At 46.6% G+C, this 67,328-nt stretch overlaps 1 protein-coding gene across 1 annotated transcript; it reads left to right on the forward strand.

Moving 5' to 3' along the window:
* Positions 1–1,397: 1,397 nt before the first annotated feature.
* zeb1b (zinc finger E-box binding homeobox 1b) lies at positions 1,398–46,961 on the forward strand. Its single transcript, XM_070928412.1, has 8 exons — positions 1,398–1,455; positions 34,012–34,167; positions 39,315–39,476; positions 40,595–40,797; positions 41,429–41,534; positions 41,972–43,677; positions 45,121–45,301; positions 46,060–46,961. Exons 1-8 carry the CDS (start codon positions 1,398–1,400, stop codon positions 46,740–46,742), a joined length of 3,255 nt encoding a protein of 1,084 aa, XP_070784513.1. The 3' UTR covers positions 46,743–46,961.
* Positions 46,962–67,328: the final 20,367 nt, after the last annotated feature.

Consider the following 67,328-nt stretch of genomic DNA (forward strand, 5'->3'; position numbering starts at 1 on the left):
AATGCTACATGGTTGTGACATAATATCTAGTAGATGGTTCTATGATGAAATCCTGGAATTGTAATCCAAATATATCCCGCAGACAGACCGAAGTCAAAGCGGTAACTTCTGCTCGCTCCTTAAATCACTTTCCAGTGATTACAAATTGTCACGGCCTCATTAAACAGTCTGTCTTGACAATACAGGACACCCAACTTGAGGCAAAACTGGGTTACACAGTCTAGCTGCCACAATACACAGAATGATGACAACAACTCACATACCAGAGGTCCAGGCACCAGAAACCTTATAGTCATCTGCTTCAAGAATAGCCACAGCCTCGCAGCAACTGCTGCTCTGACCTATAATTGCATGTCATCGGACCTCAAGCATCATTTCATCCTGTGCTGAGTTTATGTACTTCTTTCCTCTGTCACTTCGAGTTTCCAGAAGAATGCACCTCAAACATGTGACCCTGGATTTTTTTTCTTTTCCATGTACACAGAGCCTAGTGTGATAAGTGGTGTGTGGAGGTTTGTCTGCGTCCTCTTCATCACAGTTCATCTCAGTGAGCTGGGCTCAGGAGAACAGCAGGGTCTTTCTTTAGGTGGAGGATTAATTCAGTGATGACAGTCTCATGACCTCTTCTTCTCGCTAACACACACACACACACACACACGCTCAGTCTGCTGCTGTGCAACACACACACACACACAGACACACAGGCAAATACATACAGACACATGCATGACAGGTAAACAACAGGGCAGTAGGTCAAAGTTGGGTGGTAAAATGTCATATTTGAAGGTTCATATCATAACATAATGTACAGGGATTACGTCACACAATAATTCATCTTCAACCAATTACTTATATACGTGTGGGTAAGAGAAAGCCAGTGAGACATTGCCAAAAAAAACAGCACAATATTACCTTCTCAAAACAACAACGACAAAACAAACAAATAAAATACAAATAAATAAAGTTTCCAACCGGCTTTGTGTCCAGGTAAACAAACCGCATGAGGTACAGTATTTATAAACAATGCAAACTAACACAGCCCCTAACCACTATCACCTAGGCCTATGCCTTTTAGTCACTACTGTGGGGGGGGGGGAAGACACAAGGAAATAGCTGCATCTTTTGTTTTCAACACATGACACATTAGTAAACGGCTGCGCAGGTACCGTGGACATGCGGTCATCCCTCTCACTTCCAGTAGGCTCCTTCCTATGAATGGTACTGGCAGCATGGGTCGGGGAGGTGCGGGAAGGTGATGTCGTAAAGCTGAGTGTCGTAAACCAGGTGCGGAGAAGGGGAGGTGAAGGGGAGGGAGGGAGGGAGGGAGGAGGAGGAGGGGGAGAGGGGGTGAGAGAGGAGGTGACTCTCCGGCAGCATTTAGACACAACGAAAGGATCATGGCGGATGGCCCCAGGTGTAAGCGCAGAAAGCAGGCGAACCCGAAGAGGAACAACGGTGAGTAAAAGTACTTCCGACGCGGAGCTTTTCGTTCGGGGAACCCTTCGAGAGTCTGCGCTGTCTCCCGGTAATTTCGCCGAAAAGTTTGGCAGCCCATAGGTCTGTTTTTTAGTAACTGAAAGTGCTGGGAAGTAGCAAGTGAGCGCTGTATTACAGCCCTATGTGGTGTACCGTTATACCTGGGTCGCGTCTCTCCCTCCGCCTAGCGGTCCGCTGCACCGGAGACCGTTACACGCACCTCACCCTATTATGAGTGGACCAGCTTTTGTCTCCACTTAATACCTCTTTATTCATTTCGACACACTTTGACGCGCTTTGTGGACTCTTTATCCATTGATTTAGTTACGTTCTGTCGAGTTTCTTTTTGAGCCCACCACCAAACTCGGACCTGTTTCTTGTGGGGAACAGGCTACCTGAATGTTATTGCGGACCTCGGCAGACTGCTTACCGATTTGGGTTGAACAAACGTACAGCTGTGCTCTTGTGGAAAACGTCGTGGACATCATTTGTGTTCCTGAATCTGGGGATGTGGGGTGGTGGTGGTGGTGGTGGTGGAGGGGGGGACATAACTGTTTGGTTTGTTCTTTTCTTTCTTTCGCTCACTCGCTCGGAGCAGGTAGCGATAGGACACTGTTGCTGCACTAGCCTACATGGGCTGACAAAACGCATTTTTTTTTGTTGCTGTTGCTGTTGCTGCTGTTGTTGTTGCCTGACTTAACTCCTGCCTGCTATGTGCTTTGAATTGGGTTAACATAATATCGGCGACACCATTAAAACGTCTTAAGGCAGAAATGAGAAGAAAATGCGCGTCGTTGCGTTGAAGCACGTTTTTGAGCAGTTCTCTTCTCCCTCATCCTCCCAACTTCTGTGTTTTAGTTCGGTGCTGCTCATACCGCTCGCCGAACATGTTTTAACATGGGAGGGTGGGTTGGGGGGGGGTTGTTCTTTGATAGTGAAGTAATGACAGAAAGCTTAGTTGAAACATGGATGGGGTAACAGAGGCTCCAGAGAACGAGGAATATCTCACGCGCTGTTTGTGCGAGCAGGGCGAGCGCAGCCCATATAAGGACAGCGGATCCTCTCCAGTCGCGCGCGCTGGGAACCCTGATTCCTGTGCGGCCGTGGCCGCGAGCGAACCTCCTTCCAAACGCTCCGTCCGTCTTCATCCGTCCCCGTTACTGCGTGGTTTAAATACAGCCCGTGTACTAATAACACACGCACACGCCTAACCGAATCTGCGTTTCGGTGTGCGAAGCTCAGCGGGGGTTTCACTCACTTTGTGGCGGTGTGAAAATATTGTTTGTGCGGCTGTAAAGTGGCCTACAGAGCTCCGTTCAAGGACGCTTTTGTCAACAGAACGCGAATGTCGGTGTTGCTTAATTGCCAGGTGAATCTGCGTGAAACTTTTGCGAGTTGTTAACGTCTTTTTCTACATCTTTCCACACGCATTTACGCCGTGGGCCGTTGCGAATCCGTACTGCGACAATTTACCACAGCCTTTGACTATTTCTAATTGTTTTATTGTGAAAGCAAGCCTTTTTTTTTGTTGTGTTTTTTTTTTTTGTTGTTGGTTCTGTGAGGAAAAAAGGTCTGACCAACATGTGTTGTCTATCAACTAGTCACGCTCAGGAGTCGTGCCACCCAGTGCAGATTAAAGGAACTGGGGGTAACGCAGGGAATTCAGCGGTGTTTTGCCAAAACAAAGCCGTGCCGGCCACTTTCTGTGGTGTTAAAAACAGGCCCGAATTCGTGGGAGGAAATGCGACCAACTGGGGTTTTTTTTTAAATTTTTTTTTATTATTATTGTGCGGCTTTGCTGTCGTGTGAATTTCCTGTGGATACCTGAAGAGTGGCATCATGTTTTTTTTTTTTTGTTGATAGGCGCTATTGATGTTGTCCTCTCGTTTTTTTTTTTTGGGGGGGGGGGGTTTTACATGGGGGTGTGCTCAGCTATGCATTTCGTCTCTGGAGCGTGTGTGCAGATATGTGCAAGGTGTGGACACACCTCAGATAACGGTCCTGCTGTTAAGGTGTGGATGTCTGCGTGGGAGAGGGGAGTCGTGTTTACTCTGGAGAGGCTTCTCATTTGTTGCTTTTCTCCCCCTTTGACTTTAACGGGTTTTTTTTAAATGCTTCTGAATAAGGACACGGCCTTATTGATATTTAAAGTCACATCCTTAACCAAACAGATGTGCTCCCTGTTACTTTGCCTCATTTGCATCTGCTTCAAAGAGCCTTCCCGAGGTCTGCTTTTCAGTCCTCACTTCCTACCACCTTCTGACGAGGCTGGTGATCTGTCATGTAAATCAACGTTTCTGCTTTTTGAAGGGAATTCCTCAGTAAAAGTCAGACTGAAGGCTGGTGCTGTTGCATGCTGTCATAGCCTTGGTTTTGGGCTTTGTTACATTTTAATAACAATTTCCCCCCGGGGATCAATAAAGTATTTCTGATTCTGATTCTGATTCTGATTGGCCCTTTAATATGGCCAACTTCAGCCTAGTGACTACTTTTTTTTTTCTTTGCTTGGGCTCTAATAATTAAGCAAGCCCTCAAGTTGTGCCCGGCTTGTTATGGTCCCTGGCTTTGCCAGGTCCCTGGTTAACAGGGGTAGATGAGATCAAGGTGAGCTCCATTCCCCGCTGTAAACAGAGAGGTGTTAAGAGCCTGCAGGACGACAGGTGTTTGCAATCGGCGGGATACTACAGCTTCCTTTGTCGCTTCTCCCCAGTCAGATCCCCTCAGGAATAGCAGCCGTTCCCTGCAACGGTAATTTAACACAGCAATTTGGGAATAGAGGAATGCGCCTGGTAACATTCTTTGCAAAAATAAACAGGGCTGTGCTGGGACAGCTTTGTACCCGTGCTCAGGAGCTGATGTATTCAGAACAGACACCTCGAAATAAGGGTGCATACAGGTAGCTAGGATTTCTATTTATTTGACTCTATCATAAGGGTCATTTGTCTCATCCCCTAAACTGTCTTTCTTTCTCTCTTCTCTCTCTCTCCATTCCTCCCTCTCTTTCTGAGGCATACTCTGGCACACACTTGCACCTTGATGAATCATCCATCAAATGAGGAAAATGAGGTTGTGGGCTTGGCACTTGGCAACAACTCATGTAATGTTGAAGAGCATGTTTATTGGCCTGGTAAAACTATACTTAAACTATACTTAGTTCCCTGGACTCACTCACCCTGTCTAGAAACTATTCATACAACCACAGAGAGAGGAGAGGAGAACAACAAAAAAACAATGGTTTAGCTATAGCTGCAGTTTGTTTGGTGAAACAAGCAATGTTTCGGGCTACAGTGAAGGCTTCGGAGGAGGTGGGGATTGGCTCTGTTGCTCCACATGCCACTTCAGTGTTTTAAAAGACATCTGTTTACATTTAAAGGTCCACCCCTGTTGTGTGAAGAGTTTAGCCGAGGAGGAAACTTTTCATTTATCTCACTGCTTTTCACCAACTTCCTCAGCAGCTTCATTTGAGAGTGCCAAGTAAGTAGGAAATCCCCCTGCCTCCGCTCTCTCTCTCTCTCTCTGTCTCTTCCCTCTCGCTCCTCCTTCCAGAGCTTGTCCTTTATTTCGGGGGGTTAAAACACAGTAGCCAGGGGTGCTGTTGATTGCCCCCTGACCTAGGCACCCATGCGTGCCTAGAGTATGACTTCACTTTCCCCCCCTGTGCCATTGTGAGGCTTCCAGCATGTCCAATTGTGTTTGTGTTTAAGTCTGTTCAATGAAAGGCGAAGAGAGGAGGAGGGGGGTGGGGTGGTGGTGGTGGTGGTGGTGGGGGGGGGGGTGTTGGAGCTGCAGCTTTTTCTCAGCTCCCTCCTTCTCTTCATCCATTCCTCTCTGACCCCTTAAACTGTGGGCTCCACGCTCCCTGTGGAGTCAAAAGGGGGGATGGAGAGAGTTGGTGAGAAGTGGCTGAGGTGACTAAAGAAATTTACAACAGGTGACAACTGTGGGACTGGTGCTGGCAGATGAAAAGCACGACACACATGTCAGCTATCTCCCAGCCCAGTATGGATTTTAGGCCAAAACTAGGTGTGTGTTATGCTTGGAACATAAATCAGCAGAAATAACCTTAAAATGATTTTAGGCCTCATACGAGTAAAGACCACAACATTTTACTTGTTTCTTTTTTTATTAATCATCCGGAAAAAAGTTTTGTTTCTAGCTAAGCGTCATCCCTCAACATGTCCATCGGGGTGGGAAAAGGCCTGTCCTCATCTGACCATTCAGCTGAATTAAAATGATGTGATGTACGACCACACTCCCACCCCTGTTAGGGCAGCTTAATGATTAGCTGCTCCCATGGAGGCTGAGAGCATTAGCCTATAAAAAGGTGCTCTCCCTTCGTAAAGAAGGAGTTTTAAACTCAGAGTCAGTTTCAGTAACCCCCTTAACTGCGCTTGGATGTGCTTTATTGGGGTTTGTGTGGCTGAATGCTTAAATGAACCATTGTGTGTTCAGGCTGTAGTGAGAAAGCCTGAGGAGAAAGAGCCTAGTTACCTTTGCAGTTTGCCTGCTCTACCTCATACACTTTCAGTGGCAGAAGAAAAGGCCCATTCAGCGGGCCCGGCATGGGGAGGGAGAGCCCTTTTCACACTCGGCTTGTGGGAAACTTCTCCACCATACTGTGCATGCCATTTGCATATGACCCATTCTTTTCCCAAAGGTCCCCGCGAGGGAGGAATCCGTGGAACGTTCACAGAATTCATCAAATCCCTCTCTCACGCAGCCCTCGGGCCCTCAAGGGCCTGCTTTGCAGCGCTCTGTTTGACATTTTTGTCTTGGAAATGTAGCTTATGTCTGCGTCACGCTTGCTCGCCTAAACGTTAACGCCAACGCATCCCCGTGGCATTTATGTGTATTTTAAAGTGGCAATGTGTGCTACCCAGTGTGCTGTTTTTAATGTCAGGGTGAAGGCTTAATTTGGCACAGCAGGCAGGAGTTTCCCCGAATCCCCAGCATGGGCCATGAGGGGTCCATCTGCATGACAGGACAATGTGATGGGGGCCGCGCGCCTTGGACGCTCCCTAACTGATGATGACGCAGCCATCCACAGATCGGCAACACTCTCCCTGAAAGGGCAAATATTGGGGATGGGGGTAATACAAGGATGAGGCGGTAGGAGCTTGTAGCAATGTGTCAGCTCAGTGAACTGAACCGAAGCACAACCAAAATACGGCCCCACAGAATAGCAGCCTGGGCTGCTTCTCGCCACCATGAAAGATCATGTAGGCACTGTAGTAACGAGTAACCGTTGCCTTGATGCGACACAACATGTGGAACGGCGTCCATACTGACATGCTTGATGTTGTTGAGTGAGTTGTGTCGGTCTGCAACAGCCCTGACAGCCTTGACCCTAAACATGGACGCTGACACAAAAAGTGGTGTGGGCAAGTATTTGTTGCAGTGCAGTGTAGGGAGGAGAGCTCAGTTGAGTGTATCATGTAAGCTAGCTGAGCAGAAAAGCCTCCTCTGCCCTCCTCTCCTCTGCTGTGTCCATAGCAGTGAGTCATGGGCAGACAGGTGTGTTTGCAAGAGGAGTTCAACCTTACAAATGCTACAAACTATGTTCTTCTTTTCTTTCACCTAAACTCTCCCTTGCTCCCTCTTGGTCTCTCCCTCCTTCTCAACCCCTCCCCACATGTAGGAGGGTGAGAGATAATATTCTCTAGCAGTGTGTATACTTGAGGGAGAGATTACCTCTAAATTGCCATCCTGGTGGACGGTAAATATTGTGTACGGTGTGTCCAGCGCTGCCTGTTGATGTGTGTTTTTAATCATGTATTTGGTGGCTGCTCTTCAGGTCCACAGTGAGTCCCTTTGGGTCTGCCTGCAGACCCCTCCTTGTCCCCCCCATCATCACCACCACCACCTCCTTCTTTCCCTTCCCACCCATCTATCCCCCTCCCCTCCTTGTGGTCCTCAGTGGAGCGGTTAATGAAAAAGACTGGACTGACACAATAGGCAGAAGGCGGGCCCGGTAAGGGGCTCTTACGCCAGCTTGTGTTTGTGGCAAAGATTCATCAGGGCAAACCTCTGCTGTAGCTTCACTTCAGACCTCCTAACTGTCCGTTTGTGTGTCTCTTCTTTTGTCTTGTCGTCTTTTTTGACACAGATGTTGGATGTCTAGTCCCTTTTAGATGTGCTTGACCTTATTATAGTCCCACAGTGTCTCTGTCTACAGGGATGAAATTAGATGACATCAGATGAGGAGTAATCCGCTGCCGTGTATTGTGCTTTGAACACAGCCTAGTGGCTGGCTTTTTGCCAGCCCGTTATGATGACCATATTGATTTTCCTCTTCGTAGCACACAGAACTGATAATGGCCCTCCTGAGGGGGTACGCATTCATATTCACATACTGATTTCAGTTGCACAGCCTGGCTGTGATGTGACTAACAAATCGAGTGCCCCTCTGCCCCCCTAAGCTCATGCATTGAACTAGCTAGGCTAGGCTAGCCCTGTGACAACTCCAGCAAAAAAAAAAAAAAAAAAAACCTTAGTCACCCTGTTTGTTAGTCAGAGAGAAGGCCGGCTGTTATGTTGAATGTCAACATGGATAAACATCCACACAGGATTAATGAGAGGAGAATGGCCAGCCTGAAAACAGAGGGGAGGGCAGAATAGAGGGAGGCATGGAGCATCCGCATCGCCCCATTTAACTCATGAGTGTTTTGTTGAGCTCCCCATGACCCCGCTAGTGTGACCTGACCGAAGGAGGCAGCCAAGCCTAGACACACTCATCGACTGTTTTAAGAAAGGAGCTACAGTATGCCTTTGTGAATGAAAAGAACAGTGCGTGAACAAAAGGCAAAGGACAGAGGAATAATGTCATATGCAGCCTGGACTAAACAGATACCATATCTTTAGAGCAGTAAACAAACCAAAACAAAGACAGATAAGAGCCACTGTAGAAATTGACCGTATTTCCTAACAATGTTAGTGTTAAGTTTTCAAACAGCTGTGTCTTTCTTGAAGGTTTCGTTAAGTTCCTCCTTAAAGAAATTCAACAGAGCTGGTCCCTGTTTGAGACATACCCGTCACTGAATGATGAATTCATCTTTATAAACTGTTACATCACTCCATCTGTTTCTCACCTCTACCACCTGAGTGTTGCTATTCTTTCTATTCTATTCTTGCTATTAGTAGAAAGCAATTAAGTATTGCTTGAATAGTTAATAGTGTTACATTTAACCTTTTAGATTTGATGTTCTGTACAGTAGGGTTAGGGTTGGGATTGCGTTCTTGCACTTGTTGACCAACCTGTAAATTTAGGCTGTCCGTCCCACAAGCACCTGCGATACACGATCGACGGCCTTCAAGAGCAAAGTACATAGTGCAGTTCTTTTTTCACACTGGGTCTCTATGACTCTGGGAATTGGAATTCAGCCAGTGACTTTTGACCTGTCTCGGCCCACCTGTCCTGGCTCAGCTCTCCGCTGCCAGCGTTCAGGTGTTTACAGTTAACATACTGGGGCCTCCCAGAGCACTTATGCACAAATACATGAGTGGGTGTAATGTGTGTGTAGCAGGTACAGAAGAGAACGGAGTAGGTACCCTCGGATCTCTATAGCCAGCCGATTGTACATCTGTCTTTTTGCTCTTGCTGACGGGGCCCTCCCCTCTCGCGTTACACTGGCGCCGGCGCTTTTGCCTGCAAGTCAATGAAGCATGGCCTTTAATTGATCACGTTTGGAGTTGTACGACACTATTAATTAGTGTTTGCTCATCAGCTGTTTGTTTGTTTTGTCCTACTGCTCCCATCATAACACCCATCATTAGTTGCATGCTCTGTTAGCTGGATGCCACTGCGCTTTCAACATCAACAAAGCCACACACTATTGCCCCACCATCAGGTACTTGCCTCCACTTTCCTTCTGTGGCCCTCTAAATTGTCTTTTTCTCAGAAGTGTTGCACTCTTTGGCTCCTTCTTGAGTCCTATGTATTCTTTCCTTTTTGCTGTCTCTCTCTCTCTCTCTCTCTCTCTCCCATTCCTCTCTCTGGCAGCTGCCTTGGCTGTGATTCTCCAACGCCAGCAGGTGCTGTAGGCATGCGGCAACTCAGCTATACAGCTCTCATAAATAACACCTGACAAAAGTATGAGAGCACTACAGCCAGAGTGAGGGAGAGAGGCAGAGATTGAAAGTTTCCTCTGGCAGGAGAACAGGGTGTGGCTCTCGGTCAAATGCTGGCCCTCTCAAGAAGGACATGTTCAGAATGGAGAGAGAAAATGTGAGAGCAGCAGAGAAAACAGGAGGAATGTGAAGGTTTTTTTCCCTCTGAATATGTTGCCTGTTCTTCTGAAGTTTGTGCTTCTCCTTAATGCACACTTTTCAATAATCCCCTTTCATGCAAATTTCTAGTTAAATGGATCTTTTTTAAACACAAGGCCAGCCCTAAGTGACTGGTTAAGGAGGAACTTGAATTTGAAGGAAGGGAGCGTTATCTTTTCTGTAATTAGGATGTAAGAGCTTGGAACAATGTTAATTGTGCTCTAAAAGCAAATGAAGAGGTCAGGAAAGAAATTATATGCACACTTTTATAATCATCACCAGTAATGAAGCAGCACTCGGAATAAATGAACTCATAAATCAGCCCTGATCAAGGACTATTAATGGACACAGTTCAAAATCAAATCCGGGATGTCTCTGTCATTTTATGCTCTTCAAACCCAGCTACATCCTGTCTCATCAGAAGCTATCGATCAGCTTCTTAGGGCGAAGGTTAGTTTGTCATTTTCTCTTGCCTCGCAGTGAACAAAACCAGGAAGTGTGTGAGAGATTACGGCCCAGGATGCAACCTGAAAGCCCTTTATCTCTATGAAAACAAGAGGCTTCCTGCGGCCCTGCTCCCATCCAGGCCACCTCCCCCTCCTTCACCTACCCGGCCCCCAGCACCTGTGGCAGCCTATTTAAGGCTCCTCATCAGGGGCTGCGGAGACCACAAACCGGGGCAGATAACATGAAAGCCTGGAAAAAGAATCAACGCCATTGCTAAGCCGTAAACCCGTCTGTTTCACGCCACACAGAGGGCAAAGAAAAACAGCATCCCTTTTCAGACACAGTAAAAAGATTTGGCTCCGTAAATTGAAGGGTGAGCCTGGGAATGAAAGGTCAGTTTTCCTTTCTGCAGAGCACCTTGCCATCCTGTTGAGACTTGGAAATACAGCTGAAGAACTCTACAACTGTGTCAACCCAATGACTCCCAGTGCTTCCAGTCACCCCTGACTTGCCCACAAAGGGCGAAGAGTTCCTGGACAGTCTGAGACGCAGGCAGAAAGAAAAAATAGTCGTGTTCTGTTTGCCTGTCATGTCGGTGTCATTCTTTTGAGGAGGTTCATGACTTAAATTAGCCATGTTTGTGTGCTTTAGTGAAACAGTTGCCCCATCTTCGGAAAGACCCCTCCTTTCCATTTCAACATAAGATTGCGCCTCTCATCTGGTATTTTTGATGAGTAAGCAATGGCACATCGAAACTCTTTTGGTCACCAAATGTTGTGTTGTTAACCCAAAACCTCAGCCATAGAAAACACTCTCTTGCTCCTTTGAGTTGCTGCCACAGCTGGCAAGGGTGGTTTGTCTTGACAGTAGCCTGCGTTGAATTTCAATGACCCCCGTCCTCCCCCTAGTCTTATTATGCCATCGCTGCTAACTGGCTCCTATTCACTGCAGTGTCCTGACTTCCCAGAGGGGCCTAGATAAACAAGGGCTATTCAGTCACTGAAAAGCCCACCCCCTGCCAGCCTTGGTCTCTCCTTGTTTCAGTGCCAGGCTGCAGCGCGTCTCGCTCGCCACCGACGCCAGCAGCAGTGGGCACCGTGCCATCGATTCTTCTGTACCACACAGCACACTTTTAGGGGGATTAAACGTCGACTTAACTGTGATGACTGATAAATGGCTGCTGCTAATGTAACATATGGATGACGAGGAAGGCTGGAATGGTGCAAGGAAGGGGTGCCTTTCTGTGCGAGTGTGACTGTCTCTGTGTTAATATGCACTGTGTGTGTGTGTGAAAGAGGGAGCCGTTATCTGTAGGTGTGGTGTGGTGTGATGTTGCAGGCCAAGCTGACTTCCTGTTGTTATAGTCCATCAGGGAGATCAGGGGTGGGGGATGCTCCCATGAGACTACCCCGTGAGAGTCACATGGTCTGGCTGTAATGCATTTAAAGGCCATGTTTTTTGTGTCTTTCTGTGTGTGTGTGTGGCTGAGTGTGTTAAGCGTGGTTCGTGAGTGCATTCCTGGCCTCCACCTGAATTCTGACCTGAGTGTGAACTGTCTCTGAGGCTCTTCCTCTCCTTTTTTTTGTTCCATTTTCTGCCCCTTCCCTCCATCCTTCCTCCTAATCAACAGATCTCAGGGAAACCACACATCTCCCTGGGGTGCCTCCCTCGTTCTCTCTCTATCTCTCCTGACCAGATGTTTGAAAGCTGTTTGTTTGTTTACCCAATGGAAGTCCCTTTGATTGATGCCTACCGTAAAACCGCATGCACACTGATGCCACATACCTCTGTATTGGAGTAAAATATTTGAAAGAGAAAATCATACGAATAGGCCAGTTTAATTGCATCAGCAGTTGTCCACAGCCCTTGTAGTTGAAATGATTACACACGTCATTGTCATCGCTGGCGACTGAGGACCATTTGTAAGCAAGAGGGACAGTGTCCCTCAGGCTGTAATGGCCCTCCTGTCCGGCCCACTTCCATCATTCCTCCGACTCACCAGCTAATTTAAAGCAGTGCCCTTCTAATCGAATGGCTGTCTGATAAATCTATTGAATCAGGACAGATGTCCGGGGGGGTGTGTCAGTGACACAGCGTCTAGACAGGCAGAGAGGTGAGCAGACGACTCCAACGTGATTCAGGTCCTAAGGAATCTCACCCCTGTGCTTTTTCTTTACTCTACCGGTTGCGCCTGCTGACACGGAGCGCCATTTGAGCCAAATCTGTTCCACCTGAGCGTCTGAGGGTCAACTCCTTAGGAGGACAGGGAGAATTTCAGGGCAACGTGGATTATTATGGACACACAATGATACAAAGTACACCCTCAGAAATAGCATTAGAGTTGATTGGAGCGTGCATTATGGTAACGAGGTAGCAGGCTTATATTTGGGTCAGGCTTTATCTAGCCCTCTTCTTAGGAAAGTGCAGAGGCCCAGGGCTGAATTCCGCCTAATAATTATATTGCCCCATGACAGATAACATTGATGTAAAGCTGTTTATTGTTGATGATGAGTCTGTTGAACCCAGGCATGCTCTTCCCCTTGTCCTTGGGGAGCTTATCCCTCAGGCAGGGCCGGCTGTGTTTTTATTAAAACCCAGGTTTAAATGGACCAGGTTCTCTGATCGACAAGCAGATTAACCAACTAATAAAACATACATCACGATATATAGAGAGGGCCCCCTCTGAGACTCTGGCTATTAATATACAAATATGGCGGATTACTGTCTGCTTGTCTCCCTGGCCGTGGAGAGGGGATTAGGGTCCTGGTCCAGACAGATTGGATTTAATGCGTGTGTAAGACTAAACGATTGCTGTACTACAGCCCTTATGCATGTACAGACTGATCTCTGGCTCAGTTACACACACCTTACATTTGTGGGTCAGTTCTGACCAGTTAAGACAGAAATATCTGTTTAATATTTAATCTATTTTGACGTACCATACCACCTAGTTAATCATATGCAGTGCAACATTTCAGTGCTACATCATACACTTGCACAACATGTAGGTATGCAAGAACTCTTTCCTGATATTTTGTTTGTTGTGATGACCCGACAAAATAGACAACTACGCCTTTTTCTGTATGTACCAGGTCAAAATGGATGTTTAAAAAAAACAACACAGTAGTAACAAAGTATATATAATATTCCTTTAAAAAACGTCATCTGCAAGTAAGCACGGTCATCTCAACTATATCTGTTCTTGTACACTCAGTCAAGTTTGACCCAGAACAGTACCTCGTACCAAGATTATGCACAGCCTTCATACATTTATTTATTTATCTTTTTTAAAAAAGCATCGAACTGGTCTCACAGTTTGCCTGTACCTGTACATACTTTTAGTGTTGTGGATACCATCAACTCAGTCTGAAATTGTTGATGGATGTTTCAGTGACATCAAATCCTGAAGCGGATCAATTTGAACCCAAACAAAACAGGAAAATGCAGGCAAACATGCACACAAACACTCACTCACAAACCACAGGCTCGCAAATGCAAAAATCACATGACGCTCTTAACTTACTATCAACAATTTCATAGTCGACAGCATGCGTGGCACTGAGAAATTAGCCTCAGTCTGGCATACATATTGTTCACCCTTGCAACTAACGTGACTCCATTTCTGCCTGACGCACTATTGAATTGACAAATTACTAGATAATGCAGAAAAATAAGGCTCCTTCAAAGGCACAGACTTTGTGTGACTTTCTTTCAAGAAGTTCCTCTTGACTATTTGCTGCAAAGGTTTTGTTTTAAGTCCCAACTTCCTCTCTTTGAGTCCCCCGGTCCATCTGCCACAGCATTAAACTGTAGCCCTAAGGTAATCCTCATAAAGACTACCATATATCTTTACATGAAGACGGATTCATGCACAGACATAGGTAAAGTGAGTAAATTGACTGTGGCTATATAATCTCTAAAAAGTGAAAACATGTGTAGTATCCTATCCCACAGATGTCCTAGAGATAGCACTGGGTGTGTGTCCTTTACCTGTTTTAACATGCGGCCCACACAGAAACACACACACATACACACACCCTAGGCTGTATCCCCAAGGGCGCCCAGCTAAAGGAGAGAGAGACCCTTAATCATGTCCCTGTCCCACGTCCTCGTTATCAGCCACGATTAATGAGCTCTCCATTAATGAATGAAAAAAAAAAAAAAAAAACAGGAGGTGCCAACTCCTCCTGTAGGAGAGAGAGGCAAGGGGGGGAGGGTGTGTGTGTGTGTGTATCTGTGTGTGTGAGGGGGGGCTGATAGTAAACGCTCCCCAGGTGCAATGACATCACCCTCCAAGGTAGATATGATAGCTGTCACAGCTCGCTTTTGTTAGGGACGACAGGGTGTGTGTGTTTGTTTAAGTGTGTTTGCATGCATGTGTGTCCGTGTACATGTGGCCTCTCACTCAGTGCTGTGTCGTGATTGATCATACCCAACCTCTTGGAGCTAATCCGTTTTGCCTTTGTATATCTGTCTTCCTCTTTTGTCTATGGTGGCTATATGGCGTCAGGAGGGCGGGAGGGAGGGAGACGAGGGATAAGGAGCGCTTGATGAGACAGTGGGAGAGGAGGAGGAGGAGGAGGAGGAGAGGGCGGCAGGTGCAATGGACACCCGGCGCAATCACCGGCGCTCGGCAAAAGCGGCGACAGGAAATCAAGGTTGTCTTGGCAACCTGGCACTATCGATTAAGCGCGGGCCGTCTCCGAGCTCACATCAGAGTCCCAATGGAAATGGTGCTGCGTTGGGTTTCAGGAGAGGAAGGGGAGGAGGTGATGGTGGACTAAGAGCAGGGGGGAAAGGAGTAGCAGGTGAGGAGAGGAGGGATGGACACCGACGAGTATAGGTGGATTGCATCTTGCTCAGAAGTGTCTCACCAACACTTTGGCTCTACTCCAGCGCTCTGTCCCCCTTCACTGGAGATCCACCTCAGCACCGTGTCGCTCTCAACCTCTTCTAGATTTATGAATGCAGAATATTTCTCATCACAAAGTCATTTCCATGGTTGAGGCCTTCTCAGGACCCTGCAAGCATTTAACACGCCTCTGTCCCTCCGTCCCCTCCTGCCTCCTTTTGTACTCTCGCCCTGCGCCTGTCTCTATATATGGGTCTATGCGAGCACAGTTCTCTCAGTTTTTCCAAGCCATTAGTTCACATTGTGCAGTTTGATTTAAGGACCCTGTGGCACACACTAAGAGTTTGCTTTTCCATCGCTACAGGGCGAGCGGGTAGCTGTGCAAACCTTTGCGTGCACACAGTGATTTCACCATAATTGTACACTGAGGTGGTGATGTTGCATAAGCCCTGCGCAGAAGTAATCGATACGCAGTATTGACTTGTTAGGAGGAGTATTTTTGGCTGATACTGCACTCAGTTGGTGTATGTAAGACAGGCCACGTCTCTTTCACACTCGCTCCCCCTCTCTTTCTTACTTTCTAATTTTCTTTCTCTCTCCTGACAGAAGGTGAAATCGCCCTGTCCCAAATTCCTAGCAGAAGTGTCCTCTCTCGCTCTGTCATACACACACATTCACCATTACGACATTTTAAAACACAACCTTTTTTCTTTTTTATTATTAATTGTCTTTTTTATTTTTCTATGTAGCCTATTTCACTGTCCTGTCCATCATCGTAATGAAATGTATTTTCCCACCTACAGTATGTACTAAATTTCCCAATCTTGTGAGACTGGTCTTGCTGGAGGATATTTACTCCTATCTTCTTACTGGAAGGACAACAGTACAAAACTCTCCCTGTCTCCATCCCTCCCTCTCATCGCTTCCTCCTACCCCCCATGGTCAGTTGAACACAGAGCAGTCCTCTGTCCTTTCTCCATGTGGGTTTTACAGCCTGGTTAACCCATAGCTATCTGCTGAGCCAGGCTCTATATTGTTTCTCAAAGCTCAGCAACTCTTTTTGCTCTGGCAATAAATAGCTAAATATTAACCTACAAGTAGCAGCCAGGTTGCTTAGCTTAGCATAACGACTGTAAGCAGGGGGAAACACTTAGCCCGGCCAAATCCAAATGTAACAAAATATGCCTCGAACCTCTAAAACTCACTGATTAACACGATATATCCTGTTTGTTTAATCCGTACAAAAACTGAACTGTAACTACAACAATTTGCTGTGTTACTGGGAGGTTACGTGCAGGACTATTTCTTGGCCGGGTGTAGTGATTTCCTGGTGTCTCCACTGGTTGCCTGGCAAACTCACAGTTACCACTCCCGGAAGTCACTGCGCCTGGCCAATGACGTGTTCATTGGTTAGCTTTAGAAATGCACTTTTTCATATTGGAAAATGAACTCAGTCCTTATCACATTTAACTAACACACTTCCAAGTTTGAACGTTTTTAAACCATTCCTTTCGTGACTTGATGACCTGTCATGACAACTTAAAGACATGCCAGCTTTGAACACTAGTACAGTGAAACATCATGGCTCCCAAAACAAATGCATCGACTTCAGAGGCTATTCATTTATCTATGTGGACACTTGAGTATGTGTTCCTGTATCAACCAGTAGTGTCGAACATCACTTATAAGTCGTAACAATTCTGCACAGGCAGGACTTGATTAGGTTATTACAGCAGTGTCTGAAATAGTACAGAATAGACACAATGAGACTTGAATCGAACACATAAACAGGTGAGAATAGAATAGAACTGAACTGAATACAACACAACATGTCTTACAAGAGTGTAGGGGCGCCTAAAATCCCAACTCCTCGGCTCTCTTTATTTGGGGCTATTCTGGGCTGGACTAATGTGGCGGTGGTGCTGCGTGCTGAGTGAGTCAGCGGTCATTAGGGCATTCAGACAGCACTCTCCCGGAGGCCACAGGAGCCAGTCAGTCTAATGATGAGGCCAGTGAAGTGCCGGGGACCTGAGCGCTCAGGACGTCCTATAGCTCCATCCAATTAGCCTCCCCCGGCCCTGCCCATAGTCACTGACCATGCAGGATAGCTGAGAGACCAACATCCCATTTAGGTTTCCTAATTGTCGAAGGTCATCTATTGCGTGCTTCCCTTTGCCATTTCCAAGCAACACGTTTCGGATTGATGTTGTACTGTTGTATTTCACAAGTTCCTCATCTTGCATGCTTGCATTTCCTTAAAACATGATTTCTTCATGTTTGTATACGCATATTCCTTTGTTAGCCGGAGCAGAGTGCCCAAAGTCTTGGTTGTATGCTTGTATATGTGTCGGCCACCGTGATCTGTAATGACTATCATGTAACTGACTCAAGCCATGAGACAGAGAGAGAGAGAGAGAGAGAGAGAGAGAGAGAGAGAGAGGCTCAGCCACAGTACTCAGATCCAGTCATCCTCCCCTGGGAGAGGCTGACTGAACAGGAATGTAAACATGGAAGCTAAATAAACTGCTGTGTGGGACACGCAGAGGGAGACAGAGAGAGAGAGAGAGAGAGAGAGAGAGCACTTGCAGAGGTCAGGATCACTCAAAGAAAAGTACAGACCATTACAGGGGAGATCTTTTAGCGGTTGTAATCAAAGAATTAAACCTGGGAGGGGATGTGACATCCACCGTGCATCGAGGCTTACAAGGACAGCTCAGCATTCCTCTCCCTCCCCTACTTTTAACACCTTATCTCAACCTCTCACTCTAAAATAAGATGCACTCACACCATGTCACATGGCACCAGCCATCACCCCACAGCTCCTCAAATACTCTGCGGACTTGAAAGTGCAGGAGGCTGCATTCACACACTGGTCTGCATTTTTCTGTGGAAAAACTGCTGTACAGTTGGGGTAGCTGACATTACCAACAAACACTTTGTCACCACTTTTTGTGACATGAGGAGTAACTAATATTGTGTTGTGTGAAGCTCTTGAAAAGCGGTCTTTAGCGATGGTGCAGTGCTGAAGATGATTAACTTCTGTATGGGATGGTTTGGCCTTCACAGCAGCTACAGTCCTCTTTCCACTGGTCCCAGTGCAGGGAGAAGAGCATCTTGAAAAAGGTCTCCCCGTCTGTATGGCTTCTTCAGGCGCCCTTGGACTCCACCCTCAGTTGTAGTCAAATCCCTTAGGGTTGTTTTGGTGTGGTGATCTGACTGTTGAGCACAGGTGCTGCCGGCAGCTGCCATGAGGTCTCTGGACTTTGGACCAGATCAGGCGGCAGCCGTTATGACTCCGTCTGAGGTAGCAGACTGGAAGGTTTAGCCATCACCATACCACAGCCTGTTCTGCTCTCTCAGCCACAATGGCTTCTGATGGATGACTGTTGACATAGTTGAGCAAGCCGCGCTGCCATGGCACAGTGTCCCACTACCACCTTCCTACCTTCTCCCCAAAACCAGCACTTTCTTAAAAGGCATTGCTACCCAGGTCCCTGTTCTTCCCTGTTTTACTTTTTCTCTTTCAATGCCTTTCATTTTCTCCCAAGGTGGATCAAAGAGAAGAGGTTTGTGGAGGCGTATGGAACCAGACTCAGTGTCAACATGAAGCTTTCTCTGCTTTAACTGCTTCCCTGGTACTTAGCTAGAGTTTACTGTGGAAAAAAAACCCTTTTTGCCACAATGTCTTCTTCTTACATCATGTTACACTTAGGCCAGCGATAAATCTATTCTGTCATTCACCAGCTCATAAATGCATCCTTGATGTGCTACCTGATGTCTTCTTCTCATCCCTCTCTTTGTCCTCCCGCTGCCATCGCTCCCTCCTTCCATCCTTCCTGCCTCCAACGCTGGGCGCTGGGCCAGAGGTGCTAAACAGCGTCTTAACCTGGTGTCTGAGCCTCGACTCATCCTTTATTCATTCCCATTAAAGGAGCATGAGAGTTGTTCTCTGCCTGTAGTCGCTGCTGTTCCTCCTCCATTAGAAAGACAAACGGCCGCAGAGCGAGTGTAATAACTAATAGGTGGGCGTGAATGAAATATGCATGCTGGGTCCCTCCTGATACCCGTGAGTCCAGTTTGTGACAAGCCAGACCATGTGGTCAGGCTGTAGGAGGGCACAAATATAATTCAGGGGTATAGGTGTTACTGCATAAAAAAGTCTTGAGCAGCCTTTTTTCTCATGTCTTCCATTTAAATAAAATAAATAGATTTTTTGAGCTCAGTGGGTCTTAAAAATGTTTCTTGGCAGACCAGTGAGAATTCAACCCACTCTGTATTCAGCTCAGATCAATGCTCCGATCAGTTGGAATTGTTTTCTTGTTCATTAAATTAGGTCTTGTGCTGCTTTCAAAGTGGCATAAAAGGAGGTCAAAACTTTGACATCCTCATTTGAGGAAGCTTGCAATCATCTTGAAATATTTATACTGTAAAACACAAAAACAATCCACGCACACTCACATGCACACACAGGAACGCCTCCAGCGGTGCCATTTAGCTGGCAGTACGCCAAAATCTTCCCAAGGATATAAGCCTCCAGGCTCACTTAAATAGTACTTCATGTAGAGTACACACACACACACACACAGGCCAAACAATATCAGCATCTCCCACCTTTACAACCTTGTTTCCCTGTGAGGAGCCTGTTTGAAAAAAAACCCAGGAGAGATAAAGAGAGGAGGACAGCAGACGATGGGAGGAGAGGAGTGAGATAAAGGTTAAGAATGACGATGAAAATGGAGAAAAGTGCTACGCCAGCGACTCCGGCAGGGAGACAGACAGGATTGAGCATTTCTGCCCCGCTGGTGGAATTTTGAGGGTGTCGGGAGGTGTGTGTGTGTGTGTGTGTGTGTGTGTGTGTGTGTGTGTGTGTGTTGCGCAGGTCAGGTAAATTGAATAGCAGCATATCCAGTGGACTGTCATCCTCACCCTCTCTCTCTTTCTCTCTTAACCCTTGCTGCACTATACTTGCTGCATCTCAATCAATAAACGTGAATGGCACAATTGGTTGTAAACCTGTGGAAACAAAGACTATTGATGCCTGAAACTGAGAGATTATTTTGTGTGTGTGTGTGTGTGTTCTTTACTGTTTAGCAGAGCTGGGCGGGGGATTGGGTGAGCACCTGAGCAGTAATCCAGCCAGTTAGTTTTGGAGGAGCCATTTAAAATGAGCGGAGGCATTAAAGAGAGGTTGATGAGGAGGTCAGGATTTTCCTTTAATCCTCACACTGCTGCTGGAAGAGGGGAGTGACGGGGGCAGAGAGGCAGCAAACTGCACTACTGTGACAGTATGTTTTGGGAGGGGTGAGGCTGGCACTGTGCCACTGTGTATTAAAAAAAATAGCACTGGACACTAATTATAGTCAGTTAGCATGACACTGGGTTTACACGGTACACATAGCACAAATATAAACTCATGCACATAGAAAACTACAGACCAGATGTATATTAACCCCTTACATGTGTGTAAAAAAAAAAGAAAAAGCTGGCATCTGCAGCAACATGTTGGCACTCACTCACACACAGCCACGCAAACATCAGGGAGCTTAAAAAGGAACCAGTCCAGCTTTTTTTTTCCAGATATCACCCACCATCCCATTGTTTCATGGAGACCTCTCTCACTAATGAAAAGCTATTGTGCGTCCCGCAGGCACACACACACACACATTTCCTGCCCTAATCACCAGCCTCATGGATCAGAGGCATTACAGTAAAGTAGCAGGTGCCTGTCCATCGCCGTAGCGCACGGGCTGATTTGATGGTAATCTATAATCTGTAAGGCTTTGATGCCACCGCCGCGCTTATCAGCCAGGTTTGTTTGGCCAGGCTCGGAGCATTGGTTTTAACAGGATGAAAATGTTGCACGATTAACCTTTGGTGGGTTTTTTTCAACACTACTCTTTGTATCGTTGCCGCTGTTTTGTTTTATGGGGTGTGTGTCTGTGCACAGGCATTTCAGCGTGCGAGTTTGACTCCGTTATGCTCGACTCGGGGCTTAAAATCATGTTTTCTTAAGATTTTGAGACCTTCCCTGTGCTGTTTGCTCTGTGTTTAGTACAGGGTACTCAGTTTGTGCTGGTAATGCAGAGTTAAACACCATAGCAGGCCGTCTCCTATACATTATACATGAGTGTGCATTCTTGATTTCATTTGTCTTTCAGGTATCCTTCCATCCCCCATCTTTATGTATGTCTCACTGTAATCTAGTCTGTGCTGGACGTTTGTGTATTCACTGTAGTGGTGTTATTAATCCACATTTGTTGGTGGATCCACCACGTTAATATGTGCACGCTGGAAATGCAGCAGACAGCGAGGCTGTTGGTGGTGACATGTGCAGCTCACATGGCGCCAGCTGCTTTTATTGGACAATAATGGGAGGCTGCCATGGATGACTTACAGGGACGCACCCGCAACCTTCCATATGGAGGGGTTTTATTTGAGCACAAGACGCTTGGTGCGCAACTGTGGAAGGTTTTGCTGTAACGCACGTGAACCACTGTATGATGTATTTTCTGGCCTCGGAGGCTTCACACAGCAACACCTATAACTGCGAGTGGGTGCGGCTGTTGGGTGCATGATTGATTGCGTTTGTGCCTCATAGTGGAAGATTTTTAAATCATACATCATAGGTGAAGCACTGTGGAACATTAGCGGTAATACATTTGTTGGTTCCTTTTTACGCTTTCACGTACATACCCTTGTGTTTGTGAGTGTCTTTACGCTTGGGCGCTTGTGAGTCACACCCTGTGAGCCTTCATGAAGTCCCAGTTGTTATGTAAGTTGGACGTGCAGATCTACTAAGATGCGAGTTCAGGTTATTGCTGCGTCCGGCATGTTGAACCCATTTCAATTGGAAAATAAGGCGGCCATTGAAGAAATCAGGACTCATCAGCTCATTACATGGTCTTGGGGTGAAGTGAGCCAGCTAATGAGTTAACAGCATTACGTTATCAGATTAACCTAGACACGCACCTCCATGACATCACCGCGCTGGGGAATTAAAGATACATTTACACTGCACCTATGGTACATACTCTACACACATTTATACATCAACTAAGAGTAACTCATTTATTCTTTCTTTTTTCAGCTAAATAAATGTAATGAGAATAAATTATTTGCTTGCCACACAGACCAAAAGCAACTGGTGATTTGGTCTCACCTGTGGGTCATTTGCTGTTTTTGTGCGAGTCACACACTGTCTGGCATAATTCACAGCCAGACTAGCTTCCTCTGAAAGTAGTCACCATCCTGTCTCCTCTGTCAGGTACTGGAAGTGCTGTGTCAGCTCTGTGATAGCCCCTTCAACTTCCTTCTACTCCTAAGATAAAACTTCCCCTTGCCTGAAGGGTCCATACTTGGAGCAGATCTGTGGAAACACACTGCAATCTGTCTGTGGTGGAAAACAGGGAGATATTAGAATGCGGTTAAGGTTAGTTATGTAGTGATGAATGGAAACTGGGGCTAATTATGAAAAAGACCAGTACGTCTACTATGTAAGTATTTCTTGTTCCTCTGGAGAGCCAGCTCCTCTCTCTCTCTCTGTTCTCCCCTCTCTACTTTCTCCCTCCCTCCCTCTGTTGATGTCCAGTTGGAGCACCTGGGAGGAAGCAGCTGTAGGTGGTGATTACAGTTCAGAGACTCCAAAATAACCTCTCCTCCACCCTGCCTGCTCTCTCCCTACATTCTGTCCCTCTCAGCCGTCCTCTCCCAGCCGTCTTTTCTCTGAATCACCCCATCATCAAAATAACAAATGTAAGAACTGCAGGATATGAGACGTGAAAAAGAAAAGAAGACAAAAGAAAAAGCGCTAAATGCTCTAAATTGCCCCCACTCTCCGGTCTCTCTAATGTGTCTTCCTGTGTGTGTGTACATAAAGTGACTGATACACACCGCCTGGCTCATCAATATGGGGAACGGTGGACTCACACAGATGAACACAGGATGAATAATGTTAGCTGAGCTTTGCTGCATATGACCACCCCACTCTCCACCCACCTCCAGTGTGTGTGCGTGTGTGTAATTGTGTGTGTGCATGTGTTTACTGGATTAAAGCTCCCATCAATCACACGCCCAGGACCTTTCAGCTCGCTCCACACACACACTATGACACTAACACACACACACACACACACACACACACTCCTGCTGAGTTTATTAAAAGCCAGAGTGTTATCACTGATCTGTCTGACAACAGCTGCGCACCGGTGCACACAAACACACACATATATATATACAGTCAGCTCTAACACAACCATCAACACAAGTCACACTCATGCCGGTGTGGTGGTGTGACAAGACGAGCTAGTCCTTGGACAGATCTGTCTTTCTTTCCTCTTCCTCTCGGCTACAGGGCATATTACCACAGTCGAACAGGAAGGCCAGTGTTCAGGGTCACGCACTGCCCAGTGGAATTCCCCTTGAACTGCAGGGAGCTCACACAGGCAAAACCACAGCTCTGTTTGACCCAGTTCCGCCACCGTAGTGTCAGAGAAACAAAGAGCAAGCTGCCCTTCTCTCCATGCTGGTTTTATTCCAAGCCGCCTGGTTAGCTCTGGTAGAGTCCTACCCTCATAACTGTTGAGCTGTGATGAGTCGTTGTACGGACGTAGGACAGGACATGCACCAAGAACCGATAACAGTAATGTAGCTGGTGGTATCAGCACCGATGTATGCTGCACTGAAGCAGGGTTCAGGGCTACAGGGAGTCCTTGGTGAAACTCTGCCTTGAGCAAGTCACTGAATTCCCCACATGGAGTAGTATGTAGTATCATCATCAAAAAACTGGGATCACAAGCACAAGACGTTTAAAAAAAATTAGCAGAATAGAAAGGGAAGGGTTGTTTTGATCCAATGATTCACTCTCCTCACAGTTACCAAATGTAGAGACAGTCAGCCATAATCTTTACAGATGTAAGTTTTGCCCCGAGGACAAAACCGTTATCAGATAGGCGCCGTAAGTGTTTCAACTTGGGGGGATACTTGACAGGAAAAAGAGAGGAGGCTCTATCCCAGAAAACATCTGGCCGTTCCCTGCTGAATGACTTCACATTGTGGGTGACATCACATGGGATAGTCCCGAGAGTCCGGTCCAATGACTGCAGTGTGCTTGGGTAATGGAGGTCCCACCCTGTTGGCTGCCGCATACGAGAAACCCTGGCCTGGCCTCCATCTTTCAGCCGCAGGGAGCAGCAACCAGCATCTGACCATGACAGAAAAGAACATGACTAAGCTGAATGAAGGACAAGACAGCTGTCTGTAACTTGCGTAAAGTTAGAAAGTAACATCATAATTTGGTTGGCAGTTGTATTAGTCCCTATTAGTCCCTGATACAACCCTAATACATAATCAATCAATTTAGCATTGGACTCTGGCCGACTCACTTGTGTTCCCTGAGCTCAGAAGCAGCAGTTCATTTTTCTCCTGTTTACAATGCTGGAATACACTAAGCGAGGTGATATAACAGAGCTCACAAGAGTCCCAGAGCAGAAGTGTTTGACTCACTGTAGACCCATTACCGTAGATGGCTGAGGGGAGTGAGAGATCTGCGCCTATGGATTGCCCCAGCTGGACTGTCAATACTCCCCTTCGAATTCTGACACAGCGAAACTAATGGCCTCCCGGGCCGGTGGCAACCAGACACGCGCCCACGCACCATCACAGCAGCTCCGGGTGTAATGCACAAAAGAGGGGCCCGTCAATACATCAATACGTGACGGCGTGCGTTTACCTGCTGCCTCAGCCATTTCACCAATCAGCACCGCGTTGAGAGGGTGCATTAACAACGGCGCTGCTCACTCAGCCTGGGATTTTTCATCTGTCCGCCCCGGTTCTCCATATCATAGTTCACGTGTTAGCCATAGTGAAGGGAGAAGGTGTCAAGCTGGGAGCGGGCCACAGTGGACTAATTTGACCCCTTTTTCCACACTTTAGGTGAGGTCTTGCGACATGTATACACACGCGTGTACCCACTCTTTCTCGCCTAGTTAACAAGACAGATTTTCATAGCTGCCCATCCTACATGCCGCCTGTAGTCCACCCTCATGGTCATTTAACAACAGGGTAATGGTGTGAGCGGTACCGGTTGACTGCTCTTCAGCTTTAGTCGCCCTCGAGGCTGGTCTTGTGGGGAGAGGAGACTAACCCCTCCTGATCACACGGGGGAAAGCCACTCTGCCTGGGGGAGAAAGGAAAGGATGTAAGGTGGGGGTGGGGGGTGTTGGTGGAGGACTGAGGTGACAAAAGAGCTTTTGTGGATGTAAGTTTATGGCGTTAACCCCTTTCTCTCCCTGCTCCACATGAATAACAAGAAACCACTGTGACAACTGAGCAATAGCCCCAGGCCGTGTGTTTGATTATGGGTTGTGTGTGGGTGTGTGTGTGTGTGTGTGTGTGTCAGGGGTTGTCCAGGACGTTTGGCCTTGGGTGTCTTGTGACAGAGCTGACATTCTGGAGAAATGAGAGAGTGGTCAGCTGTTGTCAAAATGCCACAAAGAGGAGGATTTTCCACAAAAAGGAAGAGCTCGCGCTGCACTTTTGCGCGTTAGTGTCAGAATTAGTGAAGCCACAGTAGGTTGTCAACATGGATCTCGGCCACGGCTTCACTGAGGTGTGCTGACCTGCTGATTGCTGTAAATGGGGAACTTGCGACGGTTGTAAAATTAGATGTAGCCAATAAACAAAAAGGCACTTCTGGGTTATTTCTGCACTTCCACCTGTCCGTGAATGTGTGTACAAGTGTGTGCAAATGTGTGCGTGTGTGCGCGCTGTGCTCGTTGCCCTACGGCCTGTCCCCTCATTGAGACATCTGTCAGGCAGAACCACGGCGTCAACGACTGACCTTTACTGAGGCGCAGGCAACCACAGAATGCACACGCACCAACGTGAATGTTGTCCATTGCCTTCACTCTTTTGGTTTGCGTCTCTCTTTCCCCCCTGCCACTTCCTTGCTGTCTCTTACCTTCATTTTATTATTCACTCGATTTTTCCTCATTCAACAGCCGCCCTCGTTTCAACCTTTTACGTCTCCTTTTCCCTGCCTCCGTCTCTCCGCTGTGTTCTCTCCGTCTTTCTTTCTCTCAGTCTCTCTTGACAGTTTGTGACACTCCCTCCCCAGGGCAGCCATCAGTTCAGATGAGCATCGCATGTGACAGGCCAGCTTTGTCTTTTTAAGCCATTAGCAGTTCCTCGCCTCCCACCTCGCCATCGTTTCCCTCCGTTTACCTTTTTCTGCCCTCTTTTGTCTTTGCGTGCGCACATCTCCCGCTGCTGACTGGCAATCGTTGCATTAATCTACATAACACGGTCTCGACTAGAGCGAAGACCTGACCAGTGTAAATATGTGACAGTGCTGATGACGGTGATGTTCTGTCTCCTTAATGAACTGAGGTGTTGGGTTGAATTTACCGATGCCAGTGAGGTATACTTACAGGTAAGCAAGATTTAATGAGATTTTCCAGTTGGAGAAATGTTCGGCAGTGCACCTCCCTCCTTCTTCATAGGCTAGTGTAATTCTCCCTGCTCTGTACTCCCCCACAGTAAACTGTCAAGCCTAATACAGGCAGGAATGTCCAGTCACCTGCTCCTAAAATGCAACAGCCCTGTGCTACACTAACCTAATATAGACCTGCACTACACAAGCAGGTTGGATAACACTGTTGTTGCTCATTGCATATATTTAAACGCACACCTCAATGGCCCCAGCTCAGCTGTTAGGCCACAATCCTGCAGTGTGGAAACTACAATCATGCCATGCAAGCATTTATGATTTTTGAAAATATGTCGAAACTGATGGATTCGATTTTTATTGTTCATAAAGAATATCCACATTAGTACAAATAAGTATTTAAGTTTCTTGAATTTAATTTTAAATGAAAACATGATCCTGTACAGTAAAAAAAAAAGAAAAGAAAAAACCTGTAGTGCGAACAGGCATAAAGAAAGACTGGTAGCATTTGTAGCGTGTTAAGTGCTCAGCCGTCTGACCCATGTGTGTCTTTGACAGAGCTTGGATCAGCCTGTGAAATTGGATCCTGTTGTCTGACAACACACAGAACAAGGCTCAACAGTTTGGCCTGCCACTTGTTGGTGACAAATGATTATCACACCTCTGGATACATTCGCCCATTGTCCTGCCTTAATGCATGAGTGGATGATTTTTCACACGTGTGGGCTCAAACAGTATCTGCTGACGCAGCCGTGCTGCTGTTATTAGCGCTGAAGTGGTTGGGGGGGGGGGGGGGGGGGGGCAAGCTATGTAATGAAGTTTCATGCTACTGATGTAACTGACTACATTTAAACGGGTTGAATACCTTTAGGTAGTTGCTCTAATAATATCCTCTCAGAGCCTCCACTCAAAATGTCAACCCTAGACACAAACTGGCAAAATCAAAGGGGAAGAAGACCATTATACCACTGCGCAGCTTTCAAAACCTATCAGTCTGTAACTGCAGCCTGAATGGAGTCTGACAGCAGAGGTGACAGGGACATTTCAGTTTGTCTGCGGCACTCCAATGAGGTTTGACGGAGGCTAACGCAACATTAGCCAGGTTTGTGTTTGGTTGCCTGCCTGGTATTACAGAGGTTTTGCACTTAACTTGAAACAGCCGCTCACAGAAGGGAAACAACTGTTTACCCAGGTGTGTGCTGATGGTTTCCTGTGCCGGCTAAATATTTGTGTTGCTGTTTTGGTGTTGTTTCTGTGTTCAAGGTGATTTCCAGTGCAGTCATCGGTGAATAATATCAAGCCAAATGCATGGTGGGGCTCAGGTAACGTAGTTTGTTATTAGTTGGCATATAGGGTCTGGTAACAGATAGCACTGACTGAGACAAAGGGGGAAAAAACTGCGACAGATCAACCGTAAAAAGCATTTTTTTAAAAAAGGAGCCGAGAGGTTAAAAAGGGAGCAGAAGGAAGGTGGTTGTCGGAAGCGTGACTGCAGGTTTTCTGGGCTTACCAGAATCTACAGCAGATGTTTCCTCTCTTCAACCCCCCACCCCCCCCACCCCCACCACCTTTACCCACCTTCTACATCACTGCTTTCTCAGTCACCTGCCTATACTGTGTATATCTGGACTGGTTGACTTGAGTGGGCATTCTCTCACCACAGACCTGCCGAGTGTTGGAGAACTGCAGCAGGCCTCTTCAGTGCTGGACGGAGGGAGGGAGGGTTGGTCCAGAGATACTGTAAGTGGGTAGCATAGGGTTTAGGTGTCGGTGTGTTTGTGGGAGTTTTGTAGGGTGGCATCAGATTTGAGGACTTTTTTTTCTGTGTTAGATGAATGTGTTAATCATTTAATAGTTCATGGGACCACCCATAATGATTGAAAGCCCCCTACATGCCAAGCAGGCCTTTTAACGGCTTAACATACAGAACACACACACACTCTTCACTCTCACTTAGGTGTACCACTGTTATTACCGTGGACGGGGCTGTCTCACCTCCAACATAAACACAGGTTGGGAGACAAGTGTAAACTTGGTGGCCAGGGCATTGCTGTGGATTGTATGTGTGTGTGTGTGTGTGTGTGTGTGTGTGTGTGTGAGCGGGTGTGTGGTGAGATCGAACCCTCTGGTCCCTACCAGTCCACCTGGCCTTATTTAGAAGAGCTGAGAGGAGCCAGAAGCAGCAACTCTCGGAGGACGCCCAGTGTAATAGAATGTGTGTGGCTCATCACCATGCTCATTAGCCCCCGAGAGAAATACCATCACCTGCCACTATGATTCGTACCCAGAACAGCCTGTGACTTCCCCTCCGTAGAAACACAGTCTATTTTCTGGGTGTCATTTAGGTGCAGCACTATTAGGACTAACACTGAGTAATAAAAGCATGTGGCCTAATAAGCAAAGCGCATAATAGGCCAGGTTTAATCATCTCCTTTTTTTGAAAAGCATTCCACAATCTCTGAGGCGCAGTTAAGTATTTTTTTGCTTTTCCTAACACTCATTAACGCCCACCGACTTCCCTTACACGTGGAAGTGTCATCATGCAGATTAAGAGAACAATAGTCTCGGCATTAGCATTAGTGTTATCATGGAAAGTGCTCATCAGATGTGAGATGAGTGACCCGCGGAGGCCCATTAGCTCACGTGCTAAAACCTTGATCAGCATCATTAGGAAGTCAAGAGCCCATTGTCTTCCAGCTCACCCCTGAAATGATTCCTGTGAAGAGCTCTGCGCCACAGGTTGTCGAAGTGCTTTGACTTTGATGGAATAATCTTAACCAATTGTCTGTGTTGGCGGTGTATTGTTATTTGCAGAGTTTAATTTTTAACATTTTACATCTAGTACGGCACAAGTAAATACGGAACTGCATCAAAAGTGACTAATTCTCAGGAGTACTTGAGGCTATTTTTACCTCGAGTCCATTCTAGTGGTTCTGCTTTTTTGCCCCCCTCCCAGCCTAATCTAGAAGAATGAATAAGAGTCATTTGGTGTTGTTTCTGAGCTGAATGTTGTGCTGTGTATTTATGGAGAATCTGTCCAGGGTATGACTGGTCGTAGATGTGACTGGCCTCCTCTGGTATGGTTGGCAGACACTTGTGGTGGAGAGACTTGGCAGTAGCTGCTAGGCAAGGCTAAACTCGCTAGGAAACAGTCTCTTGGGACCCCTAGTGCCCTCTACAGCTAACTGACAGTGTGAAGGGATACTGCTATGGTTATATCTCTCAACTACTGGCACCAAACAGCCTTCGCCTGACCTAAATGGCCTAGCAAGTTTGAGGCAGCCTGTGAACAAGCTATCCATGAAAAATTCCCAATTCTTTTGTTTTGTTATTGGCACTTGAGTTGACCTTCCTGACTCTGTGGGAGGAAGGCTGTTGTTTTAACAAAACCAGCAGCGTTTACCTCAGCACTGAATGAGGCGCCTCACCTTGAGACGGCATACTTGAGGTTTTGAATGGCACGGCTTTGTTTTACTTCAGTTCGAGCTGGGGGGGGGGGGGGGGGGGGGGGGGCGGTTTGTAGTGGTTGGCTTCCCTGAGAAAATGGCATTGCAGAGCCGCAAGGGCAGACTCTGTGACGGCAGGGTCTGTACTCTTTGAGGATGCCTGTGGTAGTTCCACTGCTGCCTGCCTGACCCTGAGCTCCGAATGAGATAAGTGGCGTACCTCAATGAGGGAGCCTGTACCAAGGCTAAATATAGAGACATGAGAGAGGTAGAAGGGCAGACAAATAGTTGCCACTGTTCGTGATGAGTCAATCTGTCTAATCACGAGCAGAACAACAGCAGACCTGAGGATATGTGTCATTCAGTTCACTGAAATTAGTAGCAGGGAGAGACCACACCCTTTGATCTGTCTCTTTAAGAGTCGAACTAGGGGAAAAGTGTTTTGGTTGGACATTCCACACATACCTCCTACACGTTCTGGTGTGGGGCTGTTGGCCTGCACATAAGACGTATAGGTTTGGGTTCCTTACAGATGTTCTTATAGGTAATGAATCAAGATAAAAGCTTACTTCAGACGGTAATGTGTTTGTTCACAGGCTATATATGTTTCTGTGTCCTCATCTAAAGCTCAGCTATTAAGCCAGTCACTCACACCTTGAGGGCCTCAAAGCACAGAGATAGCTCACTCCCACAGAGGTTGAGATACTGCCATTCCTATCTGGCACGCCTCAGCGCATGAAAGCACAAAACCAAGCCATCTGCTGTTGTACAAGTACAACTCTGCAGTGATTTTAAGTTCCAGAAATGTGTCTTATTCATCAATCAGGCCAGGAGTCCAAAATAAGTGCCAGCAAGTTTACACAATTACAGGACAGAATCTACAAAATGGACGCGTGTCAGGGGACATATGGCGCTTCATGTTCCGTGCCGACAGATTAGTGATGATAACGTCTGCCAAGGTGATCCCCTCCAATGGGGTAATGTTGGGCCCGTTTTGGGAGTGACCCACCCAGTCACCCATTCCTTTGCCAGTAATTGATACAGCCTGGCAGGTGTCATAACAACACAGCCCTCTCCCCAGCAGGCATATTTAAGTGTGGCTGACATGGACTGTCTGGCACTGTCTTTCAATGGACTCTGGGAACTTTGCAAGGGGGAAAGAGGGTGACGAGTGATGGCGAGGGTGGAGAAATTCAAGCAGCTTTGGCTTTGGTCATTTACTAAGATATTACTGGGGGAACTCCAGCCGTTGCCTGCTGCAGCACGTATCTGTCGCGTGTTGCAAAGGTGTGTAGATGTAGAGGAAATAACATTACTGAGAGGCTGTCATATCAGCTGGTCTGCCACCATTCATAACAGTTGGAATCGGGACCTGGATGCGTTAGGCGTTCCCTGGTAAAGGCCCGGCTTATCATGTGACGTGGATAGCTGTGATCATGTTATGTTGAGGCGGTTGAGCTTGCATTGATTGTGCCCTATTACCCAGATCCACAGAATGTTTCTGTGTTGGCGTGTATTGTAAAGGTGTGAGCTCTGGTCAGGGGTTACGGACTAACTAAAAGCCAAAGCCATGGTTACAGGCTATTATTTTCTCAGGTGTTCAACACACTGTAACCTATGGAGGAGAGCAAACTTTTAGAAGTAACCCGCTCACCTCCTCCACCTACCAATGCTTTTCTCTCTCAGCTGCGTAGGAGTTGTGTCCTCCTGTTGTGTGCTAGCATGCTAGCGCTAATGAGGCCAGCTGTCCAAACGCTCAGCCGGTCAGCCAGAAGGGACTGCAGCCTTTGTTGATGCTAGGTGTTACATCTCCTGTTGCAACACAAATTTTTGTTTCAACACCACCAACCATTTGGCACAGGAAGACCGTCTCTGTTCACCCCCCACACCACCGCCAACACCCCTTCTCTCACCAGCCCTTGCTGTGCTTCCCAGCTCCCACTTTTATTGTCCCGCGGGCCGTTGCCACCTCCCGTCTGCACACACCAGCGCATTGATTTTCTCTCTACAGCTTTATATTTGATCATTTTCTCTTGATACTGCCGGCAGAGAGTGTTGCCTTTGTAATCGCTGACCTCAGCTCCACACCTGAGTGGCTGTGGCCCTAAACAGCCTCTCAGACTCATCCTAAAGCACCTACTGTTTCAGAATGAAGTGTTGCACCCTGTTTTGGCTGCCGAACGGACAATACATCACCGGGCAGAGTCGCTCTGACAGAAAAGAGAGGTAGGGATAGGGAGAGAGAGGGTGGTATAAGGCAAACAAGGGAGAGAGGAATAAGGAAAGACGAGTTTATACAGTCTCTCATGCTGTATAAATCCAATTAATTGTCACTTTATTTGAATGGGTTCCCAGCTTTGTGGCTCCCAGGTCTTCAATTATTCTATAGGCTTGCCTGTTAAGAACCTTAAATAGACTATAGCACGTAGCGTGGATAACAATCCAGGTACAAAGGATGTGCGTCACCCCTGACTGAGTCTGAATGTATCTCTTGAATTTACAATATGTAGGTGGTCACATCATGGTAAAGGAAAAAAAAAGATAATATTGTGGAGTGAGGACTAGTGTGAAGAGAGGAAAGAGGTTGAGAATGAAATAGCTCTCCTGATAAACCCCCGATAGGATTTCGCAGCTGCGGCACAGCAGTGTTGACCCCGCGAACGGCTCGCCAAATAACAGTGCTTCTCCCTCCTCCTCCTCCTCCTCCGCCACCTTTCATCCCGCCGCCCCCACACCTCCTTCCTCCCACCTCCCCCTCAGCCTGAACCCTGCACGTCTACCGAGTTTGTGTGAATACCAACCGGTTGTAATGACCCGCACATTGCGGAGAGAAAGGGAGAGAATACTCATTGATTGAAACGGAGGATCATGATTCTCCCAGATACGCCTCCTCCCGACAAAAAAACACAAGCAGCCACTTCAGAAAGAGGTGGGCGAGTGGGGTTGGGGGTGAGAGAAGATAGAGAGAGAAAAAAAAAGCCGTTCAGGTGCTTTGTACTGGCAGTGCATATTCAGAGAGTGAATGCAGGTGGTGTGTGTGTATGTGCGAGCGCTGTGCGCGGTGTGTATGATGTGAGGTAGTAGCTGGAGAGCTAGTTTCAGTGCTGCAGCCCGGGCCCTCTGCTGACTGGGCTGCTCTCACTGGAGAATTGATTTGGCCTCCGAGAAGATCTGTAGCTCTCTCAGTGGAACAGAGGGATGTGTGTGTGTGTGTGGGGGGGGGTGGGGGGGTGGAAGGAGAGTGGGTGAAAGTAACACAGGTGGAATTGAGAGACGGAGGAACTGAGTGGAAATGAAAAGAAGACACAGTAACACACACTCACACACACACACATCTGAAACAGACAGTCGGTCAGGAAAATTTACTCCCCGTAATAACCGACTCTGTAGGCTGGCTGTCTCTGTGTCTCCTGGCTCCTTCAGCCCATAACACGACCGACCAGGTCACACTGACTCCCACACAGCACACACCACTTCAGCCTGAAATCTAATGATCTCACACGCTGGTACTGTGCGTGTGTCTGCAAGTGTGAATTTTCTCTGTTCCTCTGCAACGTGGAGCCTGTTGTTCCCGGACTTTGCGCTCACTGTGAATTCATGTCTTTCGCAAATTGTCATTTGCATACTTTTACTACACTGTGGCATCAAAACCACCAGTTGCAGTATATTTACTAGCCCTCCGTGTTAGTGCCCTAGCTGTTTTATTCTCTCCTGCATTAACAGCCCACTTCCCCCACGGAGATAATTTTTAGTTTCATCTCATCTATTGAACTGAAGGCCACTGTCTATTTAATTGGTGTTTCCAGCTCCCTACCCCCTCCTCCTTCAACCATTCCCTTTAATAGTTTTGACATTTAAAGGACATAGTACATATATTTAACCTCTGCGACTCATGCCTTTCATATTGAGTGCTCATAATCAAGAAGCACATACAGTCCACCCCACATTATCTTTATCAAGGATAAAAATACTAAATGTGTGTTACCTGTTCACTCCCCTTTAAAGACTAATTATAAAAAATAGACATAATCTGATCAGCCGTTCTAACCTCTGTGCCCCCCCCCCCCCGTCTCCTTGCGCAGTGACTAACTACAGTAATGTGGTGGAGGCCGGCTCAGAGTCAGATGACGAGGACAAGCTGCACATCGTGGAGGAGGAAGGCAGCTTGGTGGACGGGGCCGACTGCGACAGCACCCCGCCAGACGACGAGCACCCCAGGGAGCGCTGCTGGGACGGAGGTGAGACCAGACGCACACTCATAGGGCGCATTATTATCATCACACATCCACACTGAATCACGCGAATGCACACCTCATCTTCCTCCCCGCCGTTCACACAGTGTCCTGTGAGTTGTGCTGCACTTTTCAGCACAAGTGCTCATTTAATCATTTTTTCTGCTTTAAACTTGTATTTTCCTGGAATGTGAAAGATTATGCCTGTGGGGGATAACAGCGCTCGATTCACTTTTTTTTGCCAGTTTATCGAGAGAAAAAGGTCTTTCATGCCTCTCCGAATTACACTGGCAAATGTTTCACTTCATTTCAAGTATCAGAACAAAATGACTTCTTATGATGTATATTTTTACATTTTATATTTACATTTAAGTGTTTCCTCTGACTGTCAGTCCTCTTTGAACGTGATGCTTATTACAAATGCCACCAGCACATAAATGCAAATGTGTCTCGCGGCCTCTTCATTTTCTGTTACGACATCAATTGTTTGACTGCCGCTGTTTCGTTTTGACCACAGCTGACGTGATGCTGGCTAAGTTGGGAAATGTTTCGCTGACATCTGCGCACCGTTAAGTACCAGGCTTTGTCTCATTGTGAAACACAGAGTGCAGGGAAACAGGTACTACACGTGGTGGGTTTCAAACTAAGGCAGGAAGCGCGATATTAAACAAAGACAATGCCAACAGAGGGAGAGACCTTCAGGCACAGAAAATAGCCTCGCAATCAAAGAGCCAGTGGAGGACTTTATGACACTGGTGGGCATTGGAGGGGCCGCTGTGAACTTCTTTTTACCTCAAACCATATGGAAGTGACATCAGAGGCAGTCCACTGTCACAGGAAGGGCTGACATCACACCCCCTCCTCTCTTCAAAACAACAATTGCAGGTGCTGAAGGATGTTGGTGTTTCAACCTGAGCCCAAGGCCTCTGCGTTGCTCCCCTGACCTCATACTGCGTGTGCACATAAATCTGTACGTGCATGCATTTGTGACGCTGTTGGTTTCGGACCTGTGCCAAGTGCAGTATGTGCAACACTGTGACAAGCCCCTATGAAATGTAATTCGATATTCAGCCACAAGAATATTTATTTTAGGGTGTTGCTCCTTGCAGATTTTGGCTGGATTTTTCATGGGTGAGATACGTGTGAGACTGAGGGGGGCGTTGATTTAACTTAGCACATGCGAAAATGTCCAGCGACCTATCACTTTCAGTTCAGGGAGGGATTTTTAGAAATTCCTCTCGGTTTCAGTTGCAAGGTTTCGGTTGCACATGCACACATACGTGTACACACTTAAACCGCAGACCTGTGCACAGTGTAGCCACCTATTCCCCAGACCGTGTTGTCATTTTGATCACTGCTCTCCAGCTGTACCTTCTTGCATGAGGGGAAAGTTGGAGGAAGAATAATGTCATTGGTTTTGGCCAGGCCTCGTGAAAATTAAACACTTCAAAAGCATGAATTACACTGAAACAGCTCAGCGAGCTGAGTGCACTCCACAGTTATGCCTGATCAGGCGTATTTTCCTTTGCCTTCACTCATGTGCACGCACACACACACACACACACACCTCTCTTTCTTGCCTACACTGTCTCTAGCCCTCATCTCATACATCATACTTTGCTGTCACTCTGGATCGGACTGATGAAACACGGAGAAAGCCTCAGTCCTTTAAACAAACACACTTCTCTCGTCTCTCATCCCTTCATCCGTCGCCGTGTTGGTTTCACTCCTGAGAACAGAGAAGTCTCTGGTGCAGCCTTGAAAAGTGACCACCACCCACTAATCTTCTCCTCAGCGTAGCCCAGTTTGCCTCAAATTAAAGCCTTGACACCCCTTCTCCTGAGACTGCCGCGCTCCAAAACCAATTTTTCAGTGCTTTGCCGTCTCCTCTTTTCTCTCCCTCCCTCCCCTCCGTTTCTTTTTTACGCTTCCGTTCTATCTGACTGTTTCTCTTGTTCTGAATCATTCCTCTTGATTATATGGTATCATGGGCCCCCTGCTCGCTGTCATTACTCATTCACTCCTAAATGATTATGTAGTGGTGGAACAGCCCAGTGTCGGTGCAGTAAACTACAGCCTGCTCTCCTCTAAGGACAGGCTGGCTAACTCCAGGGGAGGAAAAGGTAGAGAGAACGTTGACCTAGGAGGGCTTCTCCTTTATATTTGATGAGTTGTAGAACGTGATTACATCTCAGAGAATAGGCAGGGTGGAGCCGGAGAGCTTTGATATCGTGCAGCTGCAATGGCACTTAATGAGAGCAAGAGGCTGGGTTTAACTGCATGGAAATATAGGCTAAGGCCACTAGAAGTTGAGCTGCTTGTTTGTTGAGTGTGCGTGACGGGCACTCACGCTGTACTGCATTATTCCAACCAGCAGTGAAGTTTCAGGGCTCTCACGCACAATGACACTTACTATTTCCTCACCGTTGGCCTGACAGTGTGCAGTGATGACATTTGATGTTTCTCAGCATTGGTCTCAAATCCATTTGGACCGCATGTGCAGCAGGGACTCTGTGAACACACAGGAACACCTACATTCCTGCGTGCCTTATGTCACAATGTGATGTTAAAACTGAGCCTGGGCAGGAAAGGAGGAAGAATCTTCAGAGGGCTGGGAAGATTGTCCAGTGGAGACAGGCAGCACAAAATCTTGATAGCACTAAGCCAAGGATAAGCAAATCATCCCAGATTTGGAAATACCTCCTGTTCTTGCCTCCTGTTGATGGGAGATAAAGTGTAACATCTTTACTAATGATTGTGGAATATTTGAGCTGTTTGTGCGAATCCTTATCGCCGATATGTCTCTCCCATCCAAGATAGAATCTATGAACGGGTCTGGATGCACGACCACAGGAAACAGCGGGGGCAAAGGTCGGCCAGAGCAGGAAATGCATCATGGGATACCGTTGTATCATGTTGCAGAGATGTGGGCAGAGAAGGATGAGGGAAGAGCGAGGGAAAGAGAAGAGAGAGTGGGTGGTCTGCTGATTTTGTTCTGCGACGCGCTATAGATAGGTTACGCTGTAAAATAAATAAAGAACAAGCTACCTTTTTAGATCAGAACTGCAACAGACTGTCCTGCTATAACCTCACGGGGGCCTTCGTTCTGGGGCTTTTGAACTGATTTTCCACTTGTGCAGTGGTGCATTCACATCCCTGCGTCAGCACAGAAATGGCCTGTGTGATGTTTCATGTCAGGGGAGCAGCCTGATAACACGGGGGCCGCCTCAGAGAGCCTGTGAACCCTTCTGGCCTCGCGCTGTACTTGACAAAGAGCCGAGAGAGAGACACACACACACACACACACACACACACACAAGGAGCGAAAACGACAGCTTGTCATACCTTTGCACCAAAGACCCCCCATCTGGGACTCTACTTCACACACATGCTCAACATTTAGTAGCCTAGAGGTTTGTTTGAGTGTTTGGATGCTGCCTTTGAGCAGGGGATGGGAGTTAAACACAGTCAGATCAGCACTTTCCCACATGCAACACGTTTTACAATGTCTAGTCAACACAGCCAACACAACTGTGAACAATAGGAGACGATTCATTTGAAAGGAATGGTCTGACAAGTTGGGAAATGGGCTCATATCTGTCTGTTAAATATAAGGCTTCGAGCTTCGATTTGCATGAAGACTGGAAACAGCTTACTAGTAGGCGTTTTTAACTTACAGAGCCAGGCTAGCCGTTTCCCTCTGGTTCCTGTACCTTTAGGCTAAGCTAAGCTAACCGGCTGTTAGCTTTAGCTTCATATTTAATGCACGGATGTGAAAGAGGTATCAATTTCCTCAACTAACGCTTGAAAAGAAATGAGCATATTTTCCCAAATATTTCCCACTGGGGTGAGCAGCCCCCAATGTGTTCCTGACCCTGATGAGAATTACACATTTGGACTTTCTCACCTGCACCTGTTGTTGGCTTCAGCTTTGCATACACACACACACACACACATGTTGAGCAATACACGGCCTCTTTCTGTATTATCTCTCACGGGGATGTGTTTTTTTTACAGGGCACGGTCTTCAATAACCATAGCAACATATGACTGCACTCATATTGTTTCGTGACTTTGTTAAGGTTCACCAGAGGAAGCCAGAGCGGGGCTGTATGTAAGAGTACTGGTATTCACTGTGCGTCGGTGAGTCATGATGTGCTACACCTGTTCCCATCTCCGAGGAGAACACAGCTGGCCCCGTCTTTCAACACGCGCACAATTCACAAAACACAATTCACAAATCTCCACGAAGCATCGGGAGTGCTTAAATCAATCCGTAAAACATCTGCCCAGTAAACACTACCACGGTAGCCTAACTTTGCTTTTAGCTGATGGCTCACCCTCGTAATTATTCCCTGCAATGATACACACAGGCACACTAACACATCCACGGGGGAATAATGCTCGGTTTAATCGCGGACACACTATACTTGGTTCCGGGATCCACTTCAGGAAGCTCTGGGAGGGACGGAAAGAGGGAAGGAAGCTTTCGTGCATCCTAAACTCCATCCTCAGGTTACACTTCCTAGAAGCCGCAGCTTTGTAATTAGTGCTCGTTAGACTAGCTAGCCGGGCCCATGTGATGTGGAGGAAGAACACGCTCGGCTCCCACATGCAGGCTCTCATTTGCTGGGATATTAAGCACAGTCTGAAGGCCAAGCCTCTCAAGAGAGCAGAGCGAGGAGTGTGTGTGTGTGTGTGTGTGTGTGAGCATGCATCTGTTCCTGCGTGATCTATCTGCCACAATACATCAGGACAAGATTCATCACCTAATTATCAGTCCCAGTCTCAACAAGTACCTTACCTAACATTGTGAATAGAGGCTTGCCATTCAGTTACAAAGAGCTTGATGCTCATACAGTAGCCTGTGGCCTTTGATGCTAATTAGTTTTCTCATCCTATTGTGAACAACAGCATTCAGGATGTTTTTTTTTTTTTTTTTTACTCCCGGCGCCGTTTGCCAGCCTGGTGAACACGTCACAATCAAGGGCTTGGACTGTAAGAGCCGGTTCAGCTGTAATGACGCTCACATTTCATATGCAGAGGTTTCATGTGTGCAGCCGACATCGATAGAAAAACATGTAGGTCTTGAAATAACAGGGTAATCGATAATTCCTGTTGACTCTAATCAGCGTGTGTTTGTCCCCTCACAGTGAAGGAGGACTGTGTGTCAGACGGTGAGGATGACGTGAGCACAGACGCCCTAATGGAGGAGATGCTCCAGCAAGGAGACACGGCCGTCATCTACCCGGAGGCCCCGGAGGATGAGCCTCAGCGCCAGGGCACCCCCGACGCCAGCATCCATGACGAGAACGGTACAGGACATCACCACAAACACATTCACAGCCCATTCATGTTATACAAAACAAACTATAAAAGCACTCTTATCACGAACATTTCTGTGCGTACATCCCTTTCCAGAAATACTAGTAAATGTGCGTAGTGCATTCGTTGTGTTAATCGTCATTCATATCTTTATTAGTAGTGCACACAAGCACAAGGTGTAGTGTCCCTAAATCACACACACACTGAAACACCACTATTTCCACTCGAGAGCTCACAGTCACTGAGCTTTCACACTATTACTGCACCTACCCAGTAATTACTCGCCCCCTGGGGACGGCTCTACCTGCTCCCTGTCTCACCTCAGGTGTTAACTCCACCCCATTAACGCCACTCTCCAACATCATTACACACACCGCTATTTGTTAAGTGCAGCACACTGGGGCCTTTATTGCTCCCGGGCTTTTGGCTTTTACCTGCTACCACAGAGGGGGGTGGGGGGTGGGGGGGGGGGGGGAGAAACAGCAACACCTGAGTAAATTTGTCACGTCTGTGCGAGCTCTCACTCCCGGCTACCTAGGCGATAATATGTGTGCATTCCCATCCCGAGGCCCTCACCTGTCCCACAGGGGGGAACTTAATACATCACCTGTTAACGAAGTAATGCTTTACCTGTGTGGGAGCCAGGCAACTGAGACCCTCTGTAAACCAGCTTGGGGTCTGGGCGGGCGGCTGTTGTTTAACAAGCTCCCTTCTCCTTACATGCGTGGGTGTTTTTGAAACGCTTCTAACGCACAATAGGCAATCAAATGATGGAATTTCAGGCGTGTGAAAGCTGTAATGGCTGGGCTTTGTAACAGCAAGAAGAACAACAGCAAAAATAAAATGCAGTCCTACATTGGCAACCCAGGGAGCTATTTTTATAAGGTCAGGAAGGCGTTACTACGCATCACTAATCAGCTTTTATCCATTTGGTTACCTGGGTGCTGTTTACCTGTGGGGGAGTATCTCTCAGGGATTGGTGATATAGCAGAGGAGTGTCACTGTGGCAGGCCTTGCATAACATCAAAGAGCCCCCCCCCCCCACACACACACACACACACTCTCACATATGTTATTACAACACTCTCCTCTTTTTTCTTTAACCCAGGAACTCCTGATTCCTTCTCTCAGCTGCTCACCTGCCCGTACTGCGCACGTGGCTACAAGCGTTACAGCTCCCTGAAGGAGCACATCAAGTACCGGCACGAGAAGACCGAAGAGAGCTTCAGCTGCCCCGAGTGCAGCTACAGCTTCGCATACCGCGCTCAACTGGAGAGGCATATGACGGTCCACAAGGGCGGACGGGATCAGGTAAAAACTGACCGACAGACTAGTCAGGACTGGATACTGATAAAACACTCACAGGTTAAACTGACAAATCTCCAGTTCCGGTATCCTCCAATGATTTGAATATTTTTTTTCTGCTCTTAGTGTTCTAAGTTGTAAGTGTGAATGCAGTTTTCAGCAAACGTCACTTTGTTGGATTGAAATACTTAATGCAGCAAGATGATTTGTGAATCCTTGAATTCTCTTTTAAGAGCAGACAACCGCTCTGGTAATATGACTGAAACAAGTCAACATTGTATATATATTTTTATATTTTATATTAGTAGATATTTCATGCTTCAGTTTAATATTCTGATATTTATCAGTCTACACTACTTTTTCAAATACATAGTGTGACTTGATTACTTGTGATTTCAGTAGCTTGCTACTACTGTAGTGCTGTGGTAATTCTACACCGACAAAGTGTTTCTAAATCATGCAAACCTACATGGAAGTTTTGTCCCGTTTCTTTCGCAGCTCGCTTCCAAGCATGATAAATAAACATGAGCTTTTGCCCTCGATTGATTAATGAGTGTGACATGAATTAGTAGCAGTTCAAAGGTTGTGTTTTCATTGTGTGTCTCACTGAAAGTCCCCTCTCCCCCTCGTCTGACAGAGACACATCACGCAGTCGGGAGGCAATCGTAAATTCAAGTGCACTGAATGTGGCAAAGCATTTAAATACAAGCACCATCTGAAGGAGCACCTACGCATCCACAGCGGTGAGTGGACTATCCCTGTCACCATGGCAGCATTTTTTATGTGTGTGTATGGGTGTGTGAGCGGGTCGAGTGTATACTTCTCTGTTGGCCACAGATGTTCCAGTGTCCATTGAACCAATATTTACGTTTTATTTATGTTTTAGCCAATTCCCTGTATTTAGATAACCTTTATCGTGTTTCAGTCCATTGTGTGCTCTCCCTTAATGTGCCATAATCGTGTTTCTTTTGGCATTATGGGACAGCAATTAGAGGAGGGCATTTCCCAATGGTGCCATTACATCAGCGTTTAAGCATCATTGAAATGCATTAGAGCTTTTTCCTGCTGTACTGCTCAAAGCCTAGCTTGCTCATTTAGCTTCATTCACTAATGGAAATCTGTCTCTCTCCCCTCCTCTTTCTATCTCCCTCTCTGTTACACACATTGTGGTTTTATTCAGGAGAGAAACCCTATGAGTGCTCCAACTGCAAGAAGCGGTTCTCCCACTCAGGCTCATACAGCTCCCACATCAGCAGTAAGAAGTGCATCAGCGTCATCTCAGTTAACGGCAGACCGCGCTTGGGGAACACAAAAACCCAGACCCAGGGTCCATCACCAGTGCTGCCCACGGCGCCCTCAGTCCTCCGCACCCAGATTAGAGAGAAGCTGGAGCACAGCAAGCCCCTGCAAGAGCAGTTGCCTCTCAACCAGATCAAGACTGAGCCATTGGACTACGAGTACAAGACGACGGTGATAACGTCCCCGGCTGTGACCGCCATGAACGGTGGGATTTTCAGTGGAGGTGCTGCAGCTCCTCTGCAAGGAACAGTGCAGGCCGTGGTCCTGCCCACTGTGGGGCTGGTGTCGCCCATCAGCATCAACCTGGCAGACCTGCAGAATGCTCTCAAAGTGGCGGTGGATGGTAACGTCATTCGCCAGGTGCTGGAAAGCAATGCCAAAGGCCAGGGGCAGGTGAACTCGGGGTTAACCACTGGAATGCTCCATCCAGCGCAGCAGCAACTCATCTCAGCCATCAGTCTGCCTATTGTGGGTCAGGACGGAAATGCAAAAATCATTATAAACTACAGTTTGGACCCCAACCAGGGCCAGCTCACAGCCCAAAACCTGAAGAAAGAGCCTGAGTCAATCTCACCAGGTCAGACCACCAATGACACCTTCAAATCCCAGAAACTCCCAGAAGATCTTACCATCAGAGGCACCAGGCCCAATGAGACTAAAGAAAAAGAGGAAAAGACCACTAAAACTTGTCTCCTGTGTGAGAACTGTCCCGGTGGGCTGGAAGCACTCCATGCCCTCAAGCACTGCAAGAAGGACGGTGTCAGGTTGAACGGAGCAGGCCTGGATAAGTCTGAGTCTGCTGTCGCTGCTCTGCTGTCAGAAGGAGGACTCTGCAACCAGCCCAAGAACCTCTTGTCCCTGCTCAAGGCCTACTTTGCCTTAAATGCAGAGCCCACCAAGGATGAGCTGGCCAAGATCTCTGACTCAGTCAGCCTGCCAACCCATGTGGTTAAGAAGTGGTTTGACAAAATGCAGGAGGGTCAGATATCACTGGGTGCTCCAACACCTCCCTCAGAGGAAGAGGACACCTGTGAAGCTAACAGTGTTGTGTCTCTGGTCCCAGGGAAGGACACGGCCAATATGTGCCCTTCTGTGACCCAGGACAGTCCTACAGAGGCCACCCCTGCGGAGGTCAACGGCACTCACAGCTCACCGGCCTCCCCCTCGCCACTAAACCTGACAGCTGGGGGTCCCGTCCCAGCCCAGCCTCCCCAGAGCACTGAGGGACCCCTAGACCTGTCGCTGCCAAAAGCCGCCAAAGAGGAAGCGGAGAGAATGGTAGCTAAAGCCTGTGTTTACCCCTCCCCTCCCTCTGGCTCTACCAATGTGGATGAACCCCTAAACTTAACTTGCACAAAGAAAGAGGCATCACCACTCTCCATTGGCAGCAGCCCCATCGCACTGTACGCCAGCCAGCCAAGTGCCAAACCCCTCGACATTGTGACCACAATGCAATGTCTAAGGGCACTAGCCACTAACAACAAACAGACTATCCTGATCCCCCAGCTGGCTTACACCTATACCACTACAGCAAACAGCCCTGCGGGGACCGAGACGCAGGAAACCATCCACCTCAACGGAGTGAAGGTGTGCGACCGTTTATGTCCCCTAATTTAGCAACAGTTGAGCTTTCCTGTCTTTGTTAAAAGTATAGTTTGACATTTTGGGAAATACACTTATTTGCTTTCTTGCAGAGAGTTAGATGAGAAGATCGATACCACACTCATATCTGTATGCTAAATATGAAGCTACAACCAGCAGCCTGTTAGCTTAGCTTAGCACAAAGACTGGAAACTGAAGGTAACAAAATCCGACCTACAGGTCACAAATTGACGTTGATTGATGACCTGGCAGATTTTGTTACCTTTGGACGGAGCTAAGCTAAGCTAAGTGGCTGGCGGTAGCTTTATATTCACTGTACAGACATGAGAGTGGTATCAATCTGTATCTGTATTCCTCAGTTACTGTGAGGCCTACTGTATTCAAGGGAGGAAGTTCTTCTTTTCTCAGCTTTATTAGCCTCCTCAGTATTTCACAGTTCATTTTTGTTCCTCTAGTGTCATTGGAGGTCAGCCACAGTAAACAGGTTTGACTCTGAAACTCTTTATTTTGTAAACCAGTTGATGTACAGAGTGCAGGAAAGGGTTCTGCGTCTAATCTGGTAGCCATTTTGAGCAGCAAGTGGATTGGAATCAAGTTGGCTTTTTTTCTTTTTGGAGCCATCAGTCAAACCCTTCAGTCCAGATCATTACTTCTTATTGTTCAAAACCACCAGGACATGATAGATAGTCTGAAACCATCCAAAATCCAATCAATAAGTCATATATAGAAATGTCAGAATTCAGCGCTTTATAAAAAATAATAGCCCTTAATAGTTCTTCATTGTGCAGACACCTAATGGCCCCCGTAGTGATGGATGTAGATCTCTCTGGGTGTGTGAGTGATCTTCCTGGGCTGTCACTATCAGGACAGGAGGCTGCACTTTACTGCAGAGCCCCTATTGATCTGCTGGAATCTGTTTAAACGGCACACCTCTGCCTGCCTCATTGATTTATTGTTGTTGTATTATACTTTCGTGTTAAGTGGATTGGCATAGACTTGCCTTGTTAAAAAAAAAAAATTTATATATATATATATATATATATATATATATATATATATATATATCTCTTCTCCTTAATATTGCCTCGCATCCTTAGTCACTGCATCAGTGGATGAGGTTTTACCAGCCCAGGCAACAGGCGGAAACTGTAGGTGTAGTATATGGTTATGTTTTGGGCCTAGGAAAAGACTGGTTAAGTGTTTTTGCTCACGCATGACCTGAAAATTCAGATGATTTTAATTTAACAACTGCCTCCAGAGAGAGCTGTGAGTAGGATATGACACGGCATCATTTCCCGCAATGCTCACACACCAGTTGTTCACAAGTACTGGGCGTTTTCTGAGTCATTCTTTGTCTTTTTTTCCATAAAAAAAACAAAAAACACCTCCATTCCTACCAATACATCTGTGAATTCTCATATTCCCCAGGAGGAGAAGCTAGACACGGGCTCAGAGGGCGTGTCCACTGTGGAAGAGCAGAACGACTCCGACTCGGGCCCCCAGAGGAAGAAGATGAAGAAGACGGACAGCGGCATGTACGCCTGCGACCTGTGCGACAAGATCTTCCAGAAGAGCAGCTCGCTGCTGAGACACAAATACGAACACACAGGTAAACGCAAACTCCCATGTGTTTCCCAGGCCTACACACAAACACGGCCAAAAATAACAGATGGACTCTGATTTAAAAAAAAAAAAAAAGACTGCAGAACCGGAGCTTGTCTCACCATCGCTCACTGTTGGGTCCTGGGAAAGATGAGTCAGAGTGCGAGCAAACAGGGATTTTGAGCTACAGCGTAAAGAAGGGTGGTCACCTCCATTCCAGCAGGTATTACTCAACATGCAAAGAAGAGGTCTGAGAATTTCTCTCTGCCAAATCCCCACCTCTGCACTGCCAGCTTCTCATGTGAAGCACCAAATGTTGCAAGAGGCGAGCTCTGGTAGTGATTTGGATCGCTCAGATGATGATTCTGTGGCCAAGTGCAGGTCAAAGCTCTCAGAGGCGTTTTAGTTTCTTTTTTTTCTTTTTTTTTTTCTTTATTACTCTGATACTTGGCTTGCAACCATAGTCTTTAGCTCCAAATGACCTCATCCTAGGTGAAACTAGCTGTTCCCTGCCTGGATTAAGTTTCCTTAAAGGTTTTCAAGCACAGTTGTTGTGATTTTGTTGTATTGTTTTGAAATGTTCTCCTTGGATACATTGATGATAGATGATGATAGGGCCTCTCAACCTTTCACGCACACAATGTGGGGGGATTCGCTGCGTTGGAGTGTTTGTTGTTTTCCTCCCATGCCTTTTTTTACACAACAGCATTTCCCTTTTTCTTAAGCAAAGATGCTGATGCATATTTATTTGCTCTTTCTCTGCAGGGAAGCGACCTCACGAGTGCGGCATCTGCAGCAAGGCCTTCAAACACAAACACCACTTGATCGAACACATGAGGCTCCACTCGGGGGAGAAGCCGTACCAGTGCGACAAGTGCGGCAAGCGCTTCTCCCACTCGGGCTCCTACTCCCAGCACATGAACCACCGCTACTCCTACTGTAAGAAGGAGACGCAGAGCCAAGGCGGAGGCCGGGAGAGCCCCGAGGAGGACAGCGAGGCCCAGGCGGAGATGGAGGTCCTGAACCGGGTGCAGAGACAGCACCTGGCCCCCTCCCAGCTGGACTCGGACGAGCGAGGGAGCAGCACCAGAGAGGACGAGGAGAGCGAGGAATACGAGGAGGAGGAGGAGGAAGGTGCGGTGGACATGGATGACATCCAGGTGGTGCAGATAGGGGACGAAGGAGGGGATGAGGAAGAGGAGGAGGAAGAGAGGAATGAGGAGGAGATACAGAGAGTATTGGTGGAGGGAGGAGAGGAGGAGGAGGAGGAGAAGACAGAGATAGAGGTGAAAGAGGAAGAAGAGGAGGCTGACACAAGGCAAGAGGAGGTGCTCGGGAGCATTCAGGAAGAGGAGGATACAGAAGAAGGGCTGACGGAAGAGGGGAAAGCAGAGGGGGGCGTCTCAGAGGAGAGTGGAGCCGAAACAAACGCGGTCTCTGAAGACTAGAACCAGACGCCGCTGGAGAAAGCAGACACTGACTAAAAGAGGAATCGGACTCCTCCACGAGACACAATCAGATTCCTCCTCTCCCCGTGCGGAGGAAGAACGCAGGAGATGATGTCTGCTCACTCTGACAGTTCGTTTCAGTTCACTACTGTGTAGAAATCCAGGTGTGCCTGAAAAAAAAAAAAAGAAATACTAGTGACTTTTCCACATGAAAGAGATTTCTCACTGTCAGAAAAATCCATTTGTAAAGAAAAAAGATGAAGACGAACACGAATTTTAACAAGCGAAGTAAATGCATTATACAGACTTTGGAAGCTAGAGCCGACACGTTTTAGATAATGTTTTATTACTAAAACACCTTGGGTCATTTCTTTTTATCAGTGTTACTAATTTTATCACTCATATTTTAACCTTTAAAAGCTGTACAGTTGGGAGATATTTCTATACCTTTTTATTGCCAATGAACAAAAAAAAAAAAAAGTCAGTATTTTATTAAGTTGGAAGGAAAATGAGAAAAATCCTGTGCACTACAAGTGGCTTGGTTTACCTATGGATTGAGCAGTTGAGTTGTGTTGTCTACCCTTCAGTATTACCGCACTAGCTATACCACGCCATCACGCTAACAGGTGTTAGCATTACGTTTCTGTTTTGGGTGTTCTTTTGATTGGATAGTGAGCCTTAAGAAGAAAAACAATGGAGAGCGGACGGGTCATTTAGTTCCTTTTAGACTTTTCAGACACGTTGTTGTCAAAGTTTCTTTTACAAATCAGTAGTTTTATAGGGACAGTTGAACATTTTGGGAAACACGCTCCTTCCTTTTCTTGAGTGAGGGGTGTCGGTCTTCTCATCTAACTCTCGGCAAGAAAGCAAATAAGCGCAATTTCCCAAAATGTCGAACTATTGCTTTAAATGTTCTGAGCGAGCAGACCCTCCCTATACCTACCCCCCACTCCGAGCCATATGCAAAAAAAAAAAAAAAAAAATCGAACTTAAACAGAGAAAACATGCATATCAAAAGTGCCATTGACTATTGCTGTTGAAGCCTAGCAGCTCTGATCAGGTATTGCCGGGTCCCAGATCAACCAATAAGCCGGAATACTGTTGACTTTGGCTCGCCACCACACCTGAGGGCGTAGAGTTTAGCCTACCACATATTCATGCATCATAGATTTTAGGTAAGTTTGCTTTCATTTCTAATCTGAACGGCTAAAAGAATTACAATGCACATGTTTTTCTAACGGACGATGGTGATGATGAAGTATGATTTCTAATTGTTAACTGTGTCCTGCCTTTTTAAAGCTTCAGTGCACTTGTTTAACACACCATGAAACGCTCAGATGTCTTTTCAGGTAACAAAATGTAGGCAAATATGAATCCCAGGAGTTTAATTCAACAATGTTTTTACCTGTCAGTATTATTTTTTTTGTCTCTTTCGTTGGTTTATGTTCTGTTCCAGTGTGTGTACTGTATGTTTTCAGCAATGGCAGTATTATCCCCACCCCCAAGGAGATGGGTATGTCTGTTTAGTCATAGAGAACTTTTATATTTATGTGTCTTATTTTTTTATATTTCTTTATGGTTATTTATTACACTATGTAGTGTACAATACTGTAGTTTGTATTAATACGATAATATATTTTAGTATGGAAAAAAAAAAAAAAGATTCCACGGCAAATAACTACAAGCCTGGAAAAATGAGACTCCAGCATACTGAAGTATGTTTTTCGAACAAACAAAATGATGTTTTTCCTTGGGAAAAAAGAAACTCGCACCCTGCAAGCCTGAAAATTGGAACCTGTGACCTCTCTGCATCCATTCTCATGTTAGTTTAGTTTTCTTTCCCCTCTCTAATATAAAGCTACTGAACTTTTGAAAACTAATAGTATGTCTAATAGCATGAGTGTGTGCTGTTTTATTGAAGGAATATCCTTAACCACACAAACTGTCCTTTTTGCCAAGCCAAAATAATATTGACGTATGTTCTTATGTTTTTATTTGTGCCAATTTGTTACTTTATATGTCACTGTCAAGACCATGCCCGCTTTTATATGCCCCTCCCCCTTTTAACACCCTCATCTTTTTTAATAGTGATTGTTTTTTGTTTGTTTTCTTTTTTTCTTTTTTTTTTTTTTTTTATTCATTTTTTTATGAGTCCCCATCTCACAATAAAATACATCAATTACAAGCTGCTGGGTTTGTTATGATATTGTTCTTGAGAGTTTTAAAATCACACAATATGCAGTTGTTGCTTACATGTGTTCAAGTAAATATTGCAATATAAAATCCCATAAAAAAGGGACCACTTCAAAAATGTAAAAAGAAATGAAATGGGCGGGACCTTGATACCGTGGCCCCCCCCCACCCCCCGATCACTACTGCACAGACTCAACGTCCGTATCCGGGACATTTTGGCTTCATTTTTGTACAGCGGGAGGAAGTGGAGACGCGTCGTCCATCTTTATATACAGTCTATGGCACAGACATGTCAGCTAAGTTAACCAGCTGCTGGCTGGGGCTTCTTATTTCGCGTACAGGCACGTGAGTGGCATCAATCTTCTCATCCAAAATGTCAAGCTACTTTTTTTTTTTTTTAAACTAAACGCCAATATTTGACTATATGAATAAAAGGACCTGCACATACCCCTCAGTGATTAGTCAGAACCGCCCTTTTAGTCCAGTCTGCCTGTTAACAGCCCAGCCCAAGGTCAACCCTATTGATCCAGCTTAGGTTTCCAGGAGGGTCAACCCTCCTCCTGCCCCCCCCCCCCCCCCCCCCTCACTCCCAGCCCCTCCACCAGCATGAATTAGTAATGGGATGGACTAAAAATCCATAGTCTGTTGAGGAGCTGAAAATGATACAATAGCTGGTGAACATATTTGATAGTTCTCTCTCTCCCTGATGCTTGATGTCTTCCCAGAAGCGCTGACTCGCTCTGGGTTTTTTGGGGCCATTTTCACGAAAGTCCTGAAGGATTACGAAGGTGCTGCTGCTTCGGTGTTTGTTTCGAGGGAAAGCAGGCGTGAGTGGGACGGGATTCAACCTGCCACAGCCTCTCATTGTCTGAGTGTGAGCCGTCTGCGCAACTGTAACTATCTGAGGTTGTGTGTGTGTGTGTGTTGGGGGAAGACAGTGTGACAGAGAAGGTCTGACCCTGCCATCATGTTGGAACAGGTCCCCGGAGACACTTGGGAGAGCGGCTGGGTGGAATAATGCTTTATAGGACAGCTCACACCGTAACATTACCGTGTCAAACCGTTCCAACAGCATCTTGTAATTGCGCCTATTATAAAATGTCTTTAACAGTGGTCACAGCATCCGCTCTGAAACTCCGAAAGGGTCAAAGCGTGTGTGTGTGTGTGTGTGTGTGTGTGTGTGTAGCCTGTGGCTGCATGTTCAAGACGCGGGGCTGTTTTACAGGCTTTCAGTCCAATCCAGGACTCAAAGCCAAGATATTGCCATATGTTCTGCTGGGCTCAGCATTTCAAAGGAAAATTGAAAAGCTATAACTGCTAAGAGGATATGGAGTGCTCTTGCCAATAATGGTGCAAAAGCCTGATGAAGTATCATGGCTGCCGGGACTCTGACACTGAGCCAAACCCAGGGGGCTGAAGCTCCCCGGGGAAATTTAGAGAAAAGCTGGGAGGAGGAGGAGGAGGAAAGAAAAGCCTGCGCTCAGGAAATAGCAGTCACTTAAATATCATGTTCATTTACTCAACCACTAAATAGCAGAACGTACACAGAGACATTATGTGTGTGTGTGTGTGTGTGTGTGCATATGTGTGAAGGGGCAGGTTAATATGTCACTTGAGGTGACAAATTGCTGTTTCAGAGTTCCGTTTCTAACATGCTGGTCAGCATAAGCTCATATCCATCCAATCCATTTATTTACCTATATAACCAGTGAGACAGGAACCCAGTCTAAATATACTGCTGGTGTTTACAGACCAATAGACTTGTCAAACGAACAATTACACATTCAAGCCACAATCAAAGACTTCCTGATACATCTTTTAACTCAACTCTTGATGATCAATCAACAATCTTTTACTGCCACTTGGATATTAAGCTTCCATGTATGGTGGTGATTTATGGCTTACAGATATATAATAATAATAATAATAATTAAAAATATAATGAATTGGACTCAACAATCAGTGGACTTGTTATTAATTTGGCTTTTTCTTGGGTGAATGGTCAGAAATTCATAGCAACGAGAGAGTGGCAGTTGAGGGGATTTGTTAACAAAAAAGAGGGGACGGTGAGGCAGAACAAAGGTCAAAACCAGAGATGGCGGTCCAAAAACAGGCGGGCAACAGGCCTCAAGAGCGGAAGCAGAAGTTGAAGTCGTGAAGCGCACCGTACGCCTTGACTACCTGACAAGGAACAAAGGAAGCGAAGCTCTATATGTGGTGAAGGGTGATTAGAGGACGAGGTGCAGGTGGGGAAGGGGACTGCAGGGCCGACGAGGAAAAAGGGAACAGGTGTGTGAACGGGTGAGGCGGTCAGGGTGATGGGGCGAGGGGAACTGGGGAGGAAGCTAATCCCTATCATATGTGTACATTAGCGTCACGTCACATTAAAAAAACGATAAAGCACAACATACACGCTGTTTTCTTACGTTTGGTTTCATGTTATACTCTGGTTTCTTGAGCAACAAAGCACACAACATGCAAAGGCTGGCGACACTGAAAAGCATGACATAAAAAGTTATGTTTTTGGTATGTGGCGAAACATTGCATAACACGCATAAAACACAACATAAGAGATGCACGCGGTGAGAGATGTCGAGGGAACACAAGTTGTTGGTCAGTCCAATGTTGAAATCACTTTTAATTGCCCATTATCGAATTGTCATAAAGGGGTGCGTACGTTACCTGGTCTGGTCTCGCTTTAGGGCAAAACTCCATTGAGATTCCGCCTGGAGAGGTTTTCAAGCTTCTGCCACTTTTTGAACAGCGTCTCCTCGCCCCTCACCATCCTGTTTGCTTTGATTTGAAGAAACAACCTGCAGCACACGCAACAGACCCAAGCGTGTTTCCAGTCGCAGCGGTCAGAGGACTCCGGGGTCAACAACTGCGGAGGCCAGAGAGAACATCCTTGAATATGTGTGTGTGTGTGTGTGTGTGTGTGTGTGTGTGTGTGTGTGTGTGGTGCAAAGGGTTGATTGGATTGTCATTGTGCCGTATTTAGCTCGTACCTTAAACATCTCCCTGGAGAATTACCCTTCAGCTACAGTAATATGAAACCAATCGTTAACCATGTTGTGATCCGCTAAGGTTTCAGGTGTCCTTGTTTTGCAGGGAGTCATTACCCAGAATCCTGGTCACCTTTTACCAGTCACCTCAATCACAAATCAAGCTTCACTTCCCCCTTAGCAAACACACACACACACACACACACACACCCCTGTCCACACATCGTTCTTCTCCTGCCTTCCAGCTGAATCCTATTACAGTGTTCCTCATAGATAAGCCCTGGTGAAATCTATCTATAAATGAAATTTATGCATCATCGTTTAAGCTTGTAATTGCTTAGAGGCTCTATTTATTTCATTAGACAGCGCATCTTCTCTGTCGCTGAAGTGAACGTGTGTTGGTAACTGTGTTATTTTGTCCCCTTTTGTGCAGTTTGGATTGCTTTGTAATGCGGACAATGAGTTGATAGCATTACATGCACTCAATCTCAAATCTCTCCTCTCACTTTCACTCTCTCTCTCTCTCTCTCTCTCTCTCTCTCTCTCTCTCACACACACACACACACTCACATATATTTTGTATTAAAGTTCTGGCAGTTTCGTGCTTTCGTTTCAGGGTGAGGTTCAGGGCTGACTTTCACCACTTCCCCTCCTCGTTACCACATCGGGACTCGAGTTGCGCTAGAAAAACACCAGCGCAACCACAATCACCTCACAACCCCTGCCTCTATACACACACGCACACACACACACACACACACACACACACACACACACACGGAGTGCAAAGCAGCCAGTGTTTGCAGGTACGGCCGGCCCTCCCACACTGCTGGGACAACACGGAGCGGGCCCTCAGTCATGACTAGAATAACAAGGAGCTGCACAGAATTCAATTAAATGGTCTGCTCTTTGAATAGCTACCACCCACCTGCCCGCACACAAACATACGCACACTGCACTATGGTGCATGTAACACACCTCCACCCAACTACCCACTCTTGTATGCTTTGGTCCTCCCACACACACACACACACACACAGCATGCATGAACACACACGCAAATATCAATTTCTCCTCTCTCCTGTGTCTCCGCTGTGTGTGTGTGTGTGTGTGTGTGTGTGTGCTGTGTAATCCCATTGTCCCGTCCTCCTCCGAGAGGCCTGGACCTTCAAGTGTCGTCGCCAAAGCTGCCCCCTGATTGGCTGCTGGAGGTCAGTGGATAAGCCCATGAAAAAGGCGTGACATCTCTTTACACTCCCTTAAATGTTCACCTTTTTGTCCTACGGGCGACTGAACCTCGAACCGCCTTTGTGTCGCTCACTTAGTGATGTCTGCCGAAGCAGATGAGACAAACGCCCTCTCTGCTGTGGCCAAACAATACGTCCTCCCACCCCTGGTCGCTGCAGAGAGGGACGATGCTCCTTCTGGTTACAGGCGGAAGTCGCGTCGAGTCCACATCCGCGACTTCCTCATCAGTTTCTGATGAGAATCCGAAGAAAACAGCTTCGCTTCTCACTGTCACCATCATGTTCCGGGGACATCTTCCTCCTCCTCCTCCTCCTCTTTGTCAGCTGTTGGCTCAGAGGAGAACTCACTCTGTTCATATTCTGAAAAACAAATATTCCTCCAAGGGCATTTGAGCACCGAACCATAACTGTCGGATGAACAAAGAACCAGACGGTTTAACCAAATTCAGTTTATGAAAGCTTACATTTGCCGTTCTAAAAACCAAGGGTCAGGTAGGAGAAGTACCTGAAGGTACCTGACTAAAGGTTCGAGCGTGCACAGGCGTCGTTCCACCCCCAGCCCCCAATCATCGCCACTGCCCACTTCCCAAACTAAATGAATTACTGGATACTGCTATAGAACCAAGAGTACTTTTAAAAGCCAAGAAAAACAGTGGGCCTCTTGCAGGGAGCGATATCCCAAGAAATGTTATTTTGTTTGTATCCGTGATTTGATTCCTGGGATTCACCGACCGTTTTCTTATTTTCGGCTCCTCTCTCAGGTAAGAGAAGACTTGACGAGTGGTCGAGAGCACTCTTACCAAGATGCGAAAGAAAACATCATTTCACAGTCCACACACTGTCTGTCCAACACAAAGGAAATGTCAGTTTTAAATGTGGAAAAAAAACCCTGCATGAATACCATGTAATCAAATTTAGATTACCAAATGCTTTAAAGTCATTATAATGATTGGATTATTACATTTGTGGTCTAAAGAAATACTATTGGTCTATTGGTCCATTGGTCCCAATTAAAACTATGCTGACTCTGTTTTGTAGTTGCTGGGTTTTTGATTTTAAGTTTAAGTTTATTTAACAGCACCTCCATTTCACTACTCTTCTTCTTCTACAATATAAGAGAAAATATAAATAAATCTTATAAAATATAAGAGAAATTGAAGAGGCTGTTGCTGCAGGAGGCCCAATGTATCATATAATGCTGAAAGTGGGGGGGGGGGAAAGAAAGAGGTGCGGTTACGGCAAAGATACTAAACCGTCTCTGGTTAAGGTCTACTGTAGATGCCGGTTGCCGTAAATCCTGGGGTGCTGTAAGCAGCGCGTGAGCGTCGTTGACTCTCAGGAGAAGGTGCCTTGCCTCACATTTTCAGGCAGTCTCTCCTGGTAGACGTCCATAGTGCTGCAAGAGAAAAGTGACATTAATAGTGAAAAAGAGAGAGCTGAGAGAGAGACCGGGTTCAAACCCTGGCTCCTTTTCTCACCTCTGCACAGCCGACCGCCTGTAAAAACGGGTGTGAATGTCAGATCGTAAGTTTCAGAGAGTTGCTGTGCATCTTCATTACAGGTTTTTTTTTTTACAATTGTCACATTTCTCTATACAAGTTCATTTTTTTCAAAACTCTTCACACACAGTCAGCACAGCAGGTCAGTGTGGACTGAACTGTGGGATCGCTTTTCACTGCTTTCACACAAAATGACCACATCTTTCAAATTCCAACGTTTTTTTTTCCCACTCAAGCTCAAACCACCAAAACTAAACTGTAATTACACTCCATGTTTTGACATACCTTTGTCAAAACTGTTCAAAGACAAAAAAAGGAATAAAAAATTAATAAATAAATAAAAATGCACGAACTCCTTACTGGGACACTGAGCGCCTATTTCCATTCCTTGAGGACCTCTGAGTCTGAAAGGCTCGTGCCAGGTGGGGAAAGGGGGGGCAAGTGAGGCGGAATCCAGGAAACGTTTTGCAATTGTATGGGATGATGTGGCGTTTCACAAGTGTGTTGCAAGAGAGGACAGAAGGTGAGCTACGGATGAGAACTTGTGGCCAAATGCAGAATCCAGGGTTGACTAGCTAGTGTTGTGTTACTGTATCTGCAGCTACCCGATATAGCATGTATGACTGCTGATTATGTGTAGTTTTGTTTTGCATTACTGGAATGACTTGAGTTTCATTTTGAGCACTTGGAATTACTCGACGCAAACATGGCAACAAAAATGAAAACCAGCAGTCAACAATGTGTTCAGGTTCATTTTCTGTGACATGCGCTGCGAGGCAGCACGGAAAATAAATAAATAAACAAATAACAGATACTTTTACAAAGACAATGGTGACGCTAACTGTAATGCTACCTGTTAGTTGATCCTGAGATGTGCGTCAAGTGTTTTGGTTGCATTAGTGCTGAGCTGAGCTGAGCTGAGAGCACCATTTTCTCTTTCACTTTCACGTTTGAGGATTTTTTGGGGGGGGGGGGGTTTGTCAAAAAGCTAAATGAACTGGGGGGTTGGTGGAAAATTTGACGTGGTCAAAGTGAAGGAAATGACTGAATCAGAATTTACGTCCCACCCTTGGTCAGCCAAAATAAAACAAAACTCCACCACCGACCCAATCGACCACCGAGAAACACCTTTTAAAGCAGCCAAAGCCGCGGGAGTGATGAACTTAAAGAGTCCCCGGCAAGGTGCACCTCGTTGTGCAATCACGATGTGCGGCACCTGGGCAGACACACGGCCGCGACTCAGCGTATTCCTACAGCGGAGCGCTTTGAAATTCAGGGGATCAGACAGAGAAACCCTCTTATTACAGTTGATATTAATCATCACAAAAACACCACAGTTGAGTGAATTAAAGATGGAAAACAATATATTGATCAATAGAAGTTTATAAGCATGACCTCAGTGTTTCTACAATGGGTGCTACAGCCCTGTCTCTGAGGACAGAAGCGCTCTGCTGACCGGTGCCAGACGAGAAAACATCCAGATGTGGTTCGGGGCTGTGAGTCACTCAGCAGCCGACAGCTGAACCCAGATAAACCAGCTCTCAGCCCTCTCACCTTCAGGTCGCCCGCCCCCCCGCCCCCCCGCCTTCATCATCCATCGCTCCTATTAGGAATGTGTCCACTACCTCCATCCCGCTGCGCTCAACCTTTGGTTCCTCCCCAGGTGTACAAGCCTCGGCAGAGATGACCTTTAACCTTGGCCTTTGTCTGACTCCGCTGGGAGAGACGTGGGTGTGTGTGTGTGTGTGTGTGTGCGTGTGCGTGTGCATGTTTCATGCGAGCAGAGCAGAAGAGAGACGTGTTGAGCGCTTTCAGCAACCTTAGTCATCGCCCCTCCTTTCCACCAATACCTGAGCTTCTGTCCTCAATTTACCCCTCTGCACTCACACACCCTGCGCACTCCCTCGCAGACTTTGTCCATTCACTCCTGTCCTCCCCCTCACACACGTTTCACCCTCAAATATGTGGTTTTCCCTCCTCCAGCTAATCGGGCCGAGAGGCTTGGACGGAGACGGCTGTTTCGACTCCAGCGATTATCAACAGTTTTGGTGGTCCTCCCCTCCGCTAACAGCAGAGGCCCGCAGCCCCGGCTCAGCTGCTGTTGTGTCTGAGACACTGGCTCCGGAGGCTCCGGAGCTTTTTACGTAACAGCGTAAAAAGAAAAAAAGTCATGAAAGGAGTCTCTGTTTGCTAATTAGAGACAGAAACTAAGAGAGGGAGTCTTGTTTGTGATAATTTCATATCATCACTTCTGGGTGAACACCTTGCAACAAAGAGAGCCACAGTGCGCTTTTGGTTTGATGGTAATGCATTCTTTAAGTGGCTTCGGGAAAGTGTTTTCTCTGCCTCTCAAACAAAAGACGAACCACATAGAGAGAAGTGGTGACTGAGCCAAACTACAGACTTTGTGAGCACAAGGTACGTGTTCATTTAAGTAAAAAAAAAAAAAAAGTATTGTTTTCTTTCATGCCATGTCATAAGTGTTGTGTCTGAGCGAGAACAGACACGGAATTGGAGTCAATTGTTGCATACATTTGAACCACAATCACTCTAGAATCACAGTGAAATGTTGTCATGTCGAATAAGACAGTTTTCTTTGTGTCCAGGTAAGTAAGTAAGTAGCAGACTGCAATGAAGCATACAGACAAGAAAGAGGTTTCCTGATATTATCCACTGTGAAAATGTACTAAAGACAACAGACAACAGAAATCATCTCAAACACAAGATCAGCTACCCGGATGGAACCTGGATGACATAAAACATGGAATGGATAACGCTGGTGGTGACAGGGGCATTTATAAAGGAAATTCAGTGCAAAAGCTAAGTAACACGCAGTTATAAGAGGATGCCCCCACTAACTTAGACGCAAGGCCGGCGAAATTGATTTAAAGCTTCATAAATGTTTCAGCCACCTGGGAGCAGGACCCCATAACAAGCTGAAAAATTGAAAAAAAAAAAGGTTTGACATAGTGCAACCTCGCTAGATTGCCTGTTTACACATCCAGTAGACATTAGCATTCATCCGGAGTCGCGTTTGTAACTACCTTTTAGCTCTGTTTTGGGCTCCACCTCGTCCTGAGACAAATGGCTCTTTAGAAGTTCTTTAGCTGCTAGTCGCGAACTGTGTCTGCCTGCTGGTTTGGTACACTGGGTTTATCTGAGCCTTTTGGCTGAAAAAACAGCTTGTCTGCCGCTGGAAACGTCGCTGATAAGAGCAACGAATCCGACGGTTAAGTTGCGGGCCGCAAAAAAACCCAAAACAATGAGCTGAAAGATGCTAAAAATGCTGCGTGGGGTTTGTCACTAAGGCCCGCATCTTTCACATCAGTCACTTGACCCATCGTTCGGACAACAATACTGATTGGTGCAGCTTTAAAGCCACCAATTTCAGAAAAGAGAGAAGTAGCTCCGCTGGCAGGTGGGCAGGAGGCATTTACAAGATGAAGCCTGTTGCACGTCAGTCAGTGTTTTCAAAGCAATTTCTGCTTCGGCTACACTTCCCCCTCATCTTGGGCAACTTGAGCCGGTCGTATTTTTGAAATGTTTATTTTAGAAATAATCTGGAGATTTCCAGTGATGCACCACTTCTGGAAATACATGTGCAAATCTTACTTGGAGACATCATAACTTCGCCCCAGGGATGCCAAAGTGTCTCATCTCAACCCCCCCCCACCCCGACACACACACACACACACGTTCCTTAAAATGACGTGAAAAGTGCCAAAATGTGAATTATGAGGGGTTTTCACACTTCAGTAGAAACATTCTACTCTCAGCATCATCAATGAGAGCAGGTTACAGAGATCCTGACAGAGATTTTTGGCTTTAAAATAGGGGGGTGGGGGGGGGGGTGAGCAGGGATCGTAATCAGTGCGGGCAGCATCCATTCTCTCCTTCTGTCTCTGTCTGTCCCCATTTCCTCAAGCTCTTTTCATTAAGACACCAGAGGCCTCGTTTCTGTGCCGGCGTCCATCAGCACCCCTGACCTTTTGATCCTCGGCGGGGGCCCCCGTGTCAGGGTTAAGAGTGTGTGTGTGTGTGTGTGTGTGTTTCCTTTTTGGCTGGGGGTCTACCCCTTCAGGCTGTGTTTTGCCTTCTGTCCCCATCGTCATCCACCGGGTGGGTGCTGGGGGGCGTTGGGGGGCCCAGTACACTCTCGATAGGTGTAAATGATCTGAGGTAGACACACTTTGTCCTCATCAAAGGTGAGTGTGTGACTGAAAAAATAAGAGAAAGAGATCATAAAATCCCAAGGAGTGTGTGTGTCGTGTGTAATCCAACCCCTTTCTCCTGATGCCCCCCTACCCCCCCCCCCCCCCCCACCACCACCACCCCCACCACCACCACCTCAGGAAGGAGAACAGGTTGGAGCCCCATCTTTCTGTGCCAGATGGCTCCACATTGACAAATCAATTAGGCTCCACCTCATCACCGGGGGGACCGGGGCTACAAACCTGCCCGTCTCCACCCCCACCACCCTGGGGTCCTCGGTCGACCACTCCTCCATCTCTCCTCGCCTTAATCACCCCCCTGATCCCCAGAAAGCTTTGCCTGGGTAAAGAGGGCGAGGAGGCAAGAAAAAAAAAGAAGATGAAACAAAGGGGCTGGCAGCACATGAATCACCTACCATCAATATGGATGACTTCCATGCTAATGCAGAGGGGGCCGGAGAGGAACAGTGGCAAAAGCTTGATTTTGTGTGTGTGTGTGTGTGTGTGTGTGTGTGTGTGTGTGTGTGTGTGTGTGTGTTTACAAGCTCCGTCAGAGCAGATTTGCCATGTGCTGAAGAGCCAAGTGTCTCTGGTTGTTTTTCCTTCCCCGTGTGGAGGTGGGAGAGGAGGAGGAGGAGGAGGAGGAGGAGGAAGATGAGGAGGTTGGACGTTTGGGGAAGTTAATCCTTGGAGAATAAACAGCGCAGCCTGGAGCAGGTATGCACGCTTGGTCGCGGGAGGAGAGGGCGAATCCGTGTTCTTCACTACACCCTAGTGGGAGAGGAGAGACACAGCAGGGAGACAGAGGGGCCGAGGTGGGGACTACGGACCAGACGAAGTTTATTAAAGGCGAAACCCCTGATGACATTCTTTGCCGCTGGGAGGTTTGATTGGAGACGCGCATGTGTGATCTGACACAAAAACTGTCAAAGATGTATACAAACAAAGACAAGACAAGACAAAAAAAAGTCTCCTATCATGCAGAAAATACTGTTGATGGAGCCGTCAAAGACCCATTTCTGTATCACAATTCAAGCATAACAAAACGGTTTACGTAAAAGCAAATAATAATAAAACATTTGCATAAAACGCATAAAAGAGACCATAGAAAAATTGATTCGTAGGTAAAACACTTTGAAGTCAGCAGACCTCAGAGATGCCCACATGCAAGACTGCACTTGCTTGGTATTTTAAAGTGCTGCTGATGGACTGCATTGTTCCACAATTCAACGCACAAAGGAAATAAAGGAAGTACTCACAACTGTAGGGAGCGATGACTCAGCTCCAGGAGCGTCTCCGGAAAACAAAAAAAGCGGCGCAGTAATTAAGCTCTAGATCGTGCTTTGTCTCAGTTCTGTGCACCGGCGGCAGCTTCTCCAAGTTGTCCTTCAGCACACACCTGGTATTGTTTACTGTAAGAACAACACCTTAAAGTACATTCACAGCGTGGATTTGGGACGCTAAATGCCCCCTTTGACGGAGCAGACGTCGTCAGACACCTTACGTACAACCAGCCGCCTCGGCCAAGAGCGTCTGACGGGCCTTTTGTAGCATGAATTGATTTTTAAGGCTACTGGGTGGCGGCGCGACAAGCCGTAAACGCAACTTTGATAAAAAAAAAGTTAATATGGTGAACGTGTTAGCAGACCTGTCGCCTGTTTACAAATTCAGCAGTAAGTAAAAACACGAAAAAAGTCCTCAAATAAAATGCTTACTCAAGGAAAAGGACGTAAGTGTCACGTATTTAAATGATCTAAAGTAAAAGTATGGGCCCTTTTAGTGTTATTTATCACTGGGTTATTATCATTGATGCTTTATGTAAGCAGCCTTTTAATGTTGTAAGTGTGATAAATCAAACAACCAATCAGGGTAATCAGGGGTTCTGTGTTTTGATTGGCCAAGTTACCTGCTGGCTAACCCTGATTGGTTGTTTGATTCAGACCTGGTCCAGTTAGTCCAAAAGACTAAATACAAAGCGGGAGGGGGCTCACAGACACATTTTTTTTAAAGGAGCTCTTCAATTAGATATTGTTAGTGACATGCAATGGTCAAAATGAGTTATTTCAACCAAAATTATAATTCAATAATACTGCCTTCTGTAGCTTTAATTACAGTACTTGAGTAAGATATAGTCAGTGAATCCATTGTTTACAGAAAAAGAGTGTAATGTGTAGATTAGTGGCGCTTTAAAGTTTTGAAAATTGTCGGTCTGCGAGTGAATCTGTAAGCAACAAGAGAGCGAGAGAGGTTTCCGATTCTGATGGTGCTGGCAAAGTTCTCCTGAATGCGTCATGTGCATCGCAAATGCTCCAAGTTGAGGCCTCGAGCTCGCTGGTGAAGGAGCGAGGGGAAGGTGGGAGGCAGGTTTTTTAACATCTCGGGAGGGGCAGCGGGGCGATGGAGAGAGATGTGTGGGTGCCCTCCTGGCTCGCCTCAATCCCTGCATCCCTTTACTCATCCGATCTGGGGGCAGCGGCGGGAGAGAAAGAAGGGAGCTGACGCCGACACCCCTGGGGAGAGATTAGCGCTGACAGCACAACAAAGAAGAATTATGCCAGGGGGCCCGCAGCTCTTCCACAAATTCAAATGTAATGTATGGCTTTAACTGCGCCAAGGAGGATCAACATAATATATGATCGACCCACTTTGCGGTGCGCTCCGCTTGGCAGTGATGTAAAAGCGATTTATGCCCGTAAAAATGTGCAGGCTAATTAAGTAAGACGTTGGCACGGGAGCAAATCCAATGAGCTTATGAGAGAGCTGGCAAAGTAGTCCGGCTCTCCCTCTCGAAGGTCTACCGGCAGCGAGAGGAAGAAAACTTTCAAAGCAGAGCTGCTCAGGATCGAGGACTTGTCTCGATCAGATGTAGACGTCCACGTGTGAGGCTGCTGATCCTTAAATTCAATTCTTGTTTGCGATTTGTTTAGGCCCCCTCCACCCCATCCGGCAACGTCAGGGGGGCCCAGGGCCTCTGTAATTACGCAGGGCCTTTCCTCCAATCAGACAGCTGTGTTGAAAAGGCTGGTGGATGAAATGTCCTAATTACAGCCTCGGTGGAGAAAGGCTCCACCGGGGGAATACATGTGCTGTTAGCTAACACATTCTGGAGCCAACAGTGTTAATGAGACAGAGAGAGAAAAAAACAGAGGGCCACCGCCACCCCCCCCCCCGCTTTTCACATTAATCAGAGCACCTAGTTCTTCCTGTCTCACTGTCAGTTCCCATCATGGCCAACCTCAACCTCACATCTCTCTCCAGGCTGGAAGATCACTTCGCTGTTCGCTCTCTTATTTCCAGAACACAAAGCCTCCGCTTTTGCTGCCGGCCCGCGCCTCCACCATCAGTCTTAATCAAAAGAAATTCGCAGGGCGCTCTCTGTGCGTAATCATCGCTTAACGGCCCCCCCCCAAAAAAAAAAACCAAACGCGCGCCACCAACACATAATCCCAGGGTCTCCGTGGGGAGGAGTGTGTTCGCGCAGAGGAAGGAGGGGCAGTCAGTCAGCTCAGCCCATTTCTCTAATGAGCTGCTGAGTAGGCCCTGTCAGAGACCCACAGGGGCTAACTACCACCTAAGGCCCGCGGCGCTCCACTTCATGGAAAAGGCAGACAATATATTTGATGTTAATATTCCAGCCTGGAGGAGGATGTAATAACCACCAGTTGACAAAGCCAAAGAAGAAAATGTGTTTTTCTTCTTTCCTAGCAACAGTGGGAGCGTTCAGTCGACTGCAGTCGCCCTCCACCTCTGCATACGTACGGCGTGGCACTATTGTCTTTGTGTTCTCACTCTCTATCTACAGTTAATTTCCCCAGACCCCCATAGCAGCTGCTGCAGGTAGACCTCAGAGAGGTGTAACATGGGGCCCCATCTCAATTCTCCTGTACGCCCTCCTTTTCCAACAGCCGACCCGTTTCAATACTCAATCACAGCAGGGGGGGCGGGGGGGAAAGAAACACCATATAACCTGAGCTTGTCAAATCTTCTTTAGCAGGTTGAAGAAGAAAAGGAAGCTACCTCAGACTGTAGAGGTGTGTGTGTGTGTGTGTGTGTCTGCTAGAACAGCAGCTGTAACAGTCCAAGGGTAAATAAATAGATATTCTGGAGAGGTGCCATTATCTGTCATGGAGCGCTCATACAGTCTTGCCTTGTATTTATTGCCTACTTAATGGACTTGATTGTATTACTGAAGGTAAGGAGAGGGTGGAAAAAAAAAAACCCATTGCCAGCAAGAAGGTACTTTCAGCATCCTGCAATTACCTTATGTAAATCCTGGCCTGGAATGTTGATCCACTGCTATTTAAAATGCATTGAATTTCCATGGAAAATGATCCACTCCTGCCGCCTGAAGCTCATTAATAACAACGACGAGCCGGGGCTGACATTTGGAATACTTACACGCTTACTTAGCATTGCCACGCATGCGAGAACACAGCCCAGTCTGCCATGCGCTGTGGCTATGACAGCACATTTTGAAAAAGGATGGCTTTGAATTAAAGCGCGCCGGCAAATGAGTTATTTCTGCGACTGGAGCCCGGGCTCTTCTTCTTCTTCTTCTTCTTCTTCTTCTTCTTCTTCTTGCACACGATGTTGTGCTTGCAAGTGCTCACGCGATCTTTGATCATGCGGAGAGAGAGGAGTGCAGGAAGTGTGCAGGCGTCTGCGTTTTTTTTTTTGTTTTTTTTTGCAGAAATAGCTTCATCCATCTGGATTTTACCATTATGTTAACATGACCAGTACACTGCACTGGTTTTTATCTCTCCAGGTTTTGAGACGCCCGCTTCTGAGATTTCTACTCCCACCCCAATACAACTGAGGTGAAAAGAATTACGTTCGTAGTGCTCACAGTTTTGAGGCATTTAAAGGGCCACTTCACCACATTTTACTCGTGAAGAGCAGTTTGAATAATCCATATGGTGTGAACAGGGCCATCTCAGATTAGGCTTGAGACTTCAAATCTATAACAGATCAGTCTGTGTTATGAACTCGGGGCGTGGAGATTGAAAGACGTAGGCCTTTGCCAGACAAGGAGGGTCTAACGAAAGATACTATTGAGTTTGCATTATGGGAACTGTAGGATCCATCGTTTTTGGAATATGCAACCCGACGATTCGGGATATCTTGGCCACTGCTTCATCCGTTTTGACCATCCTTCTTGTTATCTGCCTCTTATGAGTCTCCCAATTTCATGGATGCGCAATACTTACATCGCTGGAGTAAAACTTTAAACTTTTCAACGGTAAGCCGTCTCTTGGGAAGGGTAGCAAAGGGCCTAGAGATGGTGAGATGGATGCACAGAAGCCAGTGGAACATTCGTCCTGCCAGACCAGTTGTTTGGATTGGAGGTTGGGTGGGTGGGTGGTGGGGTGGGTGGGGTATCAGCAGAGGCTCTGGGTGCTGAAGCTGTATATTACGCTGTGGAAGCAGTTAATGTGTCAAATGAAATATCACACGGAGCCTCTACCATATGCAAATGCCTTATTAGAACCTCAGACAAATGCCAGACAAACAATTAAAACAGCGAAACTTGATCAATATTTTTACATCAACCAACGGCCCTGATAACTACGTATAACGTGAAAGGTAGCGCTTGGAGTGACAAACCCACAGTGACGTACCATCCGATTCAAAACAGAGCGTTTTAGCGTCTTCAGGCTCACCGTTCCGCTTTTATAGCCGGCAACTTTACTGTCTCGGTCTCATCAACCTCGCCTGCAGCCGCAGACGGCAACCATTTTGTTCCTCATCCAGCCACTTTGCCGACAGCCCACCTGCAAATGAAGCGGGGTGGGGGAAGCACTGAAGACCCATAAATCTTTTATGCTCCATAATGGCTTGTTCACATTACCTGCCCACACCTCAGCCGGGCCAGCCCTGAGCAGATCAGGCCTGAAAAGAAAAAAAAAAAACAAAACACCGCAAGCATATGGAGCACTTCAAACACTCAGAGCCTCCCCGGGCCTGAGCTGTGGTCGCACCCATGAATTATAGAAATGATCTAATTGTTTTCTCATTTGGAAATACTGGGGGCCCTCCTCTCTCTCCGTCTCACTTTTAACGGCCTGCGGTCTCCAACGGGGCACATGATTCAGTGCTGCCTACCTCCGACACGTTTGTCGAATCCGAGGTGGTCCGTCCTGTCAAAACAGAGCCGGAGCTGAGGCATAAGTCAAACCTGTTGCAGTAAATTAACACGTAGGCGAGAGAGAGAGAGAGGGGGGGGGGTTCAATTTGACTCCAAAGGGAAATGGTTGTGATCAGAGGAGGGAGGAGGGCACATTTGGTGGTAAATACACATAAAACTGGGGAGTGGATGAAAACTTCCAATTCTGGGTCCTCAGGAGCTATGGAGGGCCATTATTGCCGGGAAAAAGCAGGGGGGGGGGGGGGGGGGGGGCACTTTATTATTTTGATTTTAAATAAAAAAGATAAGTTCAATTATGAGACAGTCATCATAATTTTAACTCAATTTTGACACCTTAGGTTTGATGATGATTTGGACTTATAAAGGAATATTTTCACTCACTAGCTCCTAATAATCCATGAGTATCTCATGCATTTGACTTCGCCCCTCAGAAATTCCACATTATTCTAATTTGGACCTAATGCGAGCATTTTTATTTCCTTACTTTTAATTTTTTTTTTTTTTTGGCATAAACAGGCTTCCATATAGAGCTGCCATTCTGCAGAGTCTAGGGGATGCTGAAGCAGAGGTCACACCAGATATCCCACCACACAAACACACACAAAACCTGCGGTAAAAATAAAGGGGACCGCCACATGGAGGCTTTTCGCTCGGTGCAGCTCTGCCTTGCTCAGCACTTGCTCCGCCTTGTGCTTCTTAATCAAAACTGGCACCGCGGCAATTACCTAATTAGACATCAATTAATCCACACCCTTCAGGTCCGCAGCCAAGTCTGACCTGAGGAGTAATGACAAAGAATGCCTTCGAAGAACGGAGAAATGAGATTAATGGAAGCCGAGCGGCAGAGGTTGTGCTGCATTCGAGAAATCTCCAGAAGTATACTGCAGCTCATTTCGTAATTAACAGGTAGGAATATAATTGATTGAAACCTGAAAGCTTAATCACTCAATTCAATAACCGGGATATCAGTGTTGAGTAGATTAATTCAATTCTGTAATTAAAGCCGAGGGAAAGGTGAAGCATTAGAGTTGATTGAAGGTTAAACAGCAGACCCACCTTTCTTTCTTTCTCTCTCTCTCTCTCTCTTTATTTCTTTCTAGTCTTTCTGGTCTCGGCCCGCCGTGAACATTCAGAGCACACACGTTGAAGTCCGAACATTTACTTTGTCTTTTTTTTTTTTAATTGTTTTTTATTAGACATTTCACAAACAGCAGTTAGCCTGAAAATTACATTCAAAATGTGCAGCTGACCATGCGCAAACACTCCAGATACACCTTCAAACTAAAAGTAACAGTCCATCATGGGTTGGTTTGTTTTCACAATCTGTGTATTGTTTTAATTTCAAACGATATCAAAATCAAAGTCATCTTGCACTAGTTCACCATCAAAGCATACACACCTCAGTCACTATAACACATTTGAACGACTAGTTTCTGTCACTGTACATATGCTCTGCGTTTTAAAGGCTCTTCTTTGCATTCTAACACCCATACGCTCCATACATCGACCTCTGAAATACTCTCGGTACCGGTCCCCTCCTCTGAATACTCTTTAATATTAGCTTGGGGGGGGGGGGGTCGTCGAGCTGACACTCGGAGGCGGTTCACGTAATAATTGGTAACATTTCAGTTCCCAGAAATCCACTTTGTTGCTTTCCAGTAACACCAAGACCCCACGGCTGACGTTTCCTGCCACTGAAGAAACCAACACTGAAGTTCATAAAGGAGCACAGACGATGACCCCCCACCCCCACCCGCCCCACGGCAGCTTACTGGACACTTTACCAAAGCACGTAAGACTACACGACACACAGTTTGTACAAAGTGGAAAGACGAGGGCGCTTCTGCTCAGGTTTTATTCCATTTAGGTTAATTCACTCTCTCACACACACACACACACACACACACACACACACACATAGACACACAAACACAAACACACACAGAGGGTTTGTCCTCCATCATTCAAGTCACAGGACGCTCATGTCACAGGGTTAATGCTTAACACTGGTTTGAAAGGGGGATGTGGGGGGTGATGGTGTCGCTAAGGTAAGTGGGATTGTGGGAAGTTGGGGGACACGATCTGTAACTCCAGTTCATCCAAGTGCCAAAACAGTCTGTTAACATAACACTGATTTTTTTTTTTTTCCCCACCTGATCCCAAAAAAAAACACACACGAGGGGGGGGGGGGGGTTATACATCACAGACAAAAAGCTCCACGACGCAGAAAACCTATTCAGTCCAGATTCAGCTCCTTCCTTCCTTCCTTCAGCGAGGCGATGAGGTGGC

This window comes from Enoplosus armatus, chromosome 21, assembly GCF_043641665.1.
Source record: "Enoplosus armatus isolate fEnoArm2 chromosome 21, fEnoArm2.hap1, whole genome shotgun sequence".
NCBI lineage: Eukaryota > Metazoa > Chordata > Actinopteri > Centrarchiformes > Enoplosidae > Enoplosus > Enoplosus armatus.

Excerpts from the sequence above, each read along its gene's own strand:
- zeb1b (XM_070928412.1), top strand. The coding sequence starts at position 1,398 with ATGGCGGATGGCCCCAGGTGTAAGCGCAGAAAGCAGGCGAACCCGAAG. Across the intron at positions 39,477-40,594 it reads CAGCATCCATGACGAGAACG|GAACTCCTGATTCCTTCTCT; the intron begins GTACAGGACATC and ends TCTTTAACCCAG. Across the intron at positions 41,535-41,971 it reads GCACCTACGCATCCACAGCG|GAGAGAAACCCTATGAGTGC; the intron begins GTGAGTGGACTA and ends GGTTTTATTCAG.